The following is a 72,089-nucleotide window of genomic DNA, read 5'->3' as shown; positions in this document are numbered from 1 at the left end:
GCAGTGTGCTGTTTGACGAGCAGATATTTGCTTTTCTCTCTATACTGGCAAGTCTCTTCTAGGGATTGAGTGAGGACAAATAGAAGTCTAGGGTATATGTTCTTCTGGTCAGAAGTTTTCATCTGGAGGGGGTCTGCTTCCTGTAAAAACAATTTAGGAATGTGTGTCAGGCCTTTATCTGTATCTATCAGGAAACTGTGAGTTCCCTGATTCTGTAGTGTGGAAGAATTATAGTCTAAATTGTTACCAGTTCACTAGTCCTATAGCTATTCTTTGCTTCTACATCTTCATATTTCCCAATCATTGACTCTTGAAGCAGCATTTTACTTCAAAGGACAAGGACACAGAAGCTCAAACATGGCTTCAGAGCTAGGATCAGGGCACCCCCTAATCTTGGTTCTTTATCTAGAATTCAGTATATTCTTCAGCTACCTTTTCTGAGAAAGATCAATTTCAAAAGAGCCCAGATAAAATCAATTCCAAGAAAAACAAAGAACTCTGTTTTCTTCTTACTCATCTGAATTTGTGGGTGGAAATCATGAACACTATAGTGAGAAGACTTTTCTAGTTACCAGATCAAGAACGATAGATGTACTTACTTCAGGACATGAAGACTTTGTTCTTGTTGAAGATGGATTAGATGAATACCTAGTAGATGTAGAAATGCACGTTACCTGAGAAGAGCTCCTTGAACGCTTGTTTGAGAATCTGAGCATTTCTTATACATTATTATCAACTCCTTCCATAATAATGATGTTTACTGATGTAACACTTTATTCCTGTTGTGATCTGATCACACTTAGTCTGTGACTGTGACTAGTCTTCAAGTTAACTCAAATTCTGAGATCCATTAAGTGTAAGAATACAAAGATAAAGACTATCAGGTGGTGGTTCTGAGATGTGAAGGGGAGGGAACAGAAGCAGGAACCGGGGTATGTGACCAAAGCACCTAGGCCACTGTCACCTGGAGCTTACCATCATCCTGTCCCCACAGTTACTTTGGTTTGGGATGCACTGCATAGAAAACTGGAGTCAAAAAGAAACAGAAGAGAAACAGAAGTGACTACTAGTCGGTGGGGAGAGAATACATCAGAGTGCTTGGTGTTTAGGTCTTTGATGCAGTTTGAATTTTCTGTGTGTGTGTGTGTGTGTGTGTGTGTGTGTGTGGTGTAAGGTAGAGAGATCTAGAGAGGTCTAACTTCTTTCTTTTGCACACTGATATATATTTTTCTCAGCATTGCTTGCTGAAAAGACTGTACTTTTCCTATAAATGATCTTGGCAACCTTGTCAAACAACATTACTTATATTTATATTGACTTTTGTATTCTGTTCTATTTCGCTGGTCTTTATATCTGTCTTTACACCATTACTCACACTGTTTTGATAAGAGTAGCTTTTGTTTATTGAAAATACACACACAACCTAAAAGGTGAAGTTATGCTCTATTCAATGGTAATATTTAGGACTTCAAGCCTGGGATACAGTATCTCAAGTAACCCTGAGAGAAGTGGTCCATGGAAGCTGCGGGTGGGGAGAGAAGTCAGGTTGTATAGAAGTTTGCAAGAAGGGACAGATAGTCCAAACATCAAAAGATTATTATTAATTAAGGAAGTTCAGATATCTCAAATTAAGGAATTAAGTGATTTTATATGTATGGGAAGATGCAAGAGTTTTGGCTCACTGAAATCATTCCTTTTGTATGTATCTTAGCTATATGGGGCCAGTGTGCTGCCTCTTTTCACATTTCACAGAGCTCCTCAGTGCTTGCAAGGAGTGCCAGCAACTCAATGGCCATTGGATAGGAGGCATTGCTTTTCCTGGGTGTTCTCTGGGCTCAGAAATTCATATTTGGAAGGCTGGAATAGCTGATGGCTGTGACATCCTTGTTTATTGATATAGCAAGAAATACTCCATTCCACACTTGGAGTAAGTTATAAAATCTGGAATTGTGACAAACTCAAATCTATTCTCTTTTTACTTTACTTTTTATTTTCCAAAATTTATTTCTTTCAAGATTGCTTTGTTTGCTCATGTTGCAGTGAAAAGGAAAACAAAAAGAGTGAGGTTTTTTGTTTTTTTCCCCTTAGTTAGCAGTGAAAAGGGGAAAAGAAAAAGAATGAGTTTTTTCTTTCCCTTTCCTGAGAGCAAAGAATATAGAGAAAACAGTGAGAAAGCATATTTTTTTTAATTTAACTGCTCCTAACTCTGCATTTCTGTAACTAAGTTTGCTTTTCTGCCCCCTAACTTTGCAGGAGCTACACGTCACACCTATTTTCTTTTGACTCTATGGTAAATTCATCCTGTATCTGGTGTTTACCCTTACAACACCCTTCCCCTCAAGATATATATCAGAAAGAAGGCTGCAGAGCCACCAAACTGCCAGACTCAATTACTAGGTTACTGAGGAAAGCCTATGACTGTCTTTGAAACAATGCAAGAGGAAGAAATGAAGATCCTTTCACCTCAGTTCCTCTTCACTGACTCCTGACTGTGAGATCTCAGCTTATATAAGCCCCCAGACTCCTCATGGAGGGGGTCGGGCCACAGTTCTTGCAGCTTGAGTCTACTGTGTTCCCTTCTCTGCCAGCTGAGAATTTAGGTCACTTTTCTATTTCCTCCAAACTCTGTCCCCTTATTTTTTATTTGGGTTTGGTGGGCAGAGAAAGCCAAGAATTTTTGTCAGCAACACTCAGGGTGTCTTGAGATCCCATATGAATTTTAGGGTGAGTTTTTCAACTTCTGCAAAAAATGATCTTGGGGTATATATAAAATTCAATTGAGTGTGTCGATCACTTTGGTTAGTATTGCCATCTTAATAGTAAGTCATGAACATGGTTGTCCTTCCAATACTTGTCTTTCTTCAATCAATTTTTTTAATTACTAAAAAATTATTCACAGCCTAAAAGTTGAAAGTTATATTTTATTCAGTGGGAATTTACACAACCTCAAGTCTGGGAGGCAGCATCTCAAGTAACCCTGAGAGAAATGCTCTGAAGAGCCAAGGAAAGAGCCTGGTTATATAGGAGTTTTGCAACAAAGGACAGGTAGTCTGAATGTAAAATGATTATTGTTAATTAAAGAAAACCAGATATCCCAAGATAAAGAGTTTAGTGCCTTTCTTCTTATGGGAGGGCTTCCCTGGTGGCTCAGACAGTAAAGAATCTGCCTGAAATGCAGGAGACCTGGGTTCAGTCCCTGGGTTAGGAACTAAACCCTCAAGTAGGAAATGGCAACCCACTCCAGTATTCTTGCCTGCACAATTCCATGGACAGAGGAGCCTGATGGGCTACGGTCCATGGTATCACAAAGAGTTGGACATGACTGAGCAGCTCACATACACACACTATGTGTGGGAAGATGCAAGAGTCTGAGCTCACCAAAATCATTCCTTTGATATGCATCTCAGCTGCATGGGGCCAATTTCCTATGTTTTTAATATCCTGAGTTTCCTCAAGGCTCACCTTAAGGAATGGATGTAGTCTCATGGCTGCTGTTCAGTCACTAAGTCGTGTCCCATTCCCAGTGATCCCATGGACTACAGCACATCAGGCTTCCCTGTCCTTCACTATCTCCCAGAGTTCACTCAAACTCATGTCCATTGAGTCAGTGATGCCATCCAACTATCTCATCCTCTATCACCCCCTTCTCCTCTTGCCCTCAAACTTTCTCATCATCAAGGTCTTTTCCAATGAATCAGCTGTTTGCATCAGGTGGCCAAAGTACTGGAGCTTCAGCTTCAGCATCAGTCCTTCCAATGAATATTCAGGGTGGGTTTCCTTTAAGAGTGACTGGTTTGATCTCCTCGCTCTCCAAGGGACTCTGAAGAGTCTTATCCAGCACCAGTTTGAACAGCATGGCTGCTAGATGTGTGTTAGATGGCAGGTATTCTTTGTTTCCTTCCTGAGTGCCCTCAGGGCTCACGGCTCATTGTCTTCAGCTGGTGGCTGCAGTTGCTAAGAATTAAGACATCCTTTGTTTAGAGATAGTGCAGGAAATATTGCTAAAGCTGAAACTCCAATACTTTGGCCACCTCATGCGAAGAACTGACTCATTTGAAAAGACCCTGATGCTGGGAAATATTGAAGGTGGAAGGAGAAGTGGAAAACAGAGGATGAGATGGTTGGATGGCATCACCGACTCAATGGACATGAGTTTGGGTAAACTCCGGGAGTTGATGATGGACAGGGAGGCCTGCTGCTGCTGCTAAGTCACTTCAGTCGTGTCCAACTCTGTGCAACCCCATAGACAGCAGCCCACCAGGCTCCCCCGTCCCTGGGATTCTCCAGGCAAGAACACTGGAGTGGGTTGCCATTTCCTGGTGTGCTGCAATTCATGGGGTCGCAAAGAGTTGGACACAACTGAGTGACTGAAATGAACTGAACTGAACTGAGACCTAGGAGTTACATATTATTTTCCCAATTTTAGACATAAGGTAATTGAGGCTTGGAAAGTCCATTTTTAGAAATGTGTTCGTTAGTTAATAAATAAGTAAATCATGACATGCCTCAGATATGCAGATAACGCCACCCTTATGGTAGAAAGAAAAGAGGAACTAAAGAGCCTCTTGATGAAGGTGAAAGAGGAGAGTGAAAAGGCTGGCTTAAAATTCAACATTTAAAAAACTAAAACCAAGGCATCCAGTCCCATCACTTTATGGCAAATAGATGGGAAAACAATGAAAAACAGTGACAGACTTTATTTTCTTAGCCTCCCAAATCACTGCAGATGGTAACTGCAGCCATGAAGTTAAAAGATGTTTACTCCTTGGAAGAAAAGCTGGGACAAACCTAGACAGCATATCAAAAAACTGAGACATTAGTTTGCCAACAAAGTTATGTCTAGTCAAACCTATGTTTTTTCCAGTAGTCATGTATGGATGTGAGAGTTGAACTATAAAGAAGGCTGAGCACTGAAAAATTGATGCTTTTGAACTTTGGTGTCGGAGAAGACTCTTGAGAGTCCCTTGGACTCCAAGGAGATCAAACCAGTCAATCCTAAAGGAAATCAGTCCTGAAATATTCCTTGGAAGGACTGACGCTGAAGCTGAAGCTCCAGGATTTTGCCCACCTGATGCGTAGAGCCAACTCATTATAAAAGACCCTAATGGTGGGAAAGATTGAAGGCAGGAAGAGAAGGGGACAACCCAGGACAAGATGGTTGGATGGCATCACCGACTCAGTGAACATGAGTTTGAGCAAGCTTTGGGAGCTGGTGATGGACATGGAAGCCTGGTGTGCTGCAATCCATGGGGTCACCAAGAGTCAGTGACAACTGAGCAACTGAACAGCAAAATCATGACATAGCTTATGTGTTTGGAGAAGAAAATGGCAACTCACTCCTGTATTCATGCCTGGAGAATCTCATGGACAGAGGAGCTTGGTGGGCTATAGTGCATGGGATCGCAAAGAGTCAGACATGCCTGAAGCAACTTAGAACATACATAGATTTCAATGCAGATGATTGTTATTGATATTTCTATGAGACTAATACAATGTAGAGAAATTCAGTTTAGTTTAGTCGCTCAGGTCCAACTCTTTGTGACCCAATGGATTGCAGTAGAGAAACTGGCCGGGTGCTAGAAGACAAAAGTAAAGATTTTGTTCCATCCCTTCTTTCTCTCCTCCCTGCCTATGAGAATTATTTCCAGAGCCCTGAGTTGTTGGGATCCCAGAGAACCATAGGCAACAAGAACAATATCACGTGACCTGCAGAACTTCAACAGTTTGCTCTTTCTGAAATAAGGGTGACATTCTATGTGTAGAATGCCAACAGAGAAAAGTGTGAGATTATGTGGAAAGATAATATTAATATGACAGAGAAAGAACAAAAGTTTAAAAAGTACTAAAGGAAATATTGGAATATTAAATGTGACCTGGAAATATCAACATCAAGTAATGAGCTTTTTAATAAAAGAAATTTTATACCTCTGTCTCCTGAAAAGGTGAAACATTATGACCTGTCTGAGAATAAGCAGGGACCAGATCTTGATTACTAAGACCACTGTGCTCTAGCAGGAGACATGCCTAATTCCAGAGTGGGACAGTACTCAACTGTTGGCCTTGGACATCCAATTGTGCAGAAAGCAAGAATTTTTGAGGGTGGAGGTCAAGACGGCAGAGTAGATCCCACCTTCCCATGAATACATCAAAAAGACATCCACATCCACGTGTCCAAGAGTTCCCACAGAGGACCTACCAAATGCTGGCAGAAAATCTTGTACAACCAATGCTACAAGAAAATTGCTGTGGAACCAGGTAGGAGGAAAGAATATAACTGGAGTGGGGAAGTGATCTGCACCCCAGGGAGGGAACTATGAAAGAGAAAAGGGTCCCTCACCCTTGGAACCTCCTTCACAGGCTGGGAGGGCTTCTGGGACAGGTAAGGAGCTTCTGAGACCCAGAGGGGTGTGGAGCTGTTGGCTTACAGTGGGCAGGGCAGAGAGAGACTGACAGAGACAGTCCCTGCATCCTTGCTGCCCTTTCCAGCCAAGAGGCATGCCGCTGGTGCGTGCAGAGGCTGGGTGCTGGAACTCAGGCTGCAGTGGACAGACTGGGGAGAGGATGCTCCTTGCCCATGAGGAGACAGCCCCCCAGAAAGAGCCTGGAGTGTGGCCAGGGCCTCACCTGGGGGTGCATGCAGGACAGATCCTGGGTCTGCCCTCAGAGCCCCACTGTCAAGGGGTGGGCAAGGGAGGGTTGTGGCCACAGCCAGGGAGCTGGGCTCCACTGCTAAGAGCTCTGTGGGAGCAGCTGCCCCCAGAGGTGAGGCTGAAACCTGAGCCATTCCTGGCACCCCCACAGCCCTATGAGTGTGCCACCTGGGCAGAAGCACACCTGCAGCTTCATGAGCCCAGTGCCTGGGAACTGCTAAGCAGGTGGGTTTCCCCGCAGCTAAGGTGGGTCTGGCCCCAGCAGCAGCAGTGGGCTTTGTGGGTGCTTATGCTTGCATGGGTACGCACGCTTGCATGGGCTGAAACCTGAGCCCATTCCAGTGTTCTCACAGTGGAGGTGAAACCAGGTGCAGCGCCAGCTGTCTACTTGTGGGTTTTGCATTCTGGGCAGCTGGTGACCTCACAGAGCAAGTGGCCCTGCTGACAGTTCTTAGAGAGGGACATGCACTGGATGCTTTCTGGCAGGAGCACCCCAGTCCCCCCACCTCACACTCAGCTTTGAACCGGGTCTGGGGGCTTCCCCTCCAACACTCAGTTCCCAAACAGCACAAGAGGCCAGAGTGGGGGTGTGGATAAATTAGGAGACTAGGATTAACAGATACACACTGCTATTCATCAAATAGGTAAACAAAAAGGACCTAACTGTATAGCGGAGGGAACTATACGCAGTATCTTGCAATAACCTCTAATATAACAGAATCTGAAAAAGCGTACTGTGCTGCGCTCAGTCGTGTCCAACACTTTGTGACCTTATGGACTATAGTCCACCAGACTCCTCTGTCCATGGGATTTTCCAGGCAAGAATACTGGAGTGCTGGAGTGGGTTGCCATGCCCTGCCCCTCTAGGGGGATCTTCCTGACCAGAGATCGAACCCAGGTCTTATATATATATATATATATATATATATATATATATATATATAACTGAATCACTTTGCCATAACACTGAAACATTCAGATCAGATCAGATCAGATCAGTCGCTCAGTCGTGTCAGACTCTGCGACCCCATGAATTGCAGCACGCCAGGCCTCCCTGTCCATCACCAACTCCCGGAGTCCACTCAGACTCACGTCCATTGAGTCAGTGATGCCATCCAGCCATCTCATCCTCTGTCGTCCCCTTCTTCTCTTGCCCCCAATCCCTCCCAGCATCAGAGTCTTTTCCAATGAGTCAGCTCTTCACATGAGGTGGCCAAAGTACTGGAGCTTCAGCTTTAGCATCATTCCATCCAAAGAAATCCCAGGGCTGATCTCCTTCAGAATGGACTGGTTGGATCTCCTTGCAGTCCAAGGGACTCTCAAGAGTCTTCTCCAACACCACAGTTCAAAAGCATCAATTCTTCGGTGCTCAGCCTTCTTCACAGTCCATCTCTTACATCCATACATAACCACAGGAAAAACCATACCCTTGACTAGACGAACCTTTGTTGGCAAAGTAATGTCTCTGTTTTTCAATATGCTATTTAGGTTGGTCATAACTTTCCTTCCAAGGAGTAAGCATCTTTTAATTTCATGGCTGCAGTCACCATCTGCAATGATTTTGGAGCCCAGAAAAATAAAGTCTGACACTGTTTCCACTGTTTTCCCATCTATTTCCCATGAAGTGATGGGACTGGATGCCATGATCTTGGTTTTCTGAATGTTGAGCTTTAAGCCAACTTTTTCACTCTCCACTTTCACTTTCATCAAGAGGCTTTTGAGTTCCTCTTCACTTTCTGCCATAAGGGTGGTGTCATCTGCCTATCTGAGGTTATTGATATTTCTCCCGGCAATCTTGATTCCAGCTTGTGTTTCTTCCAGTCCAGCATTTCTCATGATGTACTCTGCCTATAAGTTAAATAAACAGGGTGACAATATACAGCCTTGACATACTCCTTTTCCTATTTGGAACCAGTCTGTTATTCCATGTCCAGTTCTAACTGTTGCTTCCTGACCTGCATACAGATTTCTCAAGAGGCAGATCAGGTGGTCTGGTATTCCCATCTCTTTCAGAATTTTCCACAGTTGATTGTGATCCACACAGTCAAGGGCTTTGGCATAGTCAATAAAGCAGAAATAGATGCTTTTCTGGAACTCTCTTGCTTTTACCATGATCCAGCGGATGTTGGCAATTTGATCTTTGGTTCCTCTGCCTTTTCTAAAACCAGCTTGAACATCAGGAAGTTCACGGTTCACATATTGCTGAAGCCTGGCTTGGAGAATTTTGAGCATTACTTTACTAGTGCGTGAGATGAGTGCAATTGTGCAGTAGTTTGAGCATCCTTTGGCATTGCCTTTCTTTGGGATTGGAAGGAAAACTGACCTTTTCCAGTCCTGTGGCCACTGCTGAGTTTTCCATATTTGCTGGCATATTGAGTGCAGCACTTTGATGGCATCATCTTTCAGGATTTGGAATAGCTCAACTGGAATTCCATCACCTCCACTAGCTTTGTTCGTAGTGATGCTTTCTAAGGCCCACTTGACTTCACATTCCAGGATGTCTGGCTCTAGGTCAGTGATCACACCATCGTGATTATCTGGGTCATGAAGATCTTTTCTGTACAGTTCTTCTGTGTATTCTTGCCATCTCTTCTTAATATCTTCTGATTCTGTTTCTGTCCTTTATCGAGCCCATCTTTGCATGAAATGTTCCTTTGGTATCTCTGATTTTCTTGAAGAGATCCCTAGTCTTTCCCATTCTGTTGTTTTCCTCTATTTCTTTGCATTGATCACTGAAGAAGGCTTTCTTATCTCTTCTTGCTATTCTTTGGAACTCTGCATTCAGATATTTATATCTTTCCTTCTCCTTTGCTTTTTGCTTCTCTTCTTTTCACAGCTATTTGTTAGGCCTCCCCGGACAGCCATTTTGCTTTTTTTGCATTTCTTTTCCATGGGAATGGTCTTGATCCCCATCTCCTGTACAATGTCATGAACCTCATTCCATAGTTCATCAGGCACTGTATCTATCAGATCTAGGTCCTTAAATCTATTTCTCACTTCCACAGTATAATCATAAGGGATTTGATTTAGATCATACCTGAATGGTCTAGTGGTTTTCCCTACTTTCTTCAATTTAAGTCTGAATTTGGCAATAAGGAGTTCATGGTCTGAGCCACAGTCAGCTCCTGAAACATCACAAGTCAACTATCAGTTCAGTTCGGTCTCTCAGTTGTGTCCAACTCTTTGCAACTCCATTGACTGCAGCATGCCAGGCTTCCCTGTCCATCACCAACTCCTGGAGCAGTTGACAAAGTCAACTATATTTCAATTTTTAAAAACAATAAACAGAAAATGATAGACCATTCTAGGGTAAAAGAGCTTGAGAAACATGGCTTAAAGTGACATGTGAAGCACAATCAGTTCTATGTCAGCAAAATCTTTTGTGTACATATATGGCAACGTGGCAAAAATTTTGCATATAAAAGGGAAAATAGTGATTTTTTTTAATAATACCCTTTGTTTTTATTTGAAATTTTTTCACAATAAAAACTTAAGGAAAAAATTAATGCTAAAATAACATTAATTTTTTAACTTTTATAATTGAAAATATTTATTATGTTTATATAAATATACATATGCATATATATATATACAATTCTTTAATTCACAAAGTTGTATTTTTCATAGAATGCTCCTCCTCACTGATTTTAGCTTGTACCTTGAGGACATTACATTATATGAAATAAGATTGTCAGAAAAAGAATAATTTTATGTCAACATACATTATATGACATATCTTTTTTTTTCTGGTAGTTTTTTTTTTAATTTTATTTTATTTTTAAACTTTACAATATTGTATTGGTTTTGCCAAATATCGAAATGAATCCGCCACAGGTATACATGTGTTCCCCATCCTGAATCCTCCTCCCTCCTCCCTCCCCATACCATCCCTCTGGGTCATCCCAGTGCACCAGCCCCAAGCATCCAGTATTGTGCATCGAACCTGGACTGGTGACTCGTTTCATATATGATATTGTACGTATTTCAATGCCATTCTCCCATATCATCCCACCCTCTCCCTCTCCCGCAGAGTCTAAAAGACTGTTCTATACATCAGTGTCTCTTTTGGTGTCTCATATACAGGGTTATTGTTACCATCATTCTAAATTCCATATATATGCATTAGTATACTGTATTGGTGTTTTTCTTGCTGGCTTACTTCACTCTGTATAATAGGCTCCAGTTTCATCCACCTCATTAGTACTGGTTCAAATGTATTCTTTTTAATGGCTGAGTAATACTCCATTGTGTATATGTACCACAGCTTTCTTATCCATTCATCTGCTGATGGACGTCTAGGTTGCTTCCATGTCCTGGCTATTATAAACAGTGCTGCAATGAACATTGGGGTACATGTGTCTCTTTCAATTCTGGTTTCCTCCATGTGTATGCCCAGCAGTGGGATTGCTGGATCATAAGGCAGTTCTATTTCCAGTTTTTTAAGGAATCTCCACACTGTTCTCCATAGTGGCTGTACTAGTTTGCATTCCCACCAACAGTGGAAGAGGGTTCCCTTTTCTCCACACCCTCTCCAGCATTTATTGCTTGTAGACTTTTGGATCGCAGCCATTCTGACTGGCATGAAATGGTACCTCATTGTGGTTTTCATTTGCATTTCTCTGATAATGAGTGATGTTGAGCATCTTTTCATGTGTTTGTTAGCCATCTGTATGTCTTCTTTGGAGAAATGTCTATTTAGTTCTTTGGCCCATTTTTTGATTGGGTCATTTGTTTTTCTGGAATTGAGCTGCAGGAGTTGCTTGTATATTTTTGAGATTAGTTGTCTGTCAGTGGCTTCATTTGCTATTTCTCCCATTCTGAAGGCTGTTTTTTCACCTTGCTTATAGTTTCCTTTGTTGTGCAGAAGCTTTTAAGGTTAATTAGGTCCCATTTGTTTATTTTTGCTTTTATTTCCAATATTTTGGGAGGTGGGTCATAGAGGATCCTGCTGTGATGTATGTCGGAGAGTGTTTTGCCTATGTTCTCCTCTAGGAGTTTTATAGTTTCTGGTCTTACGTTTAGATCTTTAATCCATTTTGAGTTTATTTTTGTGTATGGTGTTAGAAAGTGCTCTAGTTTCATTCTTTAACAAGTGGTTTACCAGTTTTCCCAGCACCACTTGTTAAAGAGATTGTCTTTAATCCATTGTATATTCTTGCCTCCTTTGTCAAAGATAAGGTGTCCATATGTGTGCTGATTTATCTCTGGGCTTTCTATTTTGTTCCATTGATCTGTATTTCTGTCTTTGTGCCAGTACCATACTGTCTTGATGACTGTGGCTTTGTAGTAGAGCCTGAAGTCAGGTAGGTTGATTCCTCCGGTTCCATTCTTCTTTCTCAAGATAGCTTTGACTATTGGAGGTTTTTTGTATTTCCATACAAATTGTGAAATTATTTGTTCTAGCTCTGTGAAGAATACCGTTGGTAGCTTGATAGGGATTGCATTGAATCTATAAATTGCTTTAGGTAGTATACTTATTTTCACTATATTGATTCTTCCAATCCATGAACATGGTATATTTCTCCATCTATTAGTGTCCTCTTTGATTTCTTTCACCAGTGTTTTATAGTTTTCTATATATAGGTCTTTAGTTTCTTTAGGTAGATATATTCCTAAGTATTTTATTCTTTCCATTGCAATGGTGAATGGAATTGTTTCTTTAATTTCTCTTTCTGTTTTCTCATTATTAGTGTATAGGAATGCAAGGGATTTCTGTGTGTTGATTCCATATCCTGCAACTTTACTATAATCATTGATTAGTTCTAGTAATTTTCTGGTGGAGTCTTTAGGGTTTTCTATGTAGAAGATCATGTCATCTGCAAATAGTGAGAGTTTTATTTCTTCTTTTCCAATTTGGATTCCTTTTATTTCTTTTTCTGCTCTGATTGCTGTGGCCAAAACTTCCAAAACTATGTTGAATAGTAATGGTGAAAGTGGGCACCCTTGTCTTGTTCCTGACTTTAGAGGAAATGCTTTCAATTTTTCACCATTGAGGATAATATTTGCTGTGGGTTTGTATATGACATATCTTAATTGGTCAGACTGAAAGAGTTAAATAGGAGAGCGGTGGTTACCAGGGGCTTGGAGGAGGGAGAAATCAAGATTTACTAAGTCTCAATTATACACGATAAATAAATTTTAGAGATCTGCAGTACAACTTTTTCCCTAGAGTTAATAATATTATACCACACTACATTGTATTTAAGAGTATTGCATGCTTAAAATTTTTTTATGAGGATGGATCTCATGTTAAGTTTCCTAACCCCTCATAGGTTAGTCAGTAACGAATCTGCCTGCAATGCAGGAGACCTGGGTTCGATTCCTGGATCGGGAAGATCCCCTGGAAAACGAAATGGCAATCCACTCCAGTATCCTTGCCTGGAAAATCCCATGGACAGAGGAGCCTGGTGGGCTACAGTCCATGGGGTTGCAAGAGTAGGACACGACTTAGCAACTAAACTGCCACCACAACCAACCATGAAACAGTGAAAATATAACCGAAAATATGAGAACACAGAACCCAATAGAGAAAAGTGTGTCTAAACAGTTAATTTTCTGAGGGACGTCAAAGGGAGAACCAGTCCAAGATTGAGTAAATCACAAGGTGTGCTCTATGTTTGAGTAAATGTTCCTGAGTGGCTATTCCATCTACTATTAGTATCAGTATGAGCCTTTATCGTGACCTGTCTAACATAAATGACTTTCACAGTCTCTGGCAAATTTTCTGTACTGTGCTCCCTGTTGAAGACTCATAAATGCAGACACCAATTATTAAGATGCAGGCATCCAAACCCCACACAGACTCTTAAACACGTCTTATCTGATTTTTCTCTTCTTTTGACTTTCCATTCCATGTTTTCATGGTCTTTTTTCTGTATGCAATTCTCCTGAGCTGATTTCTGGTCACCTTTTCAGGTTAGGGACATGCCTCTTCCCTCTGAGTTCTGGGTAACTTGTCTAACCCTCCTTTACCTTCTTTGCATGCATGCACACACACACAGTTGCTTCAGTCATGTCTGAGTCTTTGCCACCCCATGGACAGTAGTCTGCCAGGCTCCTCTGCCCATGGGATTCTCCAGACAAGAATACTGAAGCGGGTTGCCATTTGCTTCTCCAGGAGATCTTCCCAACTCAGGGATCAAACCCAGGTTTCCTGCATTTCAGGCAGATACTAAGCCACCAGGGAAGAGCTTAATATATGTTGCAATAAATACAATTTTTCTAGGTTCTAAAAGGGGCTCATTGTGGCTTATGTGAATTTTGTCTCTTCCCTGTACTTGCCTATTTTGAAATGCCTCTTTTGAGCTCGGAATGGCAGTAAGTTACATGGCTTTATTTCCAGAATAAAAATTGCAATCTTGACCTGGGCTAGACTTCCTTTTCCCTCTGAGCATTAGAAGCACTAGGGCAGTCATATGAACCAGCAAGGTTCTCTTTAGGTTGGTATGGAATGTGGACGATCAAGACAGGCCCTCAAATGTTCATGATCATGAGCCTTGAGCTGCCCCAAGGCATATTTGACAGCATTGGAAAATGTTCAGTAAAAGTAAAGAAAACCAAGAGTAATGCCTTAATAAGAGGTGAAAAAAAGGAGACATATCTGAAGAGTTCTGCAAATCCTTAGATCTCCATGGTTGGGACCTGCCATCTACATAGTCCTCTAAGCTATTTTGCATCAGATGGCTTGAGTAGATTTCTATAACTTAAAATCAAGAGTTCTACATGATACAGTTTTTAGTGACTAAGTGCAGTCTACAAATCTCATCATGAAAACAGCCATCATTGTAGGCAAGGTCTCCAAGTCCCTATAAAGGTCCTAGGTTTAGACCCACCCAGAGGAAGCACCATCAATTTGTTCAACTTGAAAGGGTGAAAGAGGAGATAAAGTCATCGTGTTCAAGTGTAAGAAAGTGTCACTGCTCACCACTACTGCACCAAACTGTGGGCTCAGGAAATCCCCAAGAGACTCAGGCATCATAATCAGGACTGTGCTGAACTCTCCTATTTTTATTTCCACAAGTTTCTGAGGGAAAGAGATCATGAAACTGGAGGGGAGCCCAGAGTAATCTGCAGGTGAGCACAGCCTCAGACCCTGATGCAGACTGAAGACTGAATGCTCTCTCCTCTTTCATAGGGAATGGTTCTAGCCTGGTTAGTGGAACCAAGTGACCCTCCTAGTGTCATACAGGGACTCAGTGCTTGACAATCCAAGCCCTTCTCACTCATGTTACATCCACTACTGTTTATATCTCAATCCCAAATCACTACTGTTACCTCTGGAGGTGCATAGGTTCCATAAACCAGGACAGGAATGAAGTGGCCATCATTAAGCTTCACCTTCTGGCTTTTGAGATCCACTGCTTGTTGCTCCTCTGAGTAAGCAGACTTTATTTTCTTCTTCTTCTTCTGCCTTCATGGGTTATAAATAATAGGAATGTAATGCCTGAGCTGCATTGTCCAATGTTACACTGGACAGCAGTTATATTGCAGGAGGGGCAAGGTGAAATCAGTACCCATGGAATCAGAACAGAATCAAAGCCAGTTAACCTGTTTGCTTTTTTTTAAAATCAGCTTTATCTTAAGTTATATTATGATGAGAATGGCTGAATGGATGAGTATTGACTGTATGTTAGACTAGAAACGTCCACATAGCAATCTTTCTGCATTTTTCTGATTATGAAGCCCAATCTTGATCAAACATCAGCTGAAATAATTAACCTAGTTACAGTAAAAATGCACACACATACAGAATCACACAGTTTAAGGGAGTTATAATAAGAATTTTTCAAAATCTTATCCCTAAAAAATTCATGAAAACATCAAATGAAAATAAATTTGCTTTTTAACCTTTCCCATCAGCAAGATTATTTTGTTTTATTTTGAGAGTGGTGAAATTCTGAATAGAACACAAAAACCAGACATTTTATTATTGTTTAGTCACTAAGTTGTGTCCAACTCTTTGTGACCCCATGGAAGGTAGCACACCAGGTTTTCCCGTACTTCACTATCTCCAGGACTTTGCTCAAGCTCATGTCCATTGAGTCAGTGATGCCATCCAACCATCTCACCCTCTGTTGCCCCCTTCTCCTCCTGTCCTGAGTCTTTCCCAGCATCAGGGTCTTTTCCAATGAGTCGGCTCTTTGCATCAGGTAGCCAAAGTATTGGAGCTTCAGCTTCAGGATCAGTGTTTCCAATGTATATTCAGGGTTGATTTCCTATAGGATTGTCTGGTTTGATCTCCTTATTGAAGATTAGTTATTAATAGCTATTGGATACCATGTCCAGTGTGCAAACAGACTCTTGGAGGGTTTATACCTTAATTATGTAACTTTTAGAAATCTTTCATAACAGAAATGATACTTATTACATATTTTACTATCTTGCTCAGTGGTTATTCATAAAAGGAGAACCTGTAAACAAGTTAGATTGTAACAAATTTAGGAAGAGTTAGGGAAATCATGATGCATTGATACAATGGGATATTGTGAAGCCAAATAAAATTTAACACATGGAGTGAAGGCAGCAAAATGGTGAGCCAGGAATCATTGAAGCCTCCCTTAGAAAGATAAGAAAGCAACCAGAAACCAGATGGGAAACCTCACAGGAGCTCTGGAAAACACTCAATCAAAAACCTACAACAACAATACTTAAAATGGATAACCAACAAGGACCTACTGTATAGCACATGGAACTCTGCTCAGTGTTATGTGGCAGCCTGGACAGAAGGGAGTTTGGGGAAGACTGGATATATGGATATGTATGGCTGAGTTTCTTCCCTTTTCACTTGAAACTACCACAACATCGTTAATCAGCTATACCCCAATACAAAATAAAAAACTTGAAGTTTGGGAAAAAGTCTACAGCAACAAAGTGAACACACACTTAGGAAAAATCCAGAACACAGTGGAAGGACATTTCATTGTGGTTTTATTCACCTGTACCCTTCTCCTGGCAGTGCAGGGCAGTCTTTATCTCTAAAGGATGACAGTTCAGCTCTCAGTTAACTCCCTTAAACCAGACTGGTCACAAAAAAATATGCAATGTTCCGGGCTATTTGCAGGCTGCCTGAAGACTGGAGTGTGTTTTACTTCAGGGGAAGTAGGAATGGCAGTTACAGCTGCAGGGGGCTATATAGGCACAGATGCCAAGGACAAGGGACTAAAGGTGGAGACATAGACTAGAACTTGTAAAACCCTGAGTAAAACTGGGGTGTGGATTTAGTGGACACCGGGCATTCAAAAATAGCCATATATTCTGGAGAATCAAATAGGTACATGTATGCCAGGCGAGATGCTGACTCAGAAATGAACTGAGTTGCCCTTAGCTTAACTGTTGGACTGACCCCAGGACTAGGAACATGCCAAGTTAACCAGTGAAGGCCAGTCAGTGACATGGCACAAATCTGCAAAGAGTGGGTATTTGCTGTTGTTTTAAGTATGGAATTATGAACATGCACACATACCAACAAATGCATCAAAGGCCTTCACATACAGATACAAATATGGAACTCTTAGAAGAAAAACTAGAGGGAAAGCTTCATGACTTTAGATTTGGATATGTCACCAAACACAGGCGTGCATGTGTGGTAATTTTCATGTTTCAGTCATGTCAGAGTCTGTGCGACCCATGGCTCCTCTGTCCATGGGATTCTCCAGGCAAGAATACTGGAGTAGATTGCCATGCCCTTCTCCAGGGGTTCTTCCTGACCCAGGGATCCAACCTGCATCTCTTAATGCTCCTGCATTGGCGTGTGGGTTCTTTACCACTAAAGCCACCTGGGAAGCCACTAGTGTAACCAAAGCACAAGGAACAGAAGAAAAACAGGTAAGTCAGTGTTCATCAAAACTCAAAATGTTTTTGCATCAAATAAGCTATAAAGAGAGTGAAAATCAATCCACAGAACGGGAAGAAAAACCTTTGCAAATCATATTTCTGATAAGGCTAAGTTGACTGGAACTTCTTGGAAACATCCTAAAACTTAATCTGAAATTGCTTGGTTCAATTGTCAAGGTTAATTGGTGACCTTTACTCTTTATTATGGCTAATATTTCCACAATTAATCTTCTGATTATCCTTGACTGTTGATGCAAAATTTACAGTTTTATATTTCCTCACTCCTTCTGAGTTTGTCTTGACTACCACCATTTCTCTTCCTTACTGATTTAAAGCATTTTCTAAGAGAATTTGGATTTAAACCTTGAACTAGGACTAGTGTTTCCCAACTAGCAGAAATGGGTATGGTAGAAATTTTTACATTCTCTATGTGAACAGCTGACACTCAGGAATGGAAATACATTGTTCCACAAAATCACACAAGCACTCTGGTGTATTCTCTCCATACCTCCAGTAATCACCTCTGTTTCTCTTCTGTTCTTTTGATTCCGGTTTTCTACACAGTGCATCCCAAACCAAAGTAATTGTGTGAACAGGATGATGCTAAGCTCCCAGTGACAGTGGCTCAGGTGCTTTGGTCATGTCCCCTGGTTCCTGCTTCTATTCCATCCTCTCCACATCTCAGAACCACCACCTGTTCTTCATCTTTGTATTCTTGCACTCACTGGATCTCAGAGTTTGGGGGAACTTGAAGACCAGTCACAGTCACAGAATAATTGTGATCATATTACAACAGGAATGAAGTATTACATCAATAAGCATCTTTATTATAGAAAGAGTTGATAATAATATATAAGAAAAGGTCGATTCTCAAACAAGCGTTCAAAGAGTTCTTCTTATGTAACATGCATCCTAACATCAGCTGGGTGTTCATCTAATCTCATCTTCAATGAGAACAGTTTCTTCATGTCTTGGCACAAGTACAGCTAGTATCCTTGATCTGATAACTAGAAACATTTTTCATCATAATGTTCATGATTTCCATTCACAAATTTAATGAGTAAGAAGAAATCACAGTTCTTAGTTTTTCTTGGAATTGATTTTATTTGGGCTGTTTTGAAATTGATCTTTCTTGGAAAACATAGCTGAAGAACATACTGCATTCTAGGTAAGAAGTCAAGACTTGAGGGTGACCCTGATCATCGGGGACTGGTTCTGAAACCAGGCACAAGCTTCTGTGTCTTTGTTCTTTGAAGTAAAATGCTGACTCAGGAGTTAATGACTGAGAAATCTGAAGATGCAGAAACAAAGAATAGCTGTAGTATAGGGAACTGGTAACAATTTAGAGTATAATTCTGCCACATTGCAGAATCACCAAACTCTCATTTCCCAGAAATTTATAGACAAAGGTCTGACATACATTCCTAAGTTATTTTTACATCAAGCAGCCCCCACCAAATGAGAACTGGTGACAACAAGCATGTAGACCCTAGACTTGTTGAAAGCAGGAGGCTGATAATGCTTGAAACTTCACCTTGAAGCCAACCAATCCAAGGACTGTGCATGAGCTGGTCTTGCCCGGATCCTTAAACACCATGAAACTCCTCACTAACTGCTCCAGGGAGAGTCACACGATCTTGAGGGCATTAGTCCTCTGTGGTTCCCTTTACCTGGTAAAATAACTCTTTGCTACTTCACCCAATATTCTGTCTCTGTGTTTCTATTTGGCACCAATGAACAAGGGCAGAGTTTTGGTAAAAGCTGCACAGAGACATGATTCATCCCAAGTCATGTGTTCCATTCAGGTACAGCTGCTTGAATGGTGGTCAGCCCAGCTCCAAAGGGAATACACAGGGCTGCGGATTCAAAGTCTCAATGTCTCAATGTTGATATAAGAGAGAAACAAGCAAAAAGGCTTTACATAATTGCCTATATGAGTGTGAGGATGGAGGACAGCTGGAACCGTGCTGGGAGAAAAGACCCCATATCAGAAGAGCCTTTTGTTATTCTCCAGACCACAGAGAATCTCACTCAGACAGTATCTAGAAGGTTTCATGTGAATTTGGGCAATCACAGTAAAAGCTATCAAGGATTATTGGCTCAAATGTATAGAAATTCAGTGTTATTTATCTTATTATTTGATCACAAACTTTTTTTGGATTTTATTTTGTTTTAATTGGAGGATAATTGCTTTACAATGTTGTGTTGGTTTCTGCTGTACAACATTGAGAATCAGCCATAATTATACGTAGTCCCCCTCCCCTTGGAGCCTCCCTCCCACCCTCTCCCCCACCCACCCCTCTAGGTCCTCAGAGAGCACAGAGCTGAGCTCCCTGTGCTATACAGCAGCTTTCCATTATCTATCTGCTTTACACATGTATAATAGATATTGTATATATGTCAGTGCTTCCTCCTCAACTCATCCCAAACTTTTGAAATTGCTTCCAATCAAGACTGTCTTCCTCATCTCTAAAACATCTTTAGGTCTCCCTTTTGGGGAAGAACCCTGACCTCTTGGATACACAGCACATCTAAGATACACAACCCCTCTAGCAGGATCCCAGTGAGATGGCTCATTCCTTCTTCATCAACCAGCAAACACCAGATTTACTGTCACATATACACAGACTGGGCTTTGAACAAACTAATAGAAAGCTGATTTTGCATCACTTGTTGGATTCCAAAGTCAAAGACACAAAGCCTGCACCTATTAAGCAAAGCACACTTATGCACCCTCTACAGCCCCAAACTTTAGTAACATTTTCTTAATTGATAAGATTTGAACTCATATCACCCCATGAATATTCAGGGAGTGGAGTAACAGGAGAAAAACCTTTTTTTATTTTTATTATTTTATTTTTTTATTTTATTTTATTTCATTTTTAAACTTTACATAATTGTATTAGTTTTGCCAATATCAAAATGAATCCGCCACAGGTATACATGTGTTCCCCATCCTGAACCCTCCTCCCTCCTCCCTCCCCATTCCATCCTTCTGGGTCGTCCCAGTGCTCCAGCCCCAAGCATCCAGTATCGTGCATTGAACCTGGACTGGCGACTCGTTTCATACATGATATTTTACATGTTTCAATGCCATTCTCCCAAATCTTCCCACCCTCTCCCTCTCCCACAGAGTCCATAAGACTGTTCTATACATCAGTGTCTCTTTTGCTGTCTCGTACACAGGGTTATTGTTACCATCTTTCTAAATTCCATATATATGCGTTAGTATATTGTATTGGTGTTTTTCTTTCTGGCTTACTTCACTCTGTATAATAGGCTCCAGTTTCATCCACCTCATTAGAACTGCTTCAAATGTATTCTTTTTAATGGCTGAGTAATACTCCATTGTGTATATGTTCCACAGCTTTCTTATCCATTCATCTGCTGATGGACATCTAGGTTGTTTCCATGTCCTGGCTATTATAAACAATGCTGCGATGAACACTGGGGTACACGTGTCTCTTTCCCTTCTGGTTTCCTCAGTGTGTATGCCCAGCAGTGGGATTGCTGGATCATAAGGCAGTTCTATTTCCAGTTTTTTAAGGAATCTCCACACTGTTCTCCATAGTGGCTGTACTAGTTTGCATTCCCACCAACAGTAGAAGAGGGTTCCCTTTTCTCCACACCCTCTCCAGCATTTATTGCTTGTAGACTTTTGGATCGCAGCCATTCTGACTGGTGTGAAATGGTACCTCATAGTGGTTTTGATTTGCATTTCTCTGATAATGAGTGATGTTGAGCATCTTTTCATGTGTTTGTTAGCCATCTGTATGTCTTCTTTGGAGAAATGTCTATTTAGTTCTTTGGCCCATTTTTTGATTGGGTCATTTATTTTTCTGGAGTTGAGCTGTAGGAGTTGCTTATATATTCTCGAGATTAGTTGTTTGTCAGTTGCTTCATTTGCTATTATTTTCTCCCATTCTGAAGGCTGTCTTTTCACCTTGCTAATAGTTTCCTTTGATGTGCAGAAGCTTTTAAGGTTAATTAGGTCCCATTTGTTTATTTTTGCTTTTATTTCCAATATTCTGGGAGGTGGGTCATAGAGGATCCTGCTGTGATGTATGTCAGAGAGTGTTTTGCCTATGTTCTCCTCTAGGAGTTTTATAGTTTCTGGTCTTAACGTTTAGATCTTTAATCTATTTTGAGTTTATTTTTGTGTGTGGTGTTAGAAAGTGTTCTAGTTTCATTCTTTTACAAGTGGTTGACCAGGAAAAACCTTGAGTCTAGGGATCCTGGATCAATGGCAGTAGGCACTCAGGATCCCTCTCTTTCTCAAGAGGGAGATGTTTTCTTTACATTAGATCAGATCAGATCAGTCGCTCAGTCGTGTCAGACTCTCTGCGACCCGATTAATCACAGCACGCCAGGCCTCCCTGTCCATCATCAACTCCCGGAGTCCACTCAGACTCACATCCATTGAGTCAGTGATACCATCCAGCAATCTCATCCTCTGTCGTCCCCTTCTCCTCCTGCCCCCAATCCCTCCCAGCATCAGAGTCTTTTCCAATGAGTCAACTCCTCGCATGAGGTGGCTAAAGTACTGGAGTTTCAGCTTTAGCATCATTCCTTCCAAAGAAATCCCAGGGCTGATCTCCTTCAGAATGGACTGGTTGGATCTCCTTGCAGTCCAAGGGACTCTCAAGAGTCTTCTCCAACACCACAGTTCAAAAGCATCAATTCTTCGGTGCTCAGCCTTCTTCACAGTCCAACTCTCACATCCATACATGACCACAGGAAAAACCATAGCCTTGACTAGATGGACCTTTGTTGGCAAAGTAATGTCTCTGCTTTTGAATATGCTATCTACGTTGGTCATAACTTTCCTTCCAAGGAGTAAGCATCTTTTAATTTCATAGCTGCAGTCACCATCTGTAGTGATTTTGGAGCCCAGAAAAATAAGGTCTGACACTTTTTCCACTGTTTCCCCATCTATTTCCCATGAAGTGATGGGACCCGATGTCATGATCTTCGTTTTCTGAATGTTGAGCTTTAAGCCAACTTTTTCACTCTCCACTTTCACTTTCATCAAGAGGCTTTTGAGTTCCTCTTCACTTTCTGCCATAAGGGTGTTGTCATCTGCATATCTGAGGTTATTGATATTTCTCCCGGCAATCTTGATTCCAGCTTGTGTTTCTTCCAGCCCAGCGTTTCTCATGATGTACTCTGCATATAAGTTAAATAAACAGGGTGACAATATACAGCCTTGACATACTCCTTTTCCTATTTGGAACCAGTCTGTTGTTCCATGTCCAGTTCTAACTGTTGCTTCCTGACCTGCATACAGATTTCTCAAGAGGCAGATCAGGTGGTCTGGTATTCCCATCTCTTTCAGAATTCTCCACAGTTTATTGTGATCCACACAGTCAAAGGCTTTGGCATAGTCAATAAAGCAGAAATAGATGTTTTTCTGGAACTCTCTTGCTTTTTCCATGATCCAGCGGATGTTGGCAATTTGATCTCTGGTTCCTCTGCCTTTTCTGAAACCAGCTTGAACATCAGGAAGTTCACGGTTCACATATTGCTGAAGCCTGGCTTGGAGAATTTTGAGCATTACTATACTAGCATGTGAGATGAGTGCAATTGTGTGGTAGATTGAGCATTCTTTGGCATTGCCTTTCTTTGGGATCAGAATGAAAACTGCCCTTTTCCAGTCCTGTGGCCACTGCTGAGTTTTCCAAATTTGCTGGCATAAGGAGTGCAGCACTTTCACGGCATCATCTTTCAGGATTTGGAATAGCTCAACTGGAATTCCATCACCTTCACTAGCTTTGTTCGTAGTGATGATTTCTAAGGCCCACTTAACTTCACATTCCAGGATATCTGGCTCTAGGTCAGTGATCACACCATCGTGATTACCTGGGTCATGAAGATCTTTTTTGTACAGTTTTTCTGTGTATTCTTGCCATCTCTTCTTAATATCTTCTGCTTCTTTTAGGTCCATACCATTTCTGTCCTTTATCGAGGCCATCTTTGCATGAAATGTTCCTTTGGTATCTTTGATTTTCTTGAAGAGATCCCTAGTCTTTCCCATTCTGTTGTTTTCCTCTATTTCTTTGCATTGATCGCTGAGGAAGGCTTTCTTATCTCTTTTTGCTATTCTTTGGAACTCTGCATTCAGATGTTTTTATCTTTCCTTTTTTCCTTTCCTTTTCACTTCTCTTCTTTTCACAGCTATTTGTAAGGCCTCCTCAGACAGCCATTTTGCTTTTTTGCATTTCTTTTCCATGGGGATGGTCTTGATCCCTGTCTCCTGTACAGTGTCACAAACCTCATTCCATAGTTCATCAGGCACTCTATCTATCAGATCTAGTCCCTTAAATCTATTTCTCAATTCCACTATATAATCATAAGGGATTTGATGTAGGTCATACCTGAATGGTCTAGTGGTTTTCCCTACTTTCTTCAATTTAAGTCTGCATTTGGCAATAAGGAGTTCATGGTCTGAGCCACAGACAGCTCCTGCTCTTGTTTTTGCTGACTGTATAGAGTTTCTCCATCCTTGGCTGCAAAGAATATAATCAATCTGATTTCGGTGTTGACCATCTGATTATGTCCACGTAGAGAGTCTTCTCTTGTGTTGTTGGAAGAGGGTGTTTGTTATGACCAGTGCATTTTCTTGGCAAAACTCTATTAGTCTTTGCCCTGCTTCATTCCGTATTCCAAGGCCAAATTTGCCTGTTACTCCAGGTGTTTCTTGACTTTCTACTTTTGCATTCCAGTCCCCTATAATGAAAAGGACATCTTTTTTGGGTGTTAGTTCTAAAAGGTCTTGTAGGTCTTCATAGAACCGTTCAACTTCAGCTTCTTCAGCATTATGGTTGGGGCATAGACTTGGATTACTGTGATATTGAATGGTTTGCCTTGGAAGCGAACAGAGATCATTCTGTCATTTTTGAGATTGCATCCAAGTACTGCATTTCGTACTCTTTTGTTGACCATGATGGCCACTCCATTTCTTCTGAGGGATTCCTGCCCACAGTGGTAGATATAATGGTCATCTGAGTTAAATTCACCCATTCCAGTCCATTTCAGTTCGCTGCAGCAAACATGCCCTCCATGTCTCTACAAGGAGCCACTGTCTCTGTGTTGCAAGGGTATTTGTTGTACGGACAAATACTTGTGTGGGATGAATGGTAGTTTGTGCCTCTGCCTAACAGATATACAGAAATGGGAGAGATTTGGTAGAAATTCTCCTCCTGGCACTTATCCATTTCTAACAGCTAAATTCTAATTTCATTCACAGTGTTACCCTCCACTAGACTATCAACTCAATAATTTATTTTAATTTATTCTTCTCTATTTTATTTATTGATGAAACAATGTCTTCCTAAAAGGGTTCAATAAGCTTTTGCTGAATAAATCAAGAAGTGACTGGCAAAACATATGAGAACTATTCAAAATGCTTTGCATAAAAAGGCATGAAATTGCTTCAGTCATATCCGACTTTTTGTGACCCTTTGGACTAAAGCCTTCCAGGCTTCTCTGTCCATGGGCTTCTCCCAGCAAGAATACTGAAGTGGGTTGCCATTTCCAGACATATCTAAATCATTTTCCTGTACAGCAGAAATTAACAGAACATTGTAAACCAACTACAATGGTAGTTGAAGTATTTCAACTTCAATAAAAATTTTTTAAATAAAGAACTTCTAACAGTTTTAACAAATTAAATCGATAAGATGCACTGCTTTGTAATATGCGTGCATGTTCAGTGGCTAAGTTGTGTCCAACTCTTGTGACCATGGACTGTAGCCCACCAGGCTCCTCTATCCATGGGACTTCCCAGGCAAAAATACTGGAGTAGGTTGCCATTTCCTTCGCCAAGGGATGTCCCCGACCCAGGGATTGAACCGAAGTCTCCTTCATTCTTTAGAATTCCTTACCACTGAGCCACCTGGGAAGCATTATAAGAAACGAAATATAATATTGGAAGTATTTTATTTCATTTGTATTGAGATATAGTTGAATTACAATGTTGTGTTCATTACTGCAGTACAGCAAAGTGACTCGGTCATATATATACATATATATATATATATATACTTTTTATATGCTCTTCCATTATGGTTTGTCAAAAAATATTGAATATAGTCCCCTGTACTGTACAGTTGGACTTTGTGTTAATCCAATTTGTATACAATAGTATGCAACCGCTGACCCCAACCTCCCAGTCCAACTCTTTCCCAAGCCCTTCCTCCCTGGAAACAATCAGATAATACTTGATAGCTTACAAAAATACTTACACTAAGTTAAAAAAAAAAAAGTGTAAAACCTGTATATTGAAGATCATTTCAAATTGTAAATAAACACGCAAATACTTTTATATAGGAGAGTCATGAAAGTATGAAATTAAATTTATATTTTATGACAAGAAAAATTTAAACATGAAAAACTTTTCTCTACCTTTGCACTCCTCTCCCTCATTGTAAGTTGTGTGTCTGCATGACGCATGGACCAGACCTCCCACATCAGAGGGAAGACCTGCTCGACATTGAAGAACAACAGACTCCTAGCATCAGTAAGACAGCTCCTTAAAAGATAAATTCCTTCTTGACCTTGTTAGGGGTCACATGACCCCCTACGATTATGCTTAGATCTGGATTATGTACACTGTCAGTAATATGTCTTTTCATGCAGAGCCCCCTGTCTCCAAAACTTACATCCCTGTGCCTTGACTTCTAGAGGACAGAACAGTTCTCAGGCTTTCTGAGATGCTCTCCCTGGGTTATAGTGCTCAAATCTGACTTGAATAAAATTTTCCATTTCTTTCTTAGATCACCTAATTCATTTTTGAAAAGGAAAAGGCACCAGGAGGTTATCTTTATTTTCTATTCTTTCTCTTTTATTTTCCAAATTATTTTGTTATCACAGAAAACTAGAATTCACATTTGAAGTCATCTTAATTTCATAAAATTTTTTTTAATGATAAACAAGTTTCAAAAGCTCATACACTTTTTTTAAACATCTCCACAAAGTACAGAAATGCTCTTCACAACCCTGGAAAAGAAGTTCTGGTGTAATGCATGGTGGATAGCTCACAGTCAATATTCTTCAGAATATGGATACTCAGGGTGATCAACTGCCCTGAAAGAGAAAGAGGGGAAATAATTTATTAAATTTGTCGTATTGTCACAGAGATCATTAGTCTGTGGATGCAGTCAGGATGGGCTAAAACTCTAAATCTATAAACACATCCCATCTTCTCCCCCGACAAGCACACATCAGGTGTCTGCTCCATGTACACACGGCACCTGCATTCACCTGCATCCAATCCCAACATTCACGTGTAATATTCACCCCACAATGACAGGTAGTTTGACTCAGGTTACAATTTATAAGAGGGCACAGACCTAGGGGTAACGATGGAGGTCATTTCAGACACAGGTGGAACTTTTGACCCTAAGTGGTGAGAAGGATCACAGTCAAGGAATTCTTTGCTGTTTTTCATAAATCCATTCAACAGAAAAAAATATTGAGCACCCCTCAAATATAGGGTGCTTCCATTAAGGAATTACTATTAAATTGAAGAAATACCACATACACCTAAACAGTCTTACCTATAAAATGTGATTACTGCTTTCTTAATGTGTATTATATAACTACACTCATTATTAATATTACTGTTGTTTTCCTTCTTTATAGACTGATTTTTCTTTCTAAATTTCTTCTTTTCAACTCAGTTCATTAAAGAGTGCATCCTGAGCCATTCCATGTGCCGGGAGCTGTGCTATCAACATAAACCTACAGGATGAGTAAGTCTAGGCATTCACAGAATAATGAAGGAGAGCACAGAATATACATAAAGCTTTTGAGGACAGAAAAGTAACTTGCTATCTTTTCTCATTTTTCATCATGTCTTTTTTCAGAATCATAATATACATATACATGAGTATGCAGGCATACTAAGTTGCTCAGTTTTGTCCAACTCTTAGTGACCCTATGGACTATAGCCCACAGGCTTCTCTGTCCATGGATTCTGTAGGCAAGAACACAGAAGTGAGTTGCCTGCATTCCTCTAGGGGATCTTCCCACCCACGGTTCAAACCTGCATCTCTTATGTCTCCTGCATTGGCAGGTGGCTTCTTTACCACTACTGCCCCCTAGGGAGCCCATATATATGTGCGTGTGTACTGTGTGCTAAGTTGCTTCAGTCCTGTCTGACTCTTTGCATCTCCATGGACTGTAGCCCACCAGGTTCCTCTGTCCATGGGATTCTCCAGGAAAATACTGGAGTGGCTTGCCATTTCCTTCTCCAGGGGATCTTCGCAACCCATAGATGCATCCTGCACCTCTTAGGTCTCCTGCATTGGCAGATGACTTTCTCACCATTAGTGCCAACTAGAAAGCCCATATGTAAATGTACATATAAATATATATATCTTCTTTACATACAAGGAGGCTTCCCAGTGTCTCAGTGGGTAAAGAATCTGCCTGAAATGCAGAAGACACAGGAGACATGGATTCAACCCCCAGGTTGGGATGATCCCCTCAAGATGGGTATGGAAACCCACTCGAGTATTCTCTCCTGGAGAATCCCATGGACAGAGGAGGCTAGTGGGCTGCAGTCCATAGGGTTGCAAAGCTACAGTCCATAAGGTTGCAAAGTGTCAAACACAACTGAAGCGACTGAACACTAAAAACAAGGGGAGGTTTGAGATCTTTCATTTGAAACTAAATCTTCATTTTATCACTAATTTGTGTATCCTTTTCTCTAAACTCCCTCCAAACACCTCTCTGTTTGATTAGTCTTCTCTCTCTTCAGTCCTGACATCCTCCTGCAGTAATTAGGCAGCTGGAATTCCATGGTACTAACTAAGTAAAGTCAAAGAGATAGGAGCTCCCCAGTGGATGGATCCCTGATGGTCAAAGTCTACACTAGGGTGAGTCTTGACTCAAGAAACCAGAGAGACCCAGACGATCTTACCAGTTGTGTCCAGCTAAGGACAGAAGTCTCTCTCTGGAGGGTCAGTCCATGATGTACTCAAAATTCATTAGGTGACATTTTAAGGGTGAGGAAATGGGAGATGTTTTGGGGAAAAGGTCAGTAAAGGCATAAATTTGGAAGAAATAGATGGTGTCTTGCTAAAGAAAAGTCCATCAGGGAGAAAATTCACCAGACACTTAGAAGAAGGAGTGGAGCCAGGCTCACTGTGACTTCTCACACTGAAGCATGTTGGCCTTCATGGGCCCCTCCTCCAGAAATATCAACAATTCATTTACAATTGTGTTAGGATAAGCAGAAATGTAATTCAGGATGGATTCCTTATTACACAGTCATTATGTATCATTTCCTCCTGATTCTACAAAGAATTAAAGATGAAACATTTGCATCAGTCCCTGAAAGAAGGAGCCTGGTGGGCTACAGTTCATGGGATCCAAAGAGTCAGACAAGACTGAGCAACTAACGCTTTCATTTTCTGAAAGAAGAATGGGCTGCAGGCACTGTGCCCTCTGTGTTTCCTGGGTCTCTGGGCCCTGAGAGGAGGAACACCAAGCACAGGGATTAGGCACAATGTAGTGAATTCACCACAATGTCAACACTGGGGATTTTACTGATTGGCTGTCCTGGGTCCCAGTCACATTTCTGTTGAGCAGAGACAGAACCCTAGAAGAAACCTCTGGTCTGAGGTCTGCAGGAAGCTGCTGGTTTACTCCTACACTGGAATCCAGAGCTCTCGCCCTGAAATTAAGCTTTAAGAAAGTTTATTCCTCTGCTGATCTACATGCTAGAGAAAATAGTATTTGTGGAACATATACAAGTCACTTACTGTTGAAAATCATAGTATCTTATATTGCTGTTGAGGCCATCGATTGCTTTCATGTCTTCCAGAGTCAGTTCAAAGTCAAACACCTGAAAAGAAGGAAGAATCACATTAATCTTTCCCCCAAGGAGCCAGCTTCCCCCTGGGGACTGGAAGACTTTCCAGCTGGATGGGGACAACTAGAGGGGAAAGGGAAGCCATGTCTGTCCTCAGTTAGACAAAGAATGACCTTCATGAAGGATATGCCTTAGGAGCCCTCTGCCCACAGCCCCACTCATCACCTGTATGTTCTCTTTGATCCGCTTCTTGTTGTAACTCTTGGCCAGAACCACACCCCACGTTGTATCTGGTAGCGAAGGGCAACCAGAGCTGGGGTTTGCTTGTGCTTTTTGGCAATGGCAGAGAGAACTGGGTCCTCCAAGAGAAAGGGAAGGTTCGGGTTCATCCTGGAAGGAAATTCAGAACTGCTGAGGAGCTGAGACTAAGTACTCAGTTTGTGAAGAGGCTTCCCAAACATATCAGGTATGTCACCTCTAGACCAGCGCTTCTCAAAGTGTGGTCCATGGACCAGCATCATCAGCATCACTAGGATCTTGCTAGAAACACAAAATTCCATGGCTTAGCTGAAGACAAACTCATACAGAACCTCAAATATGTCACCTCCTATTCTGTGATTACAGATCTCTGCGGGTGGTTCAGATGCATTATTGAATTGAGACCAGGACTGCCAAACTCATGGAGTTTTTTTTCTTTTTCAGTTCTCTGTGGTTATTTTTCTTTTCTAATCAATGCTCAAAAGTAAACACAATGGTATGAAAGGAGAACATGATGGACAAGATTGGGAAATATTGTTTTTCATTTTTTTATAATTTTCACTTGTCTCAGGTGTTGATAAAAGTTGAGTAGTCTGAAAATGCAGACCGTGCATTTCATAATTTTTTACATTGTGCAGTTCTTCTACAAATGTTTACAAAAATGGTTCAAATTGTACTTATTTTTCAATCATGATAAACCTGGAAATTATGTATTATTGTCCTGATTTTAGACATAGGGTGAGGGAGGCTTGATAAGTCTGTTATAGTAATGTGCTCATTAGTCCATAAATAAGCAAATTATGAGAAAGCTTATCTTAGTGATCAACTGGGGGATTATATAGAGATTTTAATGCAGACACTTGTGTTAAAATGTATATACAAGACACATGCAATGTAAGATATCTAGCTGGGTGATGAAAGGACAAAAGAGGATTTCTCCCATCTGTCTTCTCTCCCCTCTACCCTTTGAGAGTTATCTCCAAAGCACTGAGTACAGAACAATAATATTTTCATCAAGAAATGAGATTTAGATAAACTCCTTGTGACCATCAATACTGTTCATTACCATTGTAATGTCCGCTGGGCCCCCAGAGCACCATAGGCAACCAGGACAATATCGTGTGACTTGCAGAACTCCAGCAGCTTGCTCTGGTTGAGATAAGGGTGACATTCCACCTGTAGAACACCAACAGAAGAGTGTCAGGTTATATGAAAAGGTAATACACCAGAGAAAGCTTAAAAGTAAGAATTATACATGCTAAAGAAAAACTGTGTCACACCAGATTACAACTGGAAATATCAAGGAAAGAATTTTTTAAAAATTATATTTCTTTCCCCTGAAAAGGTAAAAAATAATGACATTACTGAGAACAAGTAATTCTGTGGACCAGATCTTGGTTGCTGAACACGACTGAACAGACCAAGACATGTGCCTAATTCCAGATATGGGACAGGAAAAGAGCTGTCTAAGCTTTGGACATCAAACTATGCCAGAAAGAAAGAAATTGCACAGTCTTATGAAGAAATGTCTGAAAGACAAAAGAACCAGTTTGATGAATTCCCATTGGTGACATTTCAGTAGATTTGAGCACCAAAGGGAATCATGAGTGAAAGCAAATGTAGCACACAGAGACAAAAACATCCCTGAGAGAGGAAGAAAGAGCAAAAACGCTTCTCTCCACAGATGGTGATTATTACAATAAATCTTTTCTCAGAAACTGACAGTTAATGTGAAGGAGTGCAGTGTTTTCTCCTGTCTTATAGGAATAGATGTATTTTATCCTGAGTAATGAGGGAATTTTACTTTTACAATAAAATATCAGGTCAGAAATATACAAGCAACTCCTGCAGCTCAATTCCAGAAAAATAAATGACCCAATCAAAAAATGGGCCAAAGAACTAAATAGACATTTCTCCAAAGAAGACATACAGATGGCTAACAAACACATGAAAAGATGCTCAACATCACTCATTATCAGAGAAATGCAAATCAAAACCACTATGAGGTACCATTTCATGCCAGTCAGAATGGCTGTGATCCAAAAGTCTATAAGCAATAAATGCTGGAGAGGATGTGGAGAAAAGGGAACCCTCTTACACTGCTGGTGGGAATGCAAACTAGTACAGCCACTATGGAGAACAGTGTGGAGATTCCTTAAAAAACTGGAAATAGAACTGCCATACGACCCAGAAATCCCACTGCTGGGCATATATACCTAGGAAACCAGAATTGAAAGAGACACATGTACCCCAATGTTCATTGCAGCACTGTTTATAATAGCCAGGACATGGAAACAACCTAGATGTCCATCAGCAGATGAATGGATAAGAAAGCTGTGGTACATACACACAATGGAATATTACTCAGCCATTAAAAAGAATACATTTGAATCAGTTCTAATGAGGTGGATGAAACTGGAGCCTGTTATACAGAGTGAAGTAAGCCATAAAGAAAAACACCAATATAGTATACTAACACATATATAGGGAATTTTGAAAGATGGTAATGATAACCCTGTATGAGAGACAGCAAAAGAGACACAGATGTATAGAACAGTCTTTTGGACTCTGTGGGAGAGGGAGGGGGGATGATTTAGGAGAATGGCATTGAAACTCGTATAATATCATATAAGAAATGAATCGCCAGTCCAGGTTCGATGCAGGGTACAGGAAGCTTGAGGCTGGTGAACTGGGATGACCCAGAGGGATGGTATGGGGATGGAGGTGGAAGGGGGGCTCAGGATTGGGAACATGTGTACACCCGTGGCAGATTCATGTTGATGTATGGCAAAACCAATACAATATTGTAAAGTAATTAGACTCTAATTAAAATAAATAAATTTAAATTAAAAAGCAAAACAAAATAAAATAAAATGTCAGGTCAGAGGATTAAAAAGAGCGTTTAAAATGGAAAATAATGAAAAACGTTCCAATGAAATAATTAATTCAATTGAAAGTCCTCAATGGATTCTCAACCATTACATGAAAACTTGGGGTAAATCAAATGTCCCCTGATGAAGGTTATCATCCAACAGATGACTAGATAATTTCAAGAGGTAAAATACACATTTCCAAATAAAATATCCAGCTACTAAAAGCTTTTCCAGAAGAACAAAAGTACTGTCACTCACAGTGGGACAACTTTTTACCTTGCACTTCTTACCTGGGTTCATTTAGGGACAAAGCATGCAGCTATCATTTTCTTGTCAAAATATTTAACCTTAATGTAGCAAGGAGTTCAGATTTAAGTGCTAATTTACATAATCTAGGATTACAGAAACAAGTTAATTAGCATCACAACATAACAGTGATAAAGACAGTGTATTTGTCAAAACCTTGCCTGGATATCTTGGTAACACAATGACTGAGTAACTGTTTTACATCAAAAGAGCTTAAGATGACTCAAAATTACATGTGAATCACAATCAGAACCAGGTCGACAAAATATTGTTGCAGCCTGGCAGAGCAGAAACCAGAACCTGCCCCATGGCTCGGGGGTGCGGCAAACTGTGCCCTCATGATTGTGCTAGTAAGCATGCTGAATGGACAGACTTGGGGCTGGGCATGCTCTCTGCTCCGCTTCACTGACAGCCCCTGTGTCCATCCCCGTGGAAACAAAACAAATGTTCCTGATCAACAGCAGAGCCTCATTAACTCCCTCTTTATGATGCGCTGATCAAACTCCCCAGTATAGCTCTTTCCTAGTGATCTCATGACTTCTGCCCATAAAAGTGCGGGCTGAAAGGAGACATCTTGGCTTCCTGCCATGGAGAGCAGGAGGGCCCCCTGACCCCCTGCTAGCAAATTAGATGTGTCTGTCTTTTCATTAGGTGCTCGCCCCTGGTTCAGGTCTTTCTTACCCTCTGTGCTGGACATGGCAGGTGGCCCCTGAACCGGGGCCTCAAGTCAGAAAGGATTCCCCCGAGGGAAAAAACTCAAAGTGAAGACATTGAGCTGTAGGTGAGACGTATGGATCATGACCAGGCCCTCAAACTCTAAGGGTGGAAAGTCCCTTGTTGTCTAAGTCAGGGTGTCAGTGGGGAAGGATTTGAGAAACATGAGCTGAGAAACATCATCTCCATCTTTTGAGGCACCTTCTCTGGACTGCAGGAGTGCAGGTGAACGAGGAGCCATTGACACAATTGCTAAGAGAGGTGGTTAAATATAATCTTTGGTTTCTGGAAGAAGGCACTCTAGATATTGAAAATTGGGATCCAGGGGGGGGAAAATTTGAAAACAGCACACAGGAGAAGGGATTGCATACCTGTGATGGTATTTGTCACCTGAGGGCTAGTGCGATTGGTCCTATACCCTATACAGACTGAGAAATAATGTGAGAATACAGTGTCCTCAGACATGTTGGTAACCCTTCCTCCCCTTTGGCACCCAAGCTCAAGGACAGTTTTCCACCACCGGCGCCTCCACTGGGTCCAGAAATGTCTTGGGAGGATAAGCCACTGACCTGGTTTCAGCGGGCCATGGTCTCTGCCCTTCCTTTGGGTGCATTAGACATTGAGGACCATTTTGCTTTCCCTATCAATTACAGACGCAACCCCAATAATCCCACTCAGGTTATTGCAATCCATGAAACTTTTGAAATCAAGATTTTAAAGGAACTATGAAGATCATGGCATCCGGTCCCATCACTTCATGGGAAACAGATGGGGGAACAGTGGAAACAGTGTCAGACTTTATTTTTGGGGGTTCCAAAATCACTGCAGATGGTGACTGCAGCCATGAAATTCAAAGATGCTTACTCCTTGGAAGGAAAGTTATGACCAACCTAGATAGCATATTCAAAAGCAGAGACATTACTCTGCCAACAAAGTTTCGTCCAGTCAAGGCTATGGTTTTTCCTGTGGTCATGTATGAATGTGAGAGTTGGACTGTGAGGAAGGCTGAGCGCCAAGGAATTGATGCTTTTGAACTGTGGTGTTGGAGAAGACTCTTGAGAGTCCCTTGGACTGCAAGGAGATCCAACCAGTCCATTCTGAAGGAGATCAGCCCTGGGATTTCTTTGGAAGGAATGATGTTAAAGCTGAAACTCCAGTACTTTGGCCACCTCATGCGAAGAGTTGACTCATTGGAAAAGACTCTGATGCTGGGAGGGATTGGGGGCAGGAGGAGAAGGGGACGACAGAGGATGAGATAGCTGGATGGCATCACTGACCCGATGGATGTAAGTCTGAGTGAACTCCGAGAGTTGGTGATGGACAGGGAGGCCTGGCATGCTGCGATTCATGGGGTCACAAAGAGTCGGACACAACTGAGCAACTGAACTTAACTGAACTGAATTCTGGTGTTAGACTGATTGGGGTCAATTCTCCATATACATACATGGGAGTTGTTGGAAATTTGTTTACGTGGGAAATGATCTCCTTATGATGTTAAAATGCTAGCCAAAACAGCTTTAAGTGGTCTCTTATACTGAGTTGTGCCAAGAGCAAGCCTGTATGAATTTGGCCAATGGAGATAATCTTACTTTTGAAATGCTCATAGGCACAGGGCAATTTACCAGTCCAAAGCCCAATTGACTTATTAAGGTATGTTGGTGGGAGCATATGTACAGATTGCAAAATTTTACTGAAATGGCGGCCGACAGTATGAGAACTCAGCGAGCCTACTGGTTCATTTGTTAAAATATTACAGAGACCCAGAAAAGACTTCACTGAATTTTAGACTGGCTCTCATCTGCTCTCCGCTGTCAGATTAATAGTCCTAGAGCAAAGGATATTTTGTTAAAACCTATTTTAATAACATTTTGTTATTAGCCTATAAAAATGCCAATAAAGATTCCAAGGCCGCCCTTAACACAATTTGTCAAAATGACAGCCTTGGCGATTTTGTTCGAGAGTGTCAAAATGTTGGTACACAGGCTTACAAACAAACCAAGCCAGCCCAAGCAATTTGTGCTGCCTTTAAAAATAATTTTAGCTCCTCCCATGCCAAATGCTTTCAATGTGGAAAACCCAGACATACGAAAAAGGTTTGCTCCTCTGGGCCCAAAATAGATGTTACAATACCTCCACCTACTGGTGAAAATAAAACACCTGTGTTCTAGGTAACCAAAAAGGCAATCATTGGGCTAATCAATACAGATCAAAATTCCATAAGAACGGTTCCCCTTTGCAGACCGGAAACCACCATCAGGGCCAGCCCTAGGCCCCACAAACAGTGGGGGCACTGTGAGGACCTCCAGCACACCCTTCAGCCTATCTCCAGCCTTTCAGTCTCTATCAGTGGAAGTGCTGGGTTGGACCTCCCAACCTGAGTATCTGTCTGAATTAATGAATTGGATCCCCCACCACCACCATCCAGTAGCAATCCCTGCTAGAATCCAAGGTCCCACTCCACCAGGGACCATAAGACTCATTCTGGACAGAAGTGGCCTTACCCTTAAGGGCCTCCAAATTCTTCCTGGCCTTATTGACCCAGACTATTCAGGAGAAATTAAAGTAATGGCTCTCTCCCTTTAATTCCATGTCATTCCTCAAGCTCAACAAATTGCTCAACTCCTTCTCTTGCCTTACCATGCCCCTAGCAACTATAATCCTGTCACCAGAGGAGAACAAGGATTTGGGAGCACAGGTGATCAAGTAGTGTGCTTTACTCAACAAATACTCTCAGATCGGCCCACATGTAAGGCTGAAATCCAAGCAAAAATGTTCTCTGAAATCTTAGATTCTAGGGCTGACATTTCCATCATTACTTCTCCTCAATGGCCAGCTGATTGGCCCCTGACTGAACCCCAGGAAAAGATAATCAGGCTTGGGGGAACCTCAACAATTTGCTCAAAGTGCAACAGTTCTTCCTTGCCTAGGGCCCGACAAACAACTTGCTCACTTCCAACCTTTTATTGCAGACATTCCCTGTAATTTATAGGGCAGATATCTGCTTTCCCATTGGCACCTAGTTCTTTCCAATGAGGAAAAGGCAGATCATACAATGGCAAGAATGGGATGTCAACCAGAAAAAGAGCTAGGAAAGAAGGGAGATCCTTCTCCTTTATCTGTTCAGCTGAAAGTGGACAGAAAAGGGCTAACTGAGGGCCATTAAAGTTTCTCTGGGCTTCCCTCATAGCTCAGTTGGTAAAGAATCTGCCTGCAGTGCAGGAGACCTGGGTTCGATTCCTGGGTCAGGAAGATCCCCTGGAGAAGGAAATGGCAACCCACTCCAGTATTCTTGCCTGGAGAATCCCATGGGCAGAGGAGCCTGGAAGGCTACATTCCATGGGGGTCACATGTGTCAGACACAACTTAGTGATTAAACCACCACCAAAGTTTCTCTGCCACCACATGCCATACCTCTAACACAGCTTACATCTAAACCTGTTTGGGTGGATCAATGGCCTCTAGCAAGGGAGAAAGTCATATATTTACAAGACTTGATAGAAGAACAGTTTCAAGCAGGACACATAGAGGAGAGTATTAGTCCTTGGAATACTCCAGTTTTCACAGCCCATAAAAAAGCAGGCATTTGGAGGCCGCTTCATGAGCTTTGAGCTATTAATGCAGTAATGCAAACCATGGGGACCTTTGGCCATACCACAGAATTGGTCAATTATAGTTCTGGATCTTAAAGATTGTTTTCAACGATTCCCCTAGCTCCACAAGACAAAGAAAAATTGGCATTTTCGGTATCCATATTAACCAAAAAGCCCCATGAAACAGTACCAATGAAAAAAGTTGCCCCAGGGGATGAGTCTACAAGTCTTCAAGATGGCGAAGTAGAAGGACATGTGCACATCTTCTCCTGTGAGAACTTCAAAATACAACACGCTTCTGAACAAGTCTCAACAGGAGAATGATGGATCCCACCAAAAAAAGATACCCCATGTCCAAGGGCAAAGGAGAAGCCCCAGCAAGACAGTTCAGTTCAGTTGCTCAGTCGTGTATGACTCCTTGTGACCCCATGAATCCCAGCACACCAGGCCTCCCTGTCCATCACGAACTCCCAGAGTTCACTCAAACTCATGTCCATTGAGTCAACGATGTCATCCAGCCAACTCATACTCTGTTGTCCCCTTCTCCTCCTGCCCCCAATCCCTCCCAGCATCAGAGTCTTTTCCAATGAGTCAACTCTTCGCATGAGGTGCCCAGAGTATTGGAGTTTCAACTTCAGCATCAGTCTTTCCAATGAACACCCAGGACTGATTTGCTTTAGGATGAACTAGTTGGATTTCCTTGCAGTCCAAGGGACTCTCAAGAGTCTTCTCCAACACCACAGTTCAAAAGCATCAATTCTTCGGCACTCAGCTTTCTTCACAGTCCAACTCTCACATCCATACATGACCACTGGAAAAACCATAGCCTTGACTAGATGGACCTTTGCTGGCAAAGTAATATCTCTGCTTTTCAATACGCTATCTAGGTTGGTCATAACTTTCCTTCCAAGGAGTAAGTGTCTTTTAATTTTATGGCTGCAGTCACCATCTGCAGTGATTTTGGAGCCCCCCAAAATAAAATCTGACACTGTTTCCACTGTTTCCCCATCTAGTTCCCATGAAGTGATGGAACCAGATGCTATGATCTTAGTTTTCTGAATGGTGAGCTTTAAGCCCACTTTTTCACTCTCCTCTTTCACTTTCATTAAGAGGCTTTTCAGTTCCTCTTCACTTTCTGCCATAAGGGTGGTGTCATCTGCATATCTGAGGTTATTGGTATTTCTCCTGGCAATCTTGATTCCAGCTTGTGCTTTCTCCAGCCCAGCATTTCTTGTGATGTACTCTGCCTATAAGTTAAATAAGCAGGGTGACAATATACAGCCCTGACGTACTCCTTTTCCTATTTGGAACCAGTCTGTTGTTCCATGTCCAGTTCTAACTGTTGCTTCTTGACCTGCATACAGGTTTCTCAAGAGGCAGGTCAGATGGTCTGGAATTCCCATCTCTTTCAGAATTTTCCACAGTTTATTGTGATCCACACAGTCAAAGGCTTTGGCATAGCCAATGAAGCAGAGATAGATGTTTTTCTGGAACTCTCTTGCTTTTTTGATGATTCAGTGGATGTTGGCAATTTGATCTCTGGTTCCTCTGCCTTTTCTAAAACCAGCTTAAATATCTGGAAGTTCACGTATCGTGTACTGCTGAAGCCTGGCTTGGAGAATTTTGACCATTACTTTGGTAGCATGTGAGATGAGTGCAATTGTGCGGTAGTTTGAGCTTTCTTTGGCATTGTCTTTCTTTGGGATTGGAATGAAAACTGACCATTTGCATTCCTGTGGCCACTGCTGAGTTTTCCAGATTTGCTGGCATATTGAGTGCAGCACTTTCACAGCATCATCTTTCAGGATTTGAAATAGCTCAACTGGAATTCCATCACCTCCACTAGCTTTGTTTATAGTGATGCTTTCTAAGGCCCACTTGACTTCGCATTCCAGGATGTCTGGCTCTAGATGAGTGATCACACCATCATGATTATTCGGTTGTGAGGCTCTTTATTGTACAGTTCTTCTGTGTATTCTTGCCACCTCTTCTTAATATCTTCTGCTTCTGTTAGGTCCATACCATTTCTGTCCTTTATCAAGCCCATCTCTGCATGAATTGTTCCTTTGGTATCTCTAATTTTCTTGAAGAGATCTCTAGTCTTTCGCATTCTGTTGTTTTCCTCTATTTTTTTGCATTGATCACTGTGGAAGGCTTTCTTATCTCTCCTTGCTGTTCTTTGGAGCTCTGCATTCAGATGCTTATATCTTTCCTTTTCTCCTTTGCTTTTTGCTTCTCTTCTTTTCACAGCTATTTGTAAGGCCTCCTCAGACAGCCATTTTGCTCTTTTGCATTTCTTTTCCATGGGAATGGTCTTGATCCCTGTCTCCTGTACAGTGTCATGAACCTCATTCCATAGTTCATCAGGCACTCTATCTATCAGATCTAGGCCCTTAAATCTATTTCTCACTTCCAATGTATAATCATATGGGATTTGATTATATTTGACTAGACTATACCTGAATGGTCTAGAGGTTTTCCCTACTTTCTTCGATTTAAGTATGAATTTGGCAATAAGGAGTTCATGATCTGAGCCACAGTGAGCTCCTGGTCTTGTTTTTGTTTACTGTATAGAGCTTCTCCATCTTTGGAGGGGCAAAATCACATTTAGAATCAAACCTCGTACCTGCCAGGGACCTCAGAGGGCTCAAACAAACCTTGTGTGCACCAGGACACAGAGCCCCCACAGAGACTGAGCTAGAACTATGTTTGAGTCTCTCCTGCAGAGGTACTGGTCTGCAGTGACCTGCCATATCCCTCAGTCAGTCTTTCCCATCAGGAAGTTTCCACAAGCTTCTTATCCTTATCCATCAGAGGATAGACAGATAAAAACCACAATAACAGAAGACTAACCAAGGGGATCACATGGACCATAGCCTTGTATAACTCAATAAAACTGTGAGCCATGACGTGTAGGGCCACCCAAGACAGACAGGTCGTGGTGGAGAGTTCTGACAAAACATGATGCACTGGAGAAAGGAATGGCAAACCACTTCAATATTCTTGCCTTGAGAACCCCATGAAAATGCAAAAAGATAGGACACTGAAAGATGAACACTCCATGTCAGTAGGTGCCCAATATGCTACTGGAGATCAGTGGAGAAATAACTCCAGAAAAAATGAAAAGACAGAGCCAAAGCAAAAACAACTCCCAGTTGTGGATGTGACTGGTGATGGAGGCAACGTCTGTGGCTGTAAAGAACAATATCGCATATGAACCTGGAATGTTAGGCCCATGAATCAAGGCAAATTGGAAGTGGTCAAACAGGAGATAGTAATAGTGAACATCAACATTTTAGGGATCATGATTGGACTGGATGGGTGGGCTGGGTGGACTGGAATGGGTGAATTTAACTCAGATAAGCATTAATTATATGTGGGCAAGAATCCCTTAGAAGAAATAGAGTAGCCATCATAGTCACCAAAAGAGTCCAAAATGCAGTACTTGGATGCAATCTCCAAAACAACAGAATGATCTCTGTTTGTTTAGAAGCTAAACCATTCAATCTCACAGTAATCCAACTCTGTGCCGCAACAAGTAATGCTGAAGCTGAAGTTGAATGGTTCTATGAAGACCTACAAGACCTTCTAGAACTAACACACAAAAAATATGTCTTTTTCATTATAGGGGACTGGAATGCAAAAGTAGGAAGTCAAGAGACACCTGGAGTAACAGGCAACTTTAGCTTTGGAGTACAAAATGAAGCAGGGCAAAGGCTAACAGAGTTTTGCCAAGAGACACAATGGTCATGGCAAACACCGTCTTCCAACAACACAAGGGAAGACTCTACATATGGATATCATCAGATGATCAATGCCAAAATCAGACTGATTATATTCTTTGCAGTCAAAGATGGAGAAGCTCTATACAGTCAGCAAAAACAAGACTGGGAGCTGACTGTGGCTCCGATCATGAACTCCTTATTGCCAAATTCAGACTTAAATTGAAGAAAGTATGGAAAACCACTAGACCATTTAGATATGACCCAAATCAAATCCCTTATGATTATACAGTGGAAGTGAAAATAGATTGAAGGGATTAGATCTGGTAGACTGAGTGCCTGAAGAACTATGGACAGAGATTGATGACATTGTATGGAACGCAGTGATCAAGACCATCCCTAAGAAAAAGAAATGCAAAAAGGCAAAATGATTGTTTGAGGAGGCCTTACAAATAGCTATGAAAAGAAGAATACTGAAAGGCAAAGGAGAAAAGGAAAGATATACCCCTTTGAATGCAGAGTTCTAAAGAATAGCAAGGAGAGACAAGAAAGCCTCCCTCAGTGATCAATGCAAAGAAGTAGAGGAAAACCATAGAATGGGAAGGACTAGAAATCTTTTCAAGAAAATTACAGATACCAAGGGAACATTTCATGCAAAGATGGGCTCAATAAAGGACAGAAATGGTATGGACCTTATAGAAGCAGAAGATATAAAGAAGAGGCGGCAAGGATACACAGATGAATTATACAAAAAAGATTCTTCATGACCCAGATCATCATGATGGTGTAATTGCTCATCTAAAGCCAGACATCCTGGAATGGGAAGTCAAGTGGGCCTTAGGAAGTATCACAAGGAACAAAGCCAGTGGAGGTGATGGAATTCCAGTCGAGCTATTTCAACTCCTGAAAGATGATGCTGTGAAAGTCCTGCACTGAATATGACAGCAAACTGGGAAAACTCAGCAGTGGCCACAAGACTGGAAAAGGTCGGTTTTCATTCCAATCCCCAAAAGAGGCAATGCCAAAGAATTCTCAAACTACTGCAGAATTGCACTCATCTCACACACTAGTAAAGAAATGCTCAAAATTCTCCAAGCCAGTTTTCTTCAACAGTTCTTCAACAGTACGTGAACCATGAACTTCCAGATATTTAAGCTAGATTTAGAAACGGCAGGGGAAACAGAGATCAAATTGGCAACACCTGCTGGATTATTGAAAAAGTAAGAGAGTTCCAGATAAATATCTACTTCTGCTTTATTGAGTATGCCAAAGCCTTTGACTGTGTGGGTCACAACAAACTGGAAAATTCTTCAAGAAATGAGAATACGAGACCACCTTACCTGCCTCCTGAGAAATCTGTATGTAGGTCAAGAAGCAACAGTTAGAACCGAATATGGAACAACAGGAAAGGAAAATTAAGCCTCTCAGTTGTGTCCAGCTCTTTGTGACCCCATGGACTGTAGCCTACCAGGCTTCTCCATCAATGGGGTTTTCCAGGCAAGGGTACTGGAGTGGGTTGCCATTTCCAACTCCAGGGGATCTTCCCGACCCAGGAAGCGAACCTAGGTCTCCTACATGGCAGGTAGATGCTTTACCATCTGAGCCACCAGGGAAGCCTGGGACAACAGACAGGTTACAAATGGGAAATGAATAAGTCAAGGCTGTATGTTTTCACCCTGCTTATTTAACTTATATGCAGAGTACATCTTGTGAAATGCCTGGATGGCTGACGCACATACTGGAATCAAGATTGCTAGGAGAAATAACAATAACCTCAGATATGCAGATGACACCACCCTCATGGCAGAAAGTGAAGACGAACTAAGAGCCTCTTGATGAAAGTGAAACAGAGTGAAAAAGTTGGTTTAAAATTCTACATTCAAAAAATGAAGATGCTAGCATCCAGTCCCATCACTTCATGACAAATAGTTGGGAAACAATGGAAACAGTGAGAAACTTTATTTATGGGGGCTCCAGAATCACTGCAGCTGGTGACTGAAGCCATGAAATTAAGACATGATTGCTCCTTGGAAGAAAAACTATGACCAACCTAGAAAGCATATTAAAAAGTAGACATGTTACTTTGCCGACAAAGGACCGTCTAGTCAAAGATATCCTTTTTCCAGTAGTCATGTATAGATGTGAGAGTTGGACCATAAAGAAAACAGAGTGCTGAAGAATTGATGCTTTTGAACTGTGGTGCTGGAGAAGACTCTTGAGAGTCCCTTGGACTGCAAGGAGATCCAACCAGTCAATCTTAAAGGAAATCCTTCCTGAATGATCATTGTAAGGACTGATGCTGAGGCTGAAACTCCAATACTTTGGCCACCTGATACAAAGAACTGACTCATTGGAAAAGACCCTGATGCTGGGAGAGATTGAAGGCAGGAGGAGAAGGGGACAACAGAGGATGAGATTGTTGGATGGCCTCAATGACTGAATGGACTTGAGTTTGAATAAGCTCTGGCAGTTGGTGATGGACAGGGAGGCCTGGCAAGCTGCAGTCCATGGGGTTGCAAAGAGTCAGACATAACTAAGCGACTGAACTGAAGTGAACTGAAATCACAAGGTCTGCTCTAATTCCTGAGTAACTCTTCTATCAACTGTTAAGATCAACATAAGCGTTTAACTTCATGCTCTAACCTGGGTGACTTTCATAGTCTCCAGCACATTTCTCTGTACTGTGCTCCCTGTTGAAGCTGGGACACCAAGACTAAGGATTTAGGCATCTAAACCACACACAAACCCTTAACACCTGTCTCACCTGGATTTTCTTGGATTTACTTCCCACTCCATGTTTTCATGGTCTTCCTTTGTGTATACAGTTTCATCCGAGCACTTTCACACCTGATTTCTGGTCATGCTTTCAGCTCAGGGAAATGCCTCCTTCCTCTAATTTCTGGAGGAATTTCACCTCCTTCAGCTCCGTTACCTTCCGTCAGTCCCCACCACGATTAAGAAGGAAGCCATCCCCAACTTTTCCACCCAGAGTTGATCAAAGATACTGTTATAGATTCTGTTCACACAGTCCAAACACAGGCTCAGCTCTGTAGACTTCTCACTCCATAAAGGTAGAATGAACAAGGGGGAAGCACAGACAGACATCAGGCTCCAGTGTAAGGAGGTTCTGAAGAGCAGGAGGGAGAGGAGCCGAGCTGCTCACCTGGTTGCAGACAGGCTTGTACTTGAGCCCCGGCTTGTTCAGAATCTTCTCCAGCTGCTTGTGGTTGAAGTTGGACACCCCGATGGACTTGGTCAGCCCTGCGTCCTTACACTTCTCCAGGGCCTGGGAGGGAGGGGTGGTGAGCAGTCACTTGGAATGGGCAATATAACAATAAGAAATGCTGAAAAATCGTTAAGAGGGTCTCTGGTCAAGAATTAGCTTTGCGTATCAAGAAGATAAAGGGGGAAACGGTCATGAAACAAGAAGATGTAGCATCTCCTCCTTAGAAAACCCTGGAGAAGACAATCACATGGAATGAAAGAGATGCCTATCTACACAATCCCAAATTCTCCATTTCATTCCTCTCTGTGAATATTTCAGCAATGGTTCCCTCCCCACAACCCCAGCATCCCAGCCCTTAGATTCATGAACTGCTGAGTGTGATGGTCCACAGCCCATTCTCACAAGTGGAAGAGATGAAGGAGGTTCCCCCTCTCCTGGCTCCTCCCCTGGTTCTCTCCTCCCCAGGCTCACCTCCCACGTGCGACAGAGATCCACTGAATCATATATCGGTTTTCCATTTTCATCTGTTGGGAAAAGTGTCTCCCCTGGCTGGAATAGAAGCAGTCATTTCAGAGATATCACCAAATAATTTCTTCACATTAAGCCAGCCTGCCAGGCACATCTGGGACCAGGACGCTAAACTTCTGTGAGGTTCCTTTACATTCTGCATACTAATATTTACAAAGAGGTTTGCAAATGGAGTTATCAGCAATGTCTTTAGAAGGCAGTTTTCCAGTAATCGCTTATACATACTATATGTTTTGATAGATATAATTTCCCTAATTCTCATGGGAACTCTCAGTGCCTTAAGTGAAATATTTTCTGGCCCTTATACTTTCCTCTTGCAAAATGCCTCTATTGTGCAGGGAGTGACATTAAGTTATGCCTTACTCCTGGCATAAAAATTGAAATCTTGACCTGGACTAAATATCAGAATTCCTTTTCACTCTGAACATCTGATAGCTTCAGGGCATACACACGAACCAGTAAGGTTCTCTTTAGGTTGATAAGCTATGTGGAAGAAGCAGACATACTCTCAAATATTCTGGAGATTGAGGCTTGAACAGATCAAGGTCATTCTGCCACCCATGGAAAATGCTAAGATAAAAATAAAACAAACCAAGAGTGATGTCATTGTAAGGAATAGAAAAACAGAGACATTTCTGTCAAGTATTAAGAATCCTTAAATCTATGTAGATGGGAATTGCCATCTACATAGTCCAATAAACTCTTTGGCAAAGGATGGCTTGAGCAGAATTCTGTATTTTAAAAAATTGTTCTGCACAATGGACGTTGTTCTTGCTGTTTTGTTTTGGCTGTGCCATGGGTTTGCTGTATCTTAGTTCCCTGAACAGGAATTGAACCCACTCCCTCAAAACACCCAGACTCAGCAATGAAAGCACACAGTCTTAACCACTGAAAAACTGGAAAATTCCCCTCTACATAATACAGTTCTTAATGGCTAAGTGCAGTCTGCAAACATCACCATGAACACAGGCGACAGCGGAGGCCAGGTCTCCCAAGTCCTGAGAAGACTGTGAGGTTTAGACCCACCCAGAAGGACACCACCAAATCCACGAAACATGAAAGGGTGAGAGATGAGAACACCTCATCCTGTTCAGGTGTGAGGCCATGTCAGCACTCAGCACTCTGCACCAAACTCTGTAGTGAGATCCCCAGACTCTGAGTCTTAATCAGCACCATGCACAGAACTTGCCTATTTCTACTTCCTCAAGATTTTGAGGCAGAGACACTCAGCTTACTTAACACATTTCTCTTAGAGGCAGGTAAGAGATTCAAAGAACCTCCTCAAAATAATGATCACAAATGGTTATTTAGGGGATTCTATGCTAGTGTACTCCAAGGCCAAGTCAGTGAAAGAGTGAAAGAGGAGAGTGAAAAAGTTGGCTTAAAGCTCAACATTCAGAAAACTAAGATCATGGCATATGGTCTCATCACTTCATGACAGATAGATGGGGAAACAATGGAAACACTGTCAGACTTTACTTTTTTGAGCTCCAAAATCACTGCAGATGGTGATTGCAGCCATGAAATTAAAAGACGCTTACTCCTTGGAAGGAAAGTTATGACCAACCTAGACAGCATATTCAAAAGCAGAGATACTACTTTACCAACAAAGGTCCGTCTAGTCAAGACTATGGTTTTTCCTGTGGTCATGTATGGATGTGAGAGTTGGTCTGTGAAGAAAGCTGAGTGCTGAAGAATTGATGCTTTTGAACTGTGGTGTTGGAGAAGACTCTTGAGAGTCCCTTGGACTGCAAGGAGATCCAACCAGTCCATCCTAAAGGAGATCAGTCCTGGGTGTGCATTGGAAGGACTGATGCTGAAGCTGTAACTCCAATACTTTTGGCACCTCATGTGAAGAGTTGACTCATTGGAAAAGACTCTGATGCTGGGAGGGATTGGGGGCAGGAGAAGAAGGGGATGACAGAGGATGTGATGGCTGGATGGCATCACAGACTCGATGGTCATGAGTTTTAGTGAACTCTGGCAGCTGGTGATGGACAGGGAGAGCTGGCATGCTGTGATTCATGGGGCCACAAAGAGTTGGACATGACTGAGTGACTGAACTGAATTGAACTGAACTGAACTCTAATGTAATCCTTCAAACTTACTAAAAAAATCTTGTCAACCATCCATGCAAGTTATAGACATTCTGACCCATGAAATAAAACTGAGCTGATCACACTAATCACCTACCACCAGAGGCATTGGATAATGAATAATATAGAGATCGACATAGTCCAGTTGAAGATCTTTCAGTGACTTTTCCAAGGCTGGTCAGACCAACTCTGGTCGAAGGAAAGTGGACCAAACCTGCAAAAATTAAACAAAGGAAGCTGTGGGAAATGATTGCTATATGTAATTGTGTTTGTCTTCTTTCACTTAATAATTAGGCATTATTATCCGTTAGAAAGAGATGACCATGGGAAAAACCATTTCATTTCTTCTTGAGTTCCATTCTGTATCTAACCTAGCCATGTAAATTTCATTATTTGATTGAATTTGTCATCAGTATATCTTTCACAATGGAATGAAATGAATCAAGATATAAATAACTTTATCAAATAATTACCATGCCCATCAACTGAACTATGCTTAATAGAGTGTAAAAGCACAATCTTAGTCTATTTTGATCAAACAAACTATCTTCTCAAAGTTAATTACTATTTTGTTTACAATACTGTAGGGAAAAGAGCTTTGAACATATTAATGTGAGAAAAACATAGTTCAAGACACTTTGGCTGGATTTTGTGTAATGTACAAAGTGCCTCTCAAATGCTCTCTTACTCTTGGAGCTGAGAACTGAGATTCAGAATGTGAAGAAATTCAAGAAGTCTTCCAGATGATAAGAAAAGCTATAATCTGCTCCCAGGTTGTCTGATTCATTAAGTAAATATACTATAGTTTTGGCCGCTCAGTTGTATCCGACTCTTTGGGACCCCTGGAGTGTAGCCCACAAGGCTCATTTGTCCATCGGATTCCCGGGCAACAATACTGGAATGGGTAGCCATTTCCCTCTCCAGTGGATCTTCCCGACCCAGGGATCGAACTCATGTCTCCTGCAATTCAGACTGATTCTTAACCATCTGAGCCACCAGGGAAGCCCTGATTCATTAGCCCATACTAAACCACATTGCTCTGCTCTAGGTTCAAAGAAGTCAAGTGACTTTAATTTAAAATTAAAATCTGAACACACCAATGATGAGAAAGTTATAATTACTCTCTTTGAGGGGGCACAGTGAGAGGAGAAGGATACTAGATTTGAGATACATATATGTGTGAAAAAATGGGTACCAATGAGCACTGTTCAGCAAACTACTGGTCCTATTATGTAATTGTCATCTGCCCCCAGTCACTTGCACACACATGCACACACACAACACACACAGCACCTTTGAAGTGTAGAATATGTCTTCTCTCTTCACAGTGCCATCTGCAATCTTGCTTCGAATGGCCTGGCCAACCTGCTCTTCATTTTGGTACAAATGAGCACTGTCAATATGACGAAATCCAACCTCTATAGCAAATTTGGTGACCTCCAGAGCTTCACTCTTAGGAACCTATGTAAGCAAGAAAAGTAGTTGTTGAATATTCACATCATTAAGAGATTGCTAAGACACAAGCTTGATCTTACTAAGAACCAACATTTCTTCATGCCTTTGTTTAGCTCTGTATGTATGGTGATGGACCCATGACAGTTTCCTTGGATGTTCCTGGTCAGTGATTCAATGGGCACCCAGGAACCCTTCAACCCCATGTGATCAGTGGTTGATCACAGGCATCAGAGGACTCCAAGCCCACCACTAGTTTCAGTGATTTGCTGGAAGAATCCAAAGGACTCAGAATAAACTTGTAGTCATGGATAGGATTTATACTGTGAGATGTCTGAAGCAAAATCAACAAAGGTACAAGATGTATGATAAAAGCATCAAGACTGGACTGTATCCCATGAGACTCCTCCATTCATGGGGTTCGCAGGCAAGAATACTGGAGTGGGTAGCCAGTTCCTTCTCCAGGGGATCTTCCAAACTCAGGGATCAAACTCAGGTCTCCCACATTTCAGGCAGATTCTTTACCATCTGAGCCACTAGGGAAGCCCTGATTCATTAGCCCGTATTAAGTCACACTGCTCTGGTATAGGTTCAAAGATTTAAAGTGAATTTAATTTAAAATCAAAATTTGAACACACCAATGATGAGAAAGTTACAATTATTCTCTTTGGGGGGGGCATGGGGAGAGGAGACATGTACTAGATTTAAGATAGAAATATGTGAGGAAAAAAGAGGTACCAATAAGCACCATTCACCAAACTACTAATCCTATTACCTAGAGGTGGTATCAATAAGCATCTATAGCAAATAGATGAGGAGACAATTGAAACAGTGACAGACTTTATTTTCTTGGGCTCCAAGATAAATACAGTTGGTGACTGCAACCATGAAGGCATAAAAGATGCTTACTCCTTGGAAAAAAGCTAGCACCAACAACCTAGACAGCTTATTAAAAAACAGAGACATTACCTTGCCAACAAAGGACTGTCTAGTCAAAGCTATGATTTTTCCAATATCACATACGGATGTAACAATTGGACCATAAAGAAAGTTGAGCGCCAAACAACTGATGCTTTTGAACTGTGGTGTTGCAGAAGATTCTCAAAGGTCCCTTGGACTGCAAGGAGATCAAACCAGTCAATCCCAAAGGAAATCAGTCCTGAATATTCATTGGAAGGACTGATGCTGAAGCTGAAGCTCCAACTTTTGGCTAACTGATGTGAAGAACTGACTCATTGGAAAAGACCCTGATGCTGGGAAAGATTGAAGGCAGGAGGAGAAGGGGATGACAGAGGATGAGATGATTGGATGGCATCACCGACTCAATAGACATGAGTTAGAGCAGGTTATGGGAGATTGGTGATGGACACGGAAGACTGGCATGCTGCAGTCCATGGGGTCACAAAGAGTTTGGACATGACTGAGCAACTAAACTGAATTGAAATGCATCAAGAAACCAGGTGATATAGTCATCAATAATGTGTAACTGTCAGCACAATCGATTTTGGAACATTTTCACTATTGCCCCCCAAAAGAAACCCTATATTCATTAACAGTCACTCCATATTAAAAGCCATTTAATTACATATTTCCAATAAGTGAATTGTATAACATGTGAATTATATCTCAATAAAACTGCTATTTAAAAAAAAAAAGAAACCAGGTGAAAGTTTCTAAGATCCGTGTCTACCAGTATATATTACAGAGAAAACACCAAAGAAAAACTGTATCTATTCAATCTGTACAAAGTGATGTTCTTATGTAACTATCTATTGTTAATGATTAACACAATCAAGATAGTTAATAGATCCATGATCTCACATAGCTAACTTTGGGGAGTGTTTGTGAGAATACTTAATATATATTCTCTTATAAAATTTCAAAATATAACCCATTATATTCAAGTATAGTCACCATGCTGTACATCAGGTCTCCAGACATTCATCGCATTACAAAAGGTATGGACCTTTGGCAAACAACTTTCCTTATTTCCCACCCTTGTCCCCAGCTTCTGGTCACCATTCCTCTACACTGTGCTTCTATGAGTTCAATGTTTTAGATTCTACCTATGAAGAGAACATGCAGTATTTGTCTTTCTATTTCTGGCTTATTTCACTTTGCTTACTATTCTCCAGGTTCACCTGTGTGGTTGCAAATGGTGGAATTAACTTCCCTTTTCAAGCTGAATACTATTTCAATATGTTTCTGCAAAGCAGGATCTTTCATGTTTCAAGGAGGTAGATGTTTGATCCAAGTTCCCTCTATTGGGTCTAGTTCTGGTTTTCCTGACGATCACGTGCCTTGTGGGATGTACTGAGGAATGAACCAGTGAGCTCAGTACTAGGCTGGACCCTTCTCTCCACTCATCACATTTTGCAAAGTGAACAATCCCTGTCTTTTATCTGCAAAATGTCTCTGAATATTTTCTTTTGTTCTATAAATTAGAAAAGTGAGATTCAAAGTTTAAAGACCAGTCCCTTGTCACAACTACATACTCTAAAAACAAGATGGACAGCAAAGTTTCTGGCTTCCAGTCTAGAGATTTATCCACTAGTCTCTCTTATGCCCAAGCACTAAAAACGATACTCTAATGAAAAGACACTACAAAACCCAACGATACAGTATGAAGCCTGACCTGTAAGATTGTAGCTTATCCCCTCAAATGATACTATAGTTTCCATTGGAAAAAGTTTCCAAGCACAAACAGAATCACAAGGCAAAGCACAGCTGCCGTGTGTTGCCTGGACCGAGCAGTATCCCGCGGTAGAAAAGCAATTCTGTCCCATTAGATTCCAGTCACCTCATCTTCAGGACCTTCCACCTTAAATACTGCTCTGGGTGAAATACTAATTTGGAAGGAGGAAAGAGTTCTGGAATGAAATATACAAAGAAGTCCCACCATTGCAATCGCCCTCAAAGCCAAACAGCTGACAGTCAGTGTTCTCAACAGCCGAGTCTCACCTCTTCTGACAAGCTGGGAAAGAGACGGAAACTGAAGGGGAACCCAGAGTAATCTGCAGGTGAGCACAACCTCAGGCCCTGATGCAGAGTGAAGGCTGGATGCTCTCTCCCTTTTCACAGGGCATGGTTCTAGCCTGGTTAGTGGAACCACGAGATCCTCCCAGAGTCACACAGGAGCTCAGTGCTTGACAACCGAAGTTCTCTTCCACTCATGTTACAGCCACTTACTATTTATATCTCAACCCCAAACCACTACTCTTACCTCTGGAGGTGCGTAAGTGCCAAATCCCAGAACAGGAATGAAGTGGCCATCATTAAGCTTCACTTTCTTCTGGTATTTGGGATCCATTGTCATTTCTCTGACTAAGCAGACTCTGATTTTTCCCTTCTGCCTTCACAATTGATAAACACCAGGATGGTCACACCCTAGCTGCACTCCCCAATGTTAGCAGATACATTGTAGGAGGGGCAAGGTGAAACCAATCCCAGGGCATAAGAAGAGGATTGAAGCCAATTAACTTGCTTGCTTCTTTATCAATGCAATCTTAAATTATACAATGATGAGATTGAACAATTATTGACCATATATTAGACTAGAAACTTCCACACCATTTTTTTTCATTTTTCCAATATTAAGCTTAATATTTATCAAACATCAATTGAAAAAATTTAACTATTTTACCATACATACATACACACATTCACAGAACCACACAATTTAAGGCAGTGATTAATAAACATTTTACAAAATCTTATTTCTTAATAAAGAAAACCAAAGCAAAATAAATTTGCCTTTTTACTTTTCCCACCAGCATAATTATGTTGCTATCCAGACCCAACAGTGGTGAGATCCTGAAAAGAATATCAAAACCACACATTCTGACAAAGTGTTTATTGGAGGTTAATTATTAATAATTTTTGGATACCATGTGCAGTGTCCAAATAGACCCTTACAGGGGTTAATCCTTGGGCTTAGTTACATAACTTTTAGAAAGATATCATAATGGAAATGATAACGAGTTCATGTACTTTACTATCTTGCTCAATGGTGAGTCATAAATGAAGGACCTGTACACAAGTTAAATTGTAACGAATAAGGGAAGAGTTAGGGAGATCAAGATGCATTGATACAATGGGATGTTGTGAAGTCAAATAAAATTTAACACGTGGAGTGATGTCAGCAAAATGGTGAGCTAGGAAGTGTTGAATTCTCCCTTATAAATGTGAGAAAACAATCAGAAACCAGATGAAAAACCTCACAGGAGCTCTGAAATTAGTCAAACAGTCCAAATCTACAGGAACACATTGAACACACAATCAGGAAAATTCCAGAACTGAGAGGAAGGACATTTTATTCTGTTTTTCCTCACACTTACCTCTCCCCTGGCTTGAACAGTGAAGTCTTGATCTATAATGGGTGTCAACTCTGTTCCCAGCTGCCTCCAGCAAACAAGACTGATCACAAAAACCTTAATGCAATGTTCCAACCTGTTTGGGGCTGCCCTAAGACTGTGTCTGTTTCACCCAAGCCTAGGCTTAACCTGGAGAGCAGCCAAAATAGCTCATTACTGTTGCAGGGGAGACTATATATATGGTGCCAGGGACAAGGATGTAAGGGTGGAGACATAGACTAGAGCATATAAAACCCTCATGAAATGAGTTGCCAGTCCAGGTTCGATGCACGATACTGGATGCTTGGGGCTGGTGCACTGGGACGACCCAGAGGGATGGAATGGGGAGGGAGGAGGGAGGAGGGTTCAGGATGGGGAACACATGTATACCTGTGGCGGATTCATTTTGATATTTGGCAAATCTAATACAGTTATGTTAAGTTTAAAAATAAAATAAAATTTAAAATAAAATAAAATAAAATAAAAAAAAAAAAAAAACCCTCAGTAGAACTGGGGTGTGGATTTTGAGGACAAAGGACATTTTTAAACAGCCATACATTCAGGGGAATCAAAGAGGCACACCTCCTCCAGGCAAGATGCTGACTCACTCAGACATGAACTGAGTGCCCTTAGCTTGACTATTGGGCTAATCCCAGGACTAAAGCATGCCAAGTTAACTAGTGAAGGCCAGTCAGGACATGGCACAAATCTTCAAACAGTGGGTATTTTGCACGTGTTTCAGGTGCCCAATTGTGAACACACTCGCTCCCCACGAACATAGACCTCAATATGCAGTAAAGATTCACACATACAAGACACGGATGTGGAACCCTTAGAAGAAAACTAGAAGGGAAGTTCATGACACTAGATTTGGATATGTCACCAAAGCACAGGCAACAGAAGAAAAAATAGTTAAATCAGTATTCATCAAAACTCAAAATGTTTTTGCATCGAAGGAAACGTAATACAAAGGTTGTGAAAAGTCAATCCACAGAAAGGGAAAAAAACTACAAATCACATTTATGATAAAGCTTAATGGAGTGAAACTTCTTGGAAACACCCTAAAACTTCATCTCAAATCGCTTGGCTCAACTGCCAATTCTCTTGGTGACCTTTACTCTTTAATACTTTCAGTTCAGTTCAGGCACTCAGTCGTGTCCGATTCTTTGTGACCCCCATGGACTGCAGCACACCAGTCTTCCCTGTCCATCATCAACTCCTGGAGTTTACTCAAACTCATGTCCATCGAGTCGGTGATGCCATCTAACCATCTCGTTCTCTGTCATCCCCTTCTCCTCCTGCCTTCAATCTTTCCCAGCATCAGGGAGTTTTCAAATGAATCAGTTCTTCACATCAGATGGCCAAAGCATTGGAGTTTCAGCTTCAGCATCAGTCCTTCCAATGAATATTCAGGACTGATTTCCTTTAGGATGGACTGATTGGATCTCCTTGCTGTCTATTTCCATAATTAACCTTCTGAATTTCCCTACCTATTGAAGAAAAATGTAAAGTTTTTATATTTCTTCACTCTTTCTGAGTTTGTGATGCCTACCATCATTTCTCTTCCCTAGTGAATTCAAAGCATTTTCTAAGAGCATTTGGGTTTACACCTTGAACTAGTCCTAGTGTTTCCCAACCAGCAGACATGGACATGGTAGAAATTGTGACAGTCTTTATGTGAACAGCTGACACCCAAGAATGGAAACACATTGTTCCACAAACATCACACCAAGCACTCTGGTGTATTCTCTCCACACCCTCCAGTAGGCATTTCGGTTTCTCTTTGACTCCAGTTTTCTGCACAGTGCATCCCAAACCATAGTAACTGTGGGGACAGGATGATGGTAAGCTCCAGGTGATGGTGGCCCAGATGCTTTGGTCACATTCCCTGGTTCCTGCTTCTGTTCCCTCCCCTCCAGGTCAGAACCACCACCTGTTTTTCATTTATATATTCTTACACTTACTGGATCTCAGAGTTTGAGGAAACTTGAAAGCCAGTCACAATCAGAGGATAAGTGTGATCAGATGACAATAGGAATAAAGTACTACACCATTAAGCATCTTTATTATAGAAGGAGCTGATAATAATATAAAAGAAATCTCAGATTCTCAAGGAAGTGTTCAAGGAGCTCTTCTTCAGTTCAGTTCAGTTCAGTTGCTCAGTTGTGTCTGACTCTTTGCAACCCCATCTACTGCAGCCCGCCAGGCTTCCCTGTCCATCACCAACTCCCGGAGCTTACTCAAACTCATGTCCATAGAGTCAGTGATGCCATCCAGCCATCTTATCCTCTGTCATCCCCTTCTCCTCTTGCCTTCACAGAATAACTGTGATCAGATCACAACAGTAATAAAGTGTTACATCAATAAACAGATTTATAGAAGGGGTTGATAATAGTGTACAAGAAATGCTCATATTTGCAACCAAGCATTCAAGGATCTCTTCTTAGGTAATGTGCATTTCAACATCTGCTGGGTGTCCATCCACTATGTCTTCAATGAGAACAATTTCTTCATGTCATGGAGCAAGCACACCTATTGTCTTGTTCTGATAACTAGAAAATTCTTCTCAATATTAGTGTTCATGATTTCCACTCACAAATTCAGATGAATAAGAAGAAAATACAGTTATTCATTCTTCTTGGAATTGATCTTTCTTGCAAAATTGTAGCTGAAGAACATCCTCTATTCTAGATACAGAGCCAAGACTTGGGAGTACCCCCATCTTCAGGGACTAGCTTCACAGAGACACCCATTGTCCCAAGTCCTTCGTGCATTCAGGTCCAGCTGCCTGCATGGTGGTCAGCCCAGCTACAGAGGGAAAAGAGAGAGTTACTGCTTTGAGGTCTCAATGTCTAATTTTTATACAAAGCAGAAACAAGAAAAAAGTCTTAATATAATCACCTAACACTGTGTGGCTAGAAGACAACTTCGGACCATGCTGGGAAAAAGATCCCACATCAGGTCACATAAAGTCTCTCTGAGACAGTATCTGGAAGGTTTCACGTGTGAATTTTGGCATTCACAGTAGAAACATATCAAGGACTACTCCTCAAATATACAGAAATTCAGGGTCATTCATCTTATTATTTGGTCACAAACTTTTTAAGTTGCTTTCAGTCAAGCCTGTGTTCCTCATCTCTAAAGCATCTTTAGTTTCCTTCTTGGGGGAGAACCCTGACCTGGTGGATACAGCACATTTAAGGTCCACAACACGTCTAGTGGATCCAAGGGGGACACGTCTTTACTCACCACCCAGGTAACGCTAGATTCGCTGTCACATGTACACAGACATGGCTTTGGCAAACGGATGCAAAACTGCTCTTACAATTCTTGTTCAGTTCCAGGGTCAAAGGTACAAAGCCTGCCCCTATTAAGTAACATTCACTCATCCATTCCCTATAGCCCAGAACTATGCAGCATTTTCTTTTTTTATGTATTAATTTTTTCTTTCAGTTGGAAGAAAATTGCTTTACAATGTTGTGTAGGTTTCTACCATACAACAATGTGATTCAGCAATAATTATATTTTCTTAATTGATAAGATTTGTACTTATATCAACCTGTGCTTCATTTCTATGTTTACTTAGAGATTAGAACAGTCAGAATGCAGTATGACTGGAGCAAAGGTTAGAACACAAGAATGGTTAGACAATAGTGCATTGCATTGGGGATATTAGATTCTTTATGAAGAAAGAAGCAGGTAATGACTCATAAACTACACCTCCTTAGGTGTTATTAGATGTCTCCAAAGAAAAAACCATAAATGACTCAAACTCTAAAAGGTCTTCCCATTAGGAGGAAGGGATATTTAGGGGTTAGGGATGGACATGTACACACTGCAATGTTTAAAAGGGATAACTGACAAGGACCTACTGTATAGCACAGGGAACTCTGCTCTATATTATGTGGCAGCCTGGATAAGAGACGTTTTGGGGGGAAATGGATACAAGAATATATATGGCTGAGTCCCTTTGCTGTCTGACTGAAATCATCACAACATTGTCAATTGGCTATACTCTAATATAAAATAAAAAGTTAAAATTAAATAAATAAAAGGATTTTCCTAAATATCCATCTACAGAATAGCTGCATTCAACTTACTTCTTAAATTTTTATAAAAATGCAAATTCCTGGGCCCACCTGGGAATATAGGAGAAAACAAAGAGGAAGTTGGTCTGGCTCCCTGTCAGTAAAAATCCAGTTTGTGGATTTGGCTGCAGGGTGGACTTGAACTGAAGAAGACAGAAATGGGAGGAAACCATGTTCCCCACCACCGAGGACCCCTCCAGTAAGGAACTGATTCCCCTTTTCCTTTAATTTATGTCCATTGGTACACTCTGGTTGACTCTGCTCTTAAAAGATATCCCTATCCTAATAACTTCTGATCACCTTTACTGCTCGCTCATTCCATGGTCCAGGCCAATATCATCTCTCACCTGAATTTTTGTAGAGCTCTAAAAGAGGATTCTTTTTCCTCCTTTTTTACCCCACAATGTAACACCTGTAGTCACTCACTCAGTCGCATCCGACCCTTTCCCACCCTATGGACTGTAGCCTGCCAGACTCCTCTTTCCATGCATATTCCAGGCAAGAATACTAGAGTGGATTGCCATTTCCTCCTCCAGGGAATATTCCTGACTCAGGGATTGAACCCACGTCTCCTGTGTGTCCTGCATTGGCAAGCAGATTCTTTACAACTCTGCCACCTGGGAGGCCTACCAGAAATTATTCCATATCCCCAGTATGACATAAAATGTAGAAATGATATTTTGGAATAGCACTAGTAACCTTGGAGAACCTATGGAAAGGTACATGTAAGAATTATAAATGCATGCAAGAATGTATTATGTGCCAGAATAGTATGGAATGAAATGCAAATGCTTTTATTCCCTCAGGGAAGTCATTACAACTAAAAGACAATAGTCAGGTTATTGTGACTTGGTGCCAAATTTTATGGCTGTTTGGAAAAAAAGCAGAACCTCTTTTTTCTTAAAAAAGACCTGTTGAGATACTCTGAGCAGGGTCCAGATAGAGTGGATATGCCTTAGATCCATAAAAAAGGAAAAGGAAATATACATACAGATACACAGATACACACACACACACACACACACTGACCTTCCACTTAGGTTCCCTAGCTCATCATAGAATCAGGAAATCACAGAACATAAGAACTGGAAGAGATGATTCGGCATCTTAGTTATCAATCCCATCTATAGCAGTTCCACTAAGGGTTATTGAATATTTGCATGACAGAGCTAATGAGATACTCTCTTTCATTGCTATAGAACTTACTCCGATCATCTGGGAGGCCTTGTAATATGATGAAAAAAACACAGATTTTGGAAGCACAGTCAGTTCAGTTCAGTGGCTCAGTCATATCCAACTCTTTGCAACCCCATGGACTGTAGCACGCAGCACTGTAATAGCTGGAGTGATTGTTTTTTAAAATTGTGCTCATGTAACTACCCTGCTTGAAACCTGAAATATCATTGTCTGTTTCTCTAAGCCTGAAGATATTTCAAAAGCCTACAGGACACAAACCCCCTAGCCCCTCTGACGTTCTGACCTTATCTTCAGCTCCTTTTTCCCTCCCTCACTAAACTCCACCCACATCAGCCAACTTGCTGGCCCTTAAATGTGACAGAAGCCCTCTTTCTGGACTTAGGTTTTCTGTTCTGTGCCCCACGTGTCCACTGTTTGCCTTCACTTTTGCTCAAGTGCATCCATCTCAGTGACATCTCTTCTAACTATCTTGTAAGAGCACCCAACCCTACCACCTCCCAGAATGACCCATTCCCTTCCCTGCTTTCTTTCTCTCCATATCACTGTTAGAAGTCATGAAGAATATAAAATTTTAACCTGACTTGCAGGCCTTCAAATCACCCCGCCCCGGTTTCACGGATGCTGATAAAAGACAGAATGTTTATCACCCACAACAAATGCCATAGCCAATGTAAGAATATTGTTTTTCAGCTTTTCTGAGACATAGTTGACATGTCTCAGTGTGTAGTCTTAAGGTTACCATGTGATCTGGTGTACATATATATTGTGAAAATGTTCACCACAGCAAGGCTCATCCTTGACTCTTTATTTCTAAAGCTTGAAGTGGTGGGACCAGGTGACACCTAAATAGGCAATGGATTGGATTATAGGAGGAAAAGGTTAAGTCTAGGGGCCCTGGACCAACTACACTAAGCACTCAGCATGCCTGTGCTTTCTCTGGATGGAGATGTTTTCTTCATATTACTGGACAGTAAGCACACTCTCCATTTCTCTGGAGGGTGCCACTGTATCTATGTTGCAAGGCTGTTCCCTGTACAAATAAGAATTAGTATGGCAGGAAAGTTAGTCAGTGCCTCTGCATCTCAGGTGTCAGAAATGCAAGATTCTGTGGACAGTCATCTCCCAAAGGGCATTGATCCATTTCTAACAGCTAAAGACTTGTGATTTCATTCACCATCCTCACTCTCCACTAGACTGTCACCTCAAGACACTTCTTACTTTCATTTCATTCTTGTCTGCTTTATGTATTGACAAAACACTGTCTTATTAAAAGTGTTCGATTAAGTTTTGTTGAGTAAAGCAATGAATGAATGAAGAACTCATCAAAACGCTGACCATGGGAGAACAAGACGGCAGAGGAGTAGGTGGACGTGGAGCACATCTCTCTCCACAGGTACATCAGGAATACATCTTCAGACACAGACGTGCATGCAGAACACGAGCTGAGAGTGGACAGGAGGACCTGACCTGAAAAGAATATATGCTGCTGCTAAGTCGCTTCAGTCGTATCCGACTTTGTGTGACCCCATAGACGGCAGCCCACCAGGCTCACCCGTCCCTGGGATTTTCCAAGGCAAGAACACTGGAGTGGGTTGCCATTGCCTTCTCCAGTGCATGCAAGTGAAAAGTGAAAGTGAAGTCGCTCAGTCGTGTCCAACTCTTAGCGATCCCATGGACCGCAGCCCACCAGGCTTCTTCGTCCATGGGATTTTCCAGGCAAGAGTACTGGAGGGGGTGCCATTGCCTTCTTCAAAAGAATAGATATAAACATGCAAAACTCAGTAGGACAAAGGAACTAGGGGGAAAAACAGGAGTGTTAGTAGGACTGGACCTGCCCCTGGTGGGTGGGGGAACTGAAGTAGGAGTCTGATCCCCACAGCAGGGCAATTGTCTCAGAGGAGAAACATTTAAGCCTGAGAGTGAAACAGCTGATCTGTGGCAGCCTAAATGGAATGAGAATCAGGCAGTCCTTGCCACAGCCATATATATGCAGGGCAGGAACATGGGTCTCCTGGAAGGGACAGTGGCTGGGAGCCGGAGTTTAGGGATTGTGGAGCAATCCCAGTGAGAGGGCTGCTGTTGACTGTGGACAGACAGATAGAGGGGATGTGAGGGAGGAGACTGTGGTGGGAAATGCCTGTGGAGGAAAACCTGGCAGCCATGGAAGCAAGGTGATACTGCTGAGTCATGCATAAGGGGTGGAGCCATCACCATAGCCTCTCTCTCCCCACACACCAGCATTGGCAGATGAACAGCAGAGAGGCTGGCCCATCAAACCCCTGGGACACTGAACTACAGAGTAGGACCCAGGATGCCCCTTTAAGTGCCTGATGTGCCAAACAACAAAGAAGGACCCCAGGCAAGGGAGCCCTCTAAGTGTCTGAACAGACAGAGCTATGGACAAAGACTGGCCAAAGAGGTCTTCTAATCTCCAGCTATATGAGACTCAAAAAAAGACTCTGATAGGGCCATAACTCCTGCCACGGAAGCAGTCTGTGTCCCTGCACACTTGGCGCCACTGGGGTCCCTGCAAGCCAAGCAGCTATACCACCTTCATACTCAACCCTCACCTGGTAGAGCTGCCACAGGCCAAAAAAAAAAAAAAAAAAAAAAAAAAAAACTTGTGTTTATGCACATAGGATTGCTTCAGTCCTGTCTGACTCTTTGCGACCCCACAGACTGTGGCCTGCTAGGCTTCTCTGTCAGAGAGGGGGTTCTCCAGGCAAGAATAATGGAACGTATTGGCCAATACTGGTTGTCATACCCTTCTAGAGCACTTTATTTTCTACTACCCTAGCCACCAACTTCCCTGAGTACCTGGTGCTGCCAGAACCCATGCTGCCCAAGCAGCTGCACCACCTCCACACCTGGCCCTCACAGGGACAAATCCAAGCCCTCCAGGGCAGCCTCAGGAGCTAAACCCCAGTGGAAGACACATATGTAGAGAGGGGAAATAAAACCACAATTGAAACCCAGGGGCAGTGTGGCTAAGGAAGAAGACTCAAAACCTTCCCACAAGCTGTTCAAGCTGCAGATTAAATCCACATAATCAACTAAGCAGACTCTGTGTCTATGGAATACATAAAAGGCCATTGAGAGCTTCCACAACAGAAAACGCACTAGCTCTGATAGCTGGGGACATTGGAGGCAAGAATACACAGGAGTAGGACCAGATTAGAATCTGAGCAGCCCCTACAGCAGGTCCAGAGATCAGTACAGTGTTGGAGGTCATCCTAGGGAGGTGAGGTGGACTGTGATTTCCAGCAAGGGAAGGATTCTGACAGCAGTGACTCAAGAAAAGCATTTATTATTCTTATTTTTTAACTTGTTCTGTAGATTCTTTTGGCTTTTCTTCTTTTTTTTTTTTTTTCCTTTTTTGCCCCCTCTGTTGTATTTGTCAATTTTATTGGCACTAAGAAATTTAATTAAACTTTTGAGCTTTTTTTTTTTCTTTTTCCTCAGTCACATTTTTTAATTGTTGTCATAAACCTCTGCCTCTACATTGGGCTTTTGCAGTTCTGTGGAGTTTTCCTCTTTTATTTTCTTTTCTCTTTTTAAAATTTTAATGTTTAATTTTTTTTTTACAATAATTCATTTATTTTTATTTTTTAACTTTACAATATTGTATTGGCTTTGCCAAGGTTAATTTTTTTAACCTACTATTTTTTCTACATTTATTCCTTTGTTTGCTTTTCCTACTGTTCTTTTCCCCTTGCAGTTAATCTTTAATATATAAAAATCTTCTTTATCTACCTCTATTTAACTTTGCATGTCTATTGTTTCTTTCTTTTCTTTCTCTCCTTTCCTCTCAACATATTAGTTTTATTTTCATTGTTTTATTCCCCTACTGGCACCTTGCTTTAGTTTTGTCTTCCAGTTTGTGCTTTAATTAGTTTTGTTCTGATAGATATAATTTTGTGTTTCCTTTGTTCACCAGGTCAATCTATTGTACTTAATTTTTGTTGTACTGCTTTGATTTTGCTTATGAGTGTCTATGTATATGTGTATATTCAATCACATCTTCTATTGTTGTTATAAACCTCTGCCTCTACATTAGGCTTTTTCGGTTCTGTAGAGTTTTCCTTTTTTTCTCCCTTTTTTCTTTCTTCTTCCATTTTTTTCTCTTTTTTATTATTTTAATTTTTAATTTTTTAAACCTATTATATTTTTTCTAAATTTATTCCTTCGTTTGCCTTTCCTACTGTTATTTTCCCCTTACAGCTAATCTTTAATGTCTATAAATCTTCTTCATCTATATCTATTTAACTTTGCATTTTCTTTCTTTTCTTCTCAACATATTTGATAGTTTTGTTTTCATTTCCTTATTTCCCACTTGGCACCTTGCTTTAGTTTGGTTTTCCAGTTTATGCTTAAGTTAGCTCTGTTCTTAATGGGTAAATACAATTTTTGATTTCCTTTGTTTGCCAGATCAATGTACTGTACTTTATTTTTGCTGGACTGATTTCACTTTGCTCATGGGTGTATATGTATATATTCCATTATTTTAATTGTTATTTGCCTGGTTTTGTAACTGCCATTTGTCTGGGGTTCATCTTTGGCTTCTTGCTTTTGGATATTTGTTTTACTCTCCCATAATGCCATAACAAACCATTTGTGGAATCTTCGTTCTGACCAGAGATCAAATCTGAGCCTTGGAGTGGGAGCACTGACTCCAAGCCCTAGACTACCAGAGAACTAACCCTAGGGAGTATCAAACAGTGAGAATTCACAAAAAGGAAACCACTTGAATACAAGACCTGGCATCACCCAACCAGCAGTAGCACCCTGGGCAGGACGCCTCATCTAACAACAAACAAAGCAAAAACAAACCCAGTCATCAGCAGACAGGAGTACCACTACACTCAGCCTTACCCTTCAGAGGAAAACCAAACAAACAAACAAAAATTCAGCACAAATCTCACCCTATACAAAGCTCACACAAACCACTGGACCAACCTCAGGAGGGAAGAAACCAAAAGGAAGAATGAATTCAACCTTCTTCAAAGAAAGAATTCAACTTTCCTTGAAGCCTGGGAAAAGGAGACTTCAAACACAATACCTTAAAAAAAAAAAAGAAAGAAAAGGCAGAGAACAGCTGCACAAATGAGGGAACAAACTAGAAACATAGAAGTCCAAAATAAATCAAGAGGAAATAGGAAAATTACCTGGAAAAGAATTCAGAATAATGATAGTAAAGATGATCAAAAACCTTGAAAACAAAATGGAGAAGATGCAAGAATCAATTAACAAAGACATAGAAGAACTAAAGAATATAACAGAAGGAAAAAGATCTACAAAATCAACCTCAAGCAATTAGAAAATGCCAATAGGAACATATATATCAATAATAACTTAAAATGTAAATGGATTAAATGCTCCAACTGAAAGATACAGATTGGCTGAAAGGATACAAAAATAAGACCCATATATATTCTGTCTACAAGAAACCCAGTTCAGACCTCAAGACACATATAGACTGAAAGTGAGAGGATGGAAAAATATATTCCATGCAAATGGGAAGCAAAAGAAAGCTGGAGTAGCAATCCTCATATCAGACAAAATAGACCTTAAAATAAAGATTAGAAGAGATAAGGAAGGACTCTACATAATGAGTAAGGAATCAATTCAAGAGAAAGACATAACAATTGTAAGTATATATGCACCCAACATGGAGCACTTCAATACATAAAACAAACACTAACAGACATAAAAGGAGATATTAACAATAACACAATAATAGTCGGAGACTTTAACACCTCACCTACACCAATGGACAGATCCTCAAAACAGAAAATTAATAAGGAAACACAAGTCTTAAATGATACATTAGATGAGATAGATCTCACTGATATCTTCAGGACATTCCATCCAAATGCAGAAGAATACACCTTCTTCTCAAGTGCACATGGAACATTCTCCAGGATAGACCACATCTTGGGTCACAAATCACGTCTCAGTAAACTTAAGAAAATTGAAATTGTATCAAGCATCTCTTCCAACCACAATGAAATGAGACTAGATGTCAATACAAAAAAAAAAAAAAACTGCAAGAAACACAAACACATGGAGATTAAACAACACATATCTAAATAACCAACAGGTTACTGAAGAAATCAAAAGGGAAATCAAAAGATTTCTAGAAACAAATGACAATGAAAACATGACAACTCAATACCTGTGGGATGCAACAAAAGCAGTTCTAAGAGGGAAGTTTATAGCAATATAACCCTACCTCAAGAAACAACAAAACATCGAATAGACAACCTAACTTTATACCTAAAGCAATTGGAAAAAGAGGAAAAAAAGCTCAAAATTAGTAGAAGGAAAGAAATCATAAAGATCTGAGCATAAATAAATGAAAAAGAAATGAAAGAAACAATAGTAAAGATTAATAAAACTAAAAGCTGGCTCTTTGAGAAGATAAACAAAATTGACAAACCCTTAGCCAGACTCATCAAGGGAAAAGGAGAGAAGAACCAAATCAACAAAATTAGAAGGAGAGGTTAGAACAGACAATGCAGAAATACAAAGGATTGTAAGAGACTATTATGAACAACTATAAGGCAATAAAATAGATAACCTAGAAGAAATGGACAGATTCTTAGAAAAATTCAATCTTCCAAGACTGAACCAGGAAAAAATAGAAATTATAAACAACTCAAATACAAGCACTGAAGTTAAAGCTGTGATCAAAAATCTCCCAAAAAACAAAAGCCCAGGATCTGATGGCTTCACAGGAGAATTCTACCAAACATTTAGAGAAGAGCTAATGCCTATCCTTCTAAAATTCTTTCAAAAAATTACAGAGAAAGGAACACTTCCAAACTCATTCTACAAGGCCACCATCACCCTAATACCCAAACCAGACAAAGACAACACAGAAAAAGAAAACTATAAGCCAATATCCCTGATGAACATAGATGCAAAAATCCTCAACAAAATTTTAGCAAACATAATTCAGCAACACATCAAACAGCTCATACACCGTGATCAAGTTGGGTTTATTCCAGGGATGGAAGGATTCTTTAATATTTGGAAATCAATGTGAAACAGCACATTAACAAGTTGAAACATAAAAACCATATGATAATCTCAATAGATGCAGAAAAAACCTTTGACAAAATTCAGCACCTGTTTATGATTAAAACTCTTCAAAAAATGGGCACAGAAGGAACCTACCTCAACATAGTAAAGGCTATAAATGATAAGCCTACAGCAAACATTATTCTCAGTGGTGAAAAACTGAAAGCATTCCCCCTAAGATCCCCTGATTCTAAGATCCCCAAGACAAGAGTGTCCACTTCCTCAACTATTACTCAGCATACTTCTGGAAGTCCTGCCTACAACCATCAGAGAAGAAAAAGATATAAAAGGAATCCAGATCAGAAAAGAAGTACAGCTCTCACTGTTTGCAGATGACATGATACTGTACATAGAAAACCCTAAAGATAGTATCAGAAAATTACTAGAGCTAGGGTTACGGTTTTTCCAGTAGTCATGTATGGATGTAAGAGTTGGATTATAAAGAAAGCTGAGTGCCGAAGAACTGATGCTTTTGAACTGTGGTGTTGGAGTAGACTCTTTAGAGTCCCTTGGACTGCAAGGAGATGCAACCAGTCAATCCTAAAAAAGATCAGTCCTGGGTGTTCATTGGAAGGACTGATGTTGAGGCTGAAGCTCCAATACTTTGGCCACCTGATGCAAAGAGCTGACGCATTTGAAAAGACTCTGATGCTGGGAAAGATTAAGTGCAGGAGGAGAAGGGGACTAAGGGTGGAGACATAGACTAGAACTTGTAAAACCCTGAGTAAAATGGGGGTGTGGATTTAGTGGACACTGGGCATTCAAAAATAGCCACATGTTCTGGAGAATCAAATAGGTACATGTATGCCAGACGAGATGCTGACTCAGAAATGAACTGAGTTGCCCTTAGCTGAACTGTTGGACTGACCCCAGGACTAGGAACTAGTTAACCAGTGAAGGCCAGTCAGTGACATGGCACAAATCTGCAAAGAGTGGGTATTTGCTGTTGTTTTAAGTATGGAATTATGAACATGCACACATACCAACAAATGCATCAAAGGCCTTCATATACAGATACAAATATGGAACTCGTAGAAGAAAAACTAGAGGGAAAGCTTCATGACTTTAGATTTGGATATGTCACCAAAGTACAGGCGTGCATGTGTGGTAATTTTCATGTTTCAGTCATGTCAGAGTCTGTGCGACCCATGGCTCCTCTGTCCATGGGATTCTCCAGGCAAGAATACTGGAGTAAACTGCCATGCCCTTCTCCAGGAGTTCTTCCTGACCCAGGGATCCAACCTGCATCTCTTAATGCTCCTGCATTGGCATGTGGGTTCTTTACCACTAAAGCCACCTGGGAAGCCACTAGTGTAACCAAAGCACAAGGAACAGAAGAAAAATAGGTAAATCAGTATTCATCAAAACTCAAAATGTTTTTGCATCAAATAAGCTATAAAGAGAGTGAAAATCAATCCACAGAACGGGAAGAAAAACCTTTGCAAATCATATTTATGATAAAGCTAAATTGACTGGAACTTCCTGGAAACATCCTAAAACTTTATCTGAAATTGCTTGGTTCAATTGCCAAGGTCAATTGGTGACTTTTACTCTTAGTTTGGCTAATATTTCCACAATTAATCTTCTGATTATCCTTGCCTGTTGATACAAAATTTACAGTTCTATGTTTCCTCACTCCTTCTGAGTTTGTCTTGACTACCACCATTTATCTTCCTTACTTATTTAAAGCATTTTCTAACAGAATTTGGATTTAACCAAGAACTAGGACTAGTGTTTCGAAACTAGCAGAAATGGATATGGTAGAAATTTTTACATTCTCTATGTGAACAGCTGACACTCAGGAATGGAAATATATTGTTCCACAAAATCACACAAGCACTCTGGTGTATTCTCTCCATACCTCCAGTAGTCACCTCTGTTTCTCTTCTGTTCTTCTTTTGATTCCAGTTTTCTACACAGTGCATCCCAAACCAAAGTAACTGTGTGAACAGGATGATGCTAAGCTCCAGGTGACAGTGGCACAGGTGCTTTGGTCATGTCCCCTAATTACTGCCTCTATTCCATCCTCTCCACATCTCAGAGCCACCACCTGTTCTTCATCTTTGTATTCTTGCACTCACTGGATCTCAGAGTTTGGGGGGAATTTGAAGACCAGTCACAGTCACAGAATAATTTTGATCATATTACAACAGGAATGAAGTGTTACATGAATAAGCATCTTTATTATAGAAGAAGTTGATAATAATATATAAGAAAAGGTCTATTCTCAAACAAGTGTTCAAGGAGTTCTTCTAATGTAACATGCATCCTAACATCAGCTGGGTGCCATCTAATCTCAACTTCAATGAGAACAGTTTCTTCACGTCTTAGCACAAGTACAGCTAGTATTCTTGATCTGATAACTAGAAACATCTTTCAACATAATGTTCATGATTTTCATTCACAAATTTAATGAGTAAGAAGAAATCGGAGTTTTTAATTTTTCTTGGAATTGATTTTATTTGGGCTGTTTTAAATTGATAATTCTTGGAAAACATAGCTGAAGAACATACTGCATTCTAGGTAAGAAGTCAAGACTTGAGGGTGACCCTGATCATTGGGGACTAGCTCTGAAACCAGGCACAAGCTTCTGTGTCTTTGTTCTTTGAAGTAAAATGCTGACTCAGGAGTTAATGACTGAGAAATCTGAAGATGCAGAAACAAAGAATAGCTGTAGTATAGGGAACTGGTAACAATTTAGAGTATAATTCTGCCACATTGCAGAATCACCAAACTCTCAGTTCCCTGAAATTTATAGACAAAGGTCTGACATACATTCCTAAGTTATTTTTACATCAAGCAGCCCCCACCAAATGAGAACTGGTGACAACAAGCATGTAGACCCTAGACTTGTTGAAAGCAGGAGGCTGATAATGCTTGAAACTTCACCTTGAAGCCAACCAATCCAAGGACTGTGCATGAGCTGGTCTTGCCCGGATCGTTAAACACCATGAAACTCTTCACTAACTGCTCCAGGGAGAGTCACACGATCTTGAGGGCATTAGTCCTCTGTGGCTCCCTCTGCCTGTAAAGCAACTCTTTGCTACTTCACCCAATATTCTGTCTCTGTGTTTCTATTTGGCACCAGTGAACAAGGGCAGAGTTTTGGTAATAGCTGCACAGAGACATGCTTTGTCCCAAGTCATGTGTTCCATTCAGGTACAGCTGCCTGAAAGGTGGTCAGCCCAACTCCAAAGGAAATACACAGGGCTGTGGCTTCAAAGTCTCAACATCTCAATGTTGATATAAGAGAGAAACAAGCAAAAAGTCTTTACATAATTGCCTATATGAGTGTGAGGATGGAGGACAGCTGGAACGATGCTGGGAGAAAAGACCCCATATCAGAAAAGCTTTTTATTATTCTCCAGACCACAGAGAATCTCACTCAGACAGTATCTAGAAGGTTTCATGTGAATTTTGGCAATCACAGTAAAAGCTTTCAATGACTATCTGCTCAAATGTATAGAAATTCAGTGTTAACGCTGAAAAAGCTGAAGTTGAACAGTTCTATGAAGACCTACAAGACCTTTTAGAACTAACACCCAAAAAAGATGTCCTTTTCATTATAGGGGACTGGAATGCAAAAGTAGGAAGTCAAGAAACACCTGGAGTAACAGGCAAATTTGGCCTTGGAATACGGAATGAAGCAGGGCAAAGACTAATAGAGTTTTGCCAAGAAAATGCACTGGTCATAGCAAACACACAAGAGAAGACTCTACATGGACATCACCAGATGGTCAACACCAAAATCAGATTGATTATGCTCTTTGCAGCCAAAGATGGAGAAGTTCTATACAGTCAACAAAAACAAGACATGGAGCTGACTGTGGCTCAGATCATGAACTCCTTATTACCAAATGCAGACTTAAATTGAAGAAAGTAGGGAAAACCACTAGACCATTCAGGTATGACCTAAATCAAATCCCTTATGATTATACAGTGGAAATGAGAAATAGATTTAAGGGCCTAGATCTGATAGATAGAGTGCCTGATGAACTATGGAATGAGGTTCATGACATTGTACGGGAGACAGGAATCAAGACCATCCCCATGGAAAAGAAATGCAAAAAAGCAAAATGGCTGTCTGGGGAGGCCTTACAAATAGCTGTGAAAAGAAGAGAAGCAAAAAGCAAAGGAGAAAAGAAAAGATATAAGCATCTGAATGCAGAGTTCCAAAGAATAGCAAGAAGAGATAAGAAAGCCTTCCTCAGCGATCAATGCAAAGAAATAGAGGAAAACAACAGAATGGGAAAGACTAGAGATCTCTTCATGAAGATTAGAGATACCAAGCGAATATTTCATGCAAAGATGGGCTCGATAAAGGTCAGAAATGGTATGGACCTAACAGAAGCAGAAGATATTAAGAAGAGGTGGCAAGAATACACAGAAGAACTGGACAAAAAAGAGCTGAAAATTCATGACCAAGATAATAACGATGATGTGATCACTGACCTACAGCCAGACATCCTGGAATGTGAAGTCAAGTGGGCCTTAGAAAGCATCACTATGGACAAAGCTAGTGGAGGTGATGGAATTCCAGTTGAGCTCTTTCAAATCCTGAAAGATGATGCTGTGCAAGTGCTGCACTCAATATGCCAGCAAATCTGGAAAACACAGCAGTGGCCACAGGACTGGAAAAGGTCCATTTTTATTCCGATCCCAAAGAAAGGCAATGCCAAAGAATGCTCAAACTACCACACAATTGCACTCATCTCACATGATAGTAAAGTAATGGTCAAAATTCTCCAAGCCAGGCTTCAGCAATACGTGAACCGTGAACTTCCTGATGTTCAAGCTGGTTTCAGAAAAGGCAGAGGAACCAGAGATCAAATTGCCAGCATCTGCTGGATCATGGAAAAAGCAAAAGAGTTCCAGAAAAACATCTATTTCTGCTTTATTGACTACACCAAAGCCTTTGACTGTGTGTGAGAGAGTCATTTCCTAGGCAGGTTGATAAGGAGTCTAGGGGTCCCCAAGGAGAGAAGGGTCTGGAATTCTCAAGGAGGAAAAAAGGACAAACTTTTTTTCCTTCTCTACATTCCTTAGGATTATATAACAATAATGTATCCTGCCTAAGGACAGTCTCTGGATTAAACCTTCTGTTATCTTAAAATATAAATTATGGGAGTAGACCTGGGCTTTACAAGGATGTATCCTGCCTGACGACAGTGTTATCTTAAAATGTAAATTATGAGAGTAGGTCTGATGAGGTCTTTACAACCTCCAGACATTCTTTGGATTATATAACTTCATTGTTAACACTAACAAGCGGGTACTCTTTCTGCCCCCTTCTGATGCCTATGTCAGAAGCTTTCTCTATCTCCTTTATACTTTAATAAAACTTTATAACACAAAAGCTCTGAGCAATCAAGCCTCGTCTCTGGCCCCGGATTGAATTCTTCTCCTCCAGGGGCCAAGAATCCCGGTGTCTTCATGTGATTCAACAACAACCTTTCATCTGGATCACAATAAACTGTGGAAAATTCTGAAAGAGATGGGAATACCAGACCACCTGACCTGCCTCTTGAGAAATCTTTATGTAGGTCAGGAAGCAACAGTTAGAACTGGACATGGAACAACAGACTGGTTCCAAATAGGAAAAGGAGTACGTCAGGGCTGTATATTGTCACCCTGCTTATTTAACTTCTATGCAGAGTACATCATGAGAAACGCTGGGCTGGAAGAAACACAAGCTGGAATCAAGATTGCCGGGAGAAATATCAATAACCTCAGATATGCAGATGACACCACCCTTATGGCAGAAAGTGAAGAGGAACTCAAAAGCCTCTTGATGAAAGTGAAAGTGGAGAGTGAAAAAGTTGGCTTAAAGCTCAACAATCAGAAAATGAAGATCATGGCATCCGGTCCCATCACTTCATGGGAAATAGATGGGGAAATGGTGGAGACAGTGTCGGATTTTATTTTTTGGGGCTTCAAAATCACTGCAGATGGTGACTGCAGCCATGAAATTAAAAGATGCTTACTCCTTGGAAGGAAAGTTATGACCAACCTAGATAGCATATTCAAAAGCAGGGACATTACTTTGCCAACAAAGGTCCGTCTAGTCAAGGCTATGGTTTTTCCTGTGGTCATGTATGGATGTGAGAGTTGGACTGTTAAGAAAGCTGAGCGCCGAAGAATAGATACTTTTGAACTGTGGTGTTGGAGAAGACTCTTGAGAGTCCCTTGGACTGCAAGATCCAACCAGTCCATTCTAAAGGAGATCAGCCCTGCGTGTTCTTTGGAAGGAATGATGCTAAAGCTGAAACTCCAGTACTTTGGCCACCTCATGCGAAGAGTTGACTCATTGGAAAAGACTCTGATGCTGGGAGGGATTGGGGACAGGAGGAAAAGGGGACAACAGAGGAGGAGATGGCTGGATGGCATCATTGACTTGATGGACATGAGTTTGAGTGAACTCTGGGAGTTGGTGATGGACAGGGAGGCCTGGTGTGCTGCAATTCATGGTGTTGCAAAGAGTCGGACACGACTGATCGACTGAACTGAACTGCTAAATTTTAATTTCATTCACAGTGTCACCCTCCACTAGACCATCAATTCAAGAATTTATTTTAATTTATTCTTCTCTATTTTATTTATTGATAAAACAATGTCTTCCTAAAAATGTTCAATAAACTTTTGCTTAATAAATCAAAGAATGAATGGCAAAACATATGAGAACTAATCAAAATGTTTAGCATAAAAATGCATGAAGTCACTTCAGTCATATCTGACATTTTGTGACCCTTTGGACTGTAACCTTCCAGGGTCTCTTCCATGGGATTCTCCCAGCAAGAATACTGAAGTGGGTTGCCATTTCCAGACATATGTAAATCATTTTCCTATACAGCAAAAATTAACAGAACATTGTAAACCAACTACAATGGTAGTTGAAATATTACAACTTCAATAAAAAATGTTTAAATAAAGAACTTCTAACAGTTTTAAAAAATTAAATCGATAAGATGCACTGCTTTGTAATATGCATGCATGTTCAGTGTCTAAGTTGTGTCCAACTCTCGTGACCATGGACTGTAGCCCACCAGGCTCCACCGTCCTTGAGATTCTCCAGGTAAGAACACTGGAGTGGATTGCCATCTCCTTCTCCAATGCATGAAAGTGAAAAGGGAAAGTGAAGTCGCTCAGTCGTGTCTGACTCTTGTGACCCCATGGACTGCAGCCTACCAGGCTCCTCCATCCATGGGACTTCCCAGGCAAAAATACTGGGGTAATTTGCCATTTCCTTCTCCAAGGGATGTCCCCAACCCAGGGATTGAACCAGAGTCTCCTTCATTCTTTAGAA

At 41.1% G+C, this 72,089-nt stretch overlaps 1 pseudogene; it reads right to left on the bottom strand.

The window, feature by feature from the left end:
* Positions 1 to 26,314: 26,314 nt before the first annotated feature.
* Positions 26,315 to 51,438, bottom strand: LOC129624960 (dihydrodiol dehydrogenase 3-like; annotated as a pseudogene).
* Positions 51,439 to 72,089: the final 20,651 nt, after the last annotated feature.

Source organism: Bubalus kerabau, chromosome 13, assembly GCF_029407905.1.
Source record: "Bubalus kerabau isolate K-KA32 ecotype Philippines breed swamp buffalo chromosome 13, PCC_UOA_SB_1v2, whole genome shotgun sequence".
Lineage (NCBI taxonomy): Eukaryota > Metazoa > Chordata > Mammalia > Artiodactyla > Bovidae > Bubalus > Bubalus kerabau.
The sequence above is the reverse complement of the archived record's forward strand: the minus strand, read 5'-3'. Positions and strand labels throughout refer to the sequence as shown.